Below are 72,089 nucleotides of genomic sequence, written 5' to 3'. Positions count from 1 at the left end.
TCAGCGTCCTGTCCCTCCAGGCCAGATAACACACCAGGGTCGCGATGTTGAGCAACCGTAATGATTGGAGCAGTCGGACAAGCCGAAGCCGTTGCAGAGGAAATCTCGTCACCGGGATGCATGGTGGCTAGCTCGATGTACCGACCACTCCGGAGATCCGTGGCGAGGACGGGGATCGCTCACCTCCACCAGAATATTACTTGTAGAAAGGCACAGACGGAAGAGGCTATTAACAGGTTATTTACACTGGACTGGAGCCACAGCGCCCGGCCGACATTCGCTCGCGCCAAGGGCACAGACCCACTTGGTCATCGTTCTCGCGGTGGCTCGTCTCTTGAGTATCTCCCGATAATATCGTAATAATACCAACTTAACGAGAGCTCCAACACGTAGGCGGTTAGATAGATGCATATTGGCAAGGTGTCAAATGTTCGCCAAGATATCCTTCGCATTTAAAAGAACTATTCCACGACAGGCCTTACAGTATCGTCTGAGGGTCTCGGAGCGTCTCGGTGTTTCCATCTTGCGCGCTATGCACGACGATCCCACATCTGGTCATTTGCGGTCTGCGCCAACGCTCTACCGCGTTTAAGAAATGTTCTACAGGCCTGAAATGCATTAGACGACCGACCAGTACACGTCCTGCTACAACCAATCAACGTCACAAGCGTCCGAGGTGTGCTTTTCTTGGTCCACTACATCCAGTTCCACCCCCGCGCACTCCTTTTGAGCAAGTCGGCAACGGCCTTCTCGGTCCTTTGCCGCGGTCATCTGGTGGGAATCGCTGGATTATAGTGTGTGCCGATCATTTGACGTGCTACTGTGAGACAGGTGCTATATCAACGGCTACTACAGCCGAAGTTTATATTCTGTTGGGTTTCGTCATTCTCCGAGAGGGACTTCCCATAGTCATCACGAGCGATCATGGGCGACAGCCTACTGCAGATGCGATCGAAGAGATGCTTCGTCTGTGTGCTTCAAGTTTTCGACATTCCACCCCGTATTATCCACAAACAGATGACCTTACGGAATGCACCACACATAGCTCTTGCGAACATGCTGTCCATGTACGTCGCATCAGGTCACAAGAGCTGGGACAACACGGCGAAGGTGGAAGATGGAAATTCAAGACGACGAGCAAAACGAGAACAAGGTGAAAGCAGGAGCCAATGTTGGCTCGTGCTTTCACACTGTTCTGGTTTTGCTCATCAGAATTGGGACTGTTACACAGTGCTGGGAAGTATCGTAGATACATGTATCTTAGATACTATCTTAGATTATCTTTGGGTATCATGATTTTGCATCATGATACGTCTCGCAGGATGTGTACCAGTATCTGTATTTCCCGTACATGAAAGAATGTATCGTGCATCTTAAGATGGAAGATACTGCTTACGCAACATCACCGTGCGAAACTATAAACGATGGATGAACTCAGCTTCTCAAGCTGGTACTGCTACCACTGAGCCACCTGTCTAAAACTAAAGGCGGCGACGTTATCTTATCGCCAGAGCCCTCCAGCGAGGGCAGGGGATCAGGTCTGCGCGTGCCTATTGGTGGAGCAGAGTAACGTGGTGGCGCTCGCGCCGTCTCGACATAAAGAAGTTCGCGAAAGTCTGCAAGCAGCCAACCTTTCTTTCTCTTGATTTTTGTTTTTGTATTAAGTTGCATCGGTGCCATTACATTTGTTCGTGGTCGCCCTAATGTTCTGCGTACGCTTATGTGTGAGGCGTCTTTCGCGCAAATTCTTGTGTTGCTATAGTGTCATTGTCGAAGTTTCTCTTGTGCGGTGCTTTCTTACGATATCCAAAGAACTCAAGATTGGTGTTGCCATGCGTCTAGTGGCTTTTCGCACATTTGCATAAACCTATAATAAGAAATTTGCGAGTGTGACGAAGCGTCTTAAGCTGCAAATGGAAAGTAACGTATAGGGTGCGATAATTGCGGTAGTACCTTGTATTTGTCGCTAAAATACCTTTTACCCGAGTATCTTGTATCGTATGATGATACAACTGCAAAGTATCTTTGTCTAGCCCTGTGCGACAGGCTGCGTCCTTTTATTGCACACGCATTTAATACCTTACATTACGAACCTGCGGGCTACAGTCCTTTCTTTCTTTCTTTATGCTTGTCCGCCTCCTTATGCACCAGAAACTATCATCCCATTTTCAAGCCACGATAATTTCACAGCTCTTTTTTCACAAGACCGCTCGAAGGCACGTTGCGACCGCCGGCAACCGCCGACGCCGACACTTGGTATGTGACCCTGGTGACTTGGTGTGGCTCTGGGTCTGCCTCGTTATGCACCAGAAACTATCATCCCATTTTCAAGCCACGATAATTTCACAGCTCTTTTTTTCACAAGACCGCTCGAAGGCACGTTGTGACCGCCGGCAACCGCCGACGCCGACACTTGATATGTGACCCTGGTGACTTGGTGTGGCTCTGGAAACCAACAAGAAAACGTGGGTTGTCTGGAAAATCATGAGCCACTCCACTACGAACCTACGGGCTACAGTCCTTTTTTCGTTACTTATGCTTGTCCGGCTCGTTACACACCAGAAACTATAATACCATTTTCAAGCCACGATAATTTCACAGCTGTTTTTTCACAAGACCGCTCGAAGGCACGTTGTGACCGCCGGCAACCGCCGACGCCGACACTTGATATGTGACCCTGGTGACTTGGTGTGGCTCTGGAAACCAGCAAGAAAACGTGGGTTGTCTGGAAAATCATGAGCCACTCCACTCTGCAAAGGTGGATGGCCAGTGAAGCTGCTTGAGCACGTAGAGGCGTTGCTTCGCGGGAGTCCGGACTGTACGCGGCCTCCCCATTACGACGACAGAAGAGAAGCGAAATTAAAAAAAATAGAGAACGTAAACTTGTCACTTTTTGCTTTTTCATATTCATTTGTTTTATTCGTTTATTAAATGCTGCGGACGCGTGGTTAAAAGCAGGGAGGGCGACATGTGGTACATACAGTGAAAATGAGATTGACGAAACAAACAAAACCGTAAAAATTGCAAGATTACGATGTGGATTCAATTATACAATTGCATTCGCTAAGTGCTTGAGGAAAAAAAAGAAAACTTACGTCTCTTCGTTCTTGAAAAGTAAGGGGTTAATACATGAAGTTTGCTGTGGCGTGCTGTTATAGTTGACAGCTGCGGTAAATAGTCAGATGGATCAAGAGATAAGTTGTTAGTCTGAAGTAGTTTAGGGAATTCTTTCTTCTTAGCTGGAGTGGTAAAATGTTGTTCATTTTCGCACGTTCGAGAGGGGGGGGAATCAGATTTTGAAAATTCAATATAAATCTAGTCACTTTTCTCTAAAGTCTCTCAAGGCTATTGATATTAGTTCTTGTGTGCGAATCCCAAACTATGCATGCATATTTGACCTCAGGCCTAATTAGGGAGAGGTAGCATAACATTTTAATGTTAGAAGGGGCTTTCTTAAGTTTGTGTCTCAAAAGGCACAGTTTTATGAAAGCTGAATCGGAAATGTTAAGTGATCGTTCCATGATTGTGTGTTGTTAAGGGTCACTCCTAGGTATTTATAACTAATGTCTTCATGAAAAGGGTGATGAATCTAAATTATAGGTATAAAGCAAGGATAATTTTTGTGTCATTTGCAGTAGTAAGCTTTTATATTTATTCAGTGTCGTTCCCCAGCACCTTAACCATTCAAGAATATTGTTTATACTACAATATAAGCTAGTTTATATGCGTAAAAACAATATTTTAAAAAAGTACACAATCACAGGCAAGTAATCGAATATGTACATAACCTTCAACCATGTTAACAATATCATTAATATATGGAACAAAAAGAAGAGAACCGAGGACACTGCCCTGGGGAACACCCGACGTGACCCAAAGGCTGCCCGGATTTTCGCCATTTATCTCACCGAATTGTTTCCGATTAGACAAACAGAAACCCAAGAGATAAACATCTGAGCGATTCCTCATTTTCAAGTTTTAGAATTAATTTATCATCCGGGACCGTATCGAATGCCTTACGGAAGTAAAGAAAAATTAAGTCTATCTGTCCGTTCTTGTCAAGACTTCATGCAAAAGAACGAAGCACAGGGACCAGCTGTGTGACAGTCTATACCCTCTTCTGAACCCGTGCTGAAAGTTAGTTAAAATTGAATGCTTTTCTGTGTATTTGGTTATGCTTTTTGCGGTGATATGTTCGATGAGTTTGCAGCATGATGACGTTAAAGAAATACGATGGTAATTTCCAGCAAGTAGACGGTCTCCCTTTTTATGAATTGGTGCAATTCGGGCTGTCCTCTAAACACTCGGTAATTCAAACAACAATAATGAAGCACGGAGTATTGGAATAAGGAACTTAATATAACTACGGATAAGCAAGTTAGAGATATTGTCAGGCCCACTTGAATATTTGGGTTCATAGGTTGAAGGCCATAGAGAGTACGCCAGCATGCGATATAAAATTTACATCAAATACTTGGTACACTGTGCAGTTACATGAAGAATCACTGGGATTCGAGGATACACTGTGAAAAAAAAATATTAAAGTGGTGAGCAATTTCTACATTTTCCGTAACTATCGGTCCATTCATTTTCATTTGGGACATTGGTTTCTTCTTCTCGGCAATGCAATTCCAAAATTTACTTCGATCGTTAGTAACAAAATTAGGCAGTGAGGAGTTAAAATAATAATCCATTGAACTACGCACGGCAAATGCTAGCTTGCCCTGCACTTCAGACATGAACTTTAGCTGTGTGCAGGAGCTTTTTAATCTCTTAATTTTGCGTTTCGTATCATGATATTTCGATTGATCGATGGTGGTGCCTGCTCGATCAGCACCGTCAAATCAGCAAATTTGCGGACAAAAAAAAAATCAAAGCCCCAAACTGAAGATGAAAAATCTATACATTCGCGTTGACGATGGGAGGAAACTAGAGGCGCGCGACGTTCCAACGGGAGCGCCTGCACGGGAGAGCGGGAAGAAAGGAAACTAGATAACGCAAGCGCTTGGAACGCCGACAAAGAGAGGGCGGTGCGAACGTGGACATGGCCGCGACGCGTGTCGCACAGAGAAACCTTGATTATCTACCTGGGAGTTCACTGATCTCGAAAACGGTGCCCATTGACAACTAGTGTAATCAATGTGCACAGCCGAGGGACCCCGACGCGCCAGCCGTGGAGGGAGACGACGACAACGAGCTGCGGGCTCATGTGACAAACTCCAGATGGCCACCAACTACACAGTGCAGCTCATTTGCCCGGTGGCTAATCGGCACCACAGTATGGGCGAGTGCAACCTGCTTCGACTTGTGCAGGCATACATAACCAGCAGAACCATGTACTCGGCACCCTATGTCGAACTCGCGGCCACAGACTCAGCTGAATTAAATACTATGATCAAAAGACCCACAAAGGCAGCCCTGGGCCTGCCGGACCACGCGGCCATCGCAAGGCCAGAGGTCTTAGCATGCACAACACAATCGAGGAGCTCTCAGACGCCCACCACACAGCGCAAGTCCGTCATCTCTCACTAACCCCGGCGGGCCGCACAGTCCTCCGGAAGCTCAGTCTCGCGGCCACCTCCGAGGTTACAGAGTACGTGACGGTACCGCGAATGTTCGGGGGACATATTTAGGCCCCGCCTCTGCCCGCAACCTGGACCCGGAGTTCCATCAGGACCGCCGGCAGGCCCGTAGTGAAGCCATTAGGCGATGCTACGGCTCGAAAGATGGAACGGTATACACGGACGTGGCAAGACACCCTCGCGGCGACTTCATGACTGCGGTGGTGGCGGAATACAACGGACGATTGATAGAAGACATAACAATCACGGCTGGCCGAGTGGTGGAAGCGGAGGAAATGGCGACTGCCGTGGCTATGCATGCGGAAGCGACTACCGTCCTCGGGTATAGCAAGCAGTCGTTCGGCAACTTCGTCCACGGTACAATTTTCCAACAGGCGTAGCGCTTCCTCACGCGGCGCCCCCTAAGCTGCTGCAATACGCTCCTGTGGACCCCGCTCACGCGGCTGCGCCCGGCAACGCGTCGGCTATCAGTTTGGCTCGATATCTCCCACTCCGAGCCTCGTCGGCGGACGCGGACAGCGTGAACGAGGAGGAGAGGCACGAGGAAACCTGCGAGACGTATCACGCAGTAGCCCATAGGCATCGCTTGAGGCGTTGCCCGCTCCCAGCACCGGGCCAGGCAGCTCGATAAAACGCAAGCGGTCGCGTTTAGGTGACTCCAGACACACACATACCCACACCCAAAGCACATTTACAAAATCACGGGGGGCAAGGAAAGCGACCTCTGTAGGCTCTGTTCACGAACGAGGACACTCACACACGTAATGTGGGAATGCACCTCACTCCTGTTTTCTCATCCCCCGGTCAGCAGCGAGACTGACTGGACCGCCCCGCTCAGGTCTGGGGACATCGACCAACAGCTTGTACTGGTGGACAGGGCGGAGGAGGCCAAGGAGGCGAGGGCCTTACTTGAGCTCGATCCCTCAGTCCCCTCTCCCCTTCCCCTTTTAACTTTTATCACCACCCCCAACACCTGAGTATTTGCTGACGCAAAAGAAAAAAAAACACGTGGATCCCTAGCCATAGGCAGCTTCGCTGTAGAACGACTGAGCCACTATGTTGGACCCTATGTTATTGCGGATTGTATAAGCGAATAGGCCTACCGCGTAGGGCGCTTGACATCAAATGGCCCACGGTCAGCATAGACTGAACTTGCGCATTTCACCCATTTAAAACCCTTTATCCCTCGACTGCCTGTTTGACTTTCCTGGCGAACTTCGTGTGCGCGGAGGGAAATGTGACCCTTATGTGCCTTCTGGATTTTCGCTTCAGCCGGATGCGGGTCATCCGAGACGGAAGAGGAGGAAAAAGGTGAAGTGCGACTGCCTAGCTTGATCTGGATAGGCACCCGGCTGATCAAGGCCGTCTCGACTAGCTCTACCTCGCTTATCAATAAACGCTTTTCGTGTGCGTAACAATACACTCAGTTTTCGTCGATATATGTTATGTCCCTCTTCCTTTTTAAAGTCGACATCATGTAGCAGAAAATCTGGTGTCGCCGTCCCACGTCGGCAAAAAGAATTGCATTCCAAATCCTGAACAACGCATACCCAACCACTTCTATACCACCAAGGTTGCGCATATCGTATCTTTCATTCTTTACACATTCCTAGGAATTTCGAGAACGGCAGCCCACAAACAAATGTAATGAGAAAAAACACCGGCAACGCGCGCCCTTTGTTAGCTCTTCTCAGAATGAAATACTAAAAGTGCGAAACAATAACAGGAGTTAGACCCACGCAAGAGGCCGCGTTTCTCCCAGGAAGCTCGCCTTGGTGCATAGCATTCGCAGCTAGGGTTTCCCGGTAAAAATTACGGTTACATAAGCTGCAGTTGCCGGGAAGCATGGAAAGCAGTAAGGGTTCTTTGAACGCTACGGCTTTCCACTCTTAAAGGCGAAGCTTAAGCATCCTCCAAAATTTTCAGTTGTTTTTTAACATGCCCAGTTGTTTTACGCACGATGTGAGCCATGTTTCTAAGTATCAATAATTTTTTGTACTCCCCTATCACCCGCCTCCCCGCCTCTGTAATACCCAGAATTGGTCGTTCAAGGGTAGAATAAAGAATGACGACGACGGGGGATGATGTGCAGCAATAGAGCCGGACACAATACACTTTCCTCTAGCCGCCGTGGTTGCTCAGTGGCTCTGGTGTTAGGCTGCTGAGCACAAGGTCGTGGGATCGAATCCCGACCACGGCGGCCGCATTTCGACGGGGGCGAAATGCGAAAACACCCGTGTACTTAGATTTAGGTGCACGTTAAAGAACCCCAGGTGGTCAAAATTTACGGAGTCCTCCACTACGGCGTGCCTCATAATCAGAAAGTGGTTTTGGCACGTAAAACTCTATGACTCAATTCAACACTTTCCTCTATGCGGCGTATCCAAACGTCAGCTCTACTACCATATTATATAGCCATACTCTGATTGGCACGACCGTCCCAGTAAACAGTTGTATTTTTCTCCCCAAGTTAAGACTTATTGGCTCGCGCATATGAGGTTTGTCTTCCTAAAGTTTACGTTTGTCGCGAAGCTACACGCATATGCTAATAAATGATAAGAAAACAGCGAGTAATTCCCATCTATATCGTTGTATTGATAACTATTTTTTCCATCACAGCCTACACGGAGACCAATGTGTTTCAATCAATCAAACCTTCGTCTTTCAGCGTTAGCAGAAAGAAAGAAAATAAGAAGAATGCCAATCAAATATTGTTCTTTCAGTTGAAGCAATTCGCTATAGCGAAATTATCGTTCTTGTTTTCATTCGTTGTATTTTTTTTTCGTTACGTTTTTTCAAGCATATCTTACTGGAGCTGTGCGATGTCGTTTGTTTAATTTTCTTTTTTCAGCAGGAAGACCTCCACATACGTATGCGGCGGCCTCTGCTGTTGCTGTTGCTGCATCTTTCTGATTTTTCTCATGGCGGTGGCTGCGGCTGGCACCACTGTGGTCGTGGCCCTTCTTAAAAAGCTGGAACCTGAGATGTACGAGTTTGCCGGGTGGGCAACGGTGTCCGACCTCCACGAGTGCTCGTCGGTGGTAAGGTGCGTTTCGCTCAGGGGGAGGGGGGGGGGTCAGACGATGGCCTGCGAATATATAAAGGAAGCTGAGAATAGTTGATCTCGTTCCGATACTTCGTGAGAGAGAGGAGCTTCCCGTTCGGGAAGCCCCCTATTTGAGCACGTGGGAATGGTGAAATCGTTTCTTTTTTTCTTTGTCGCCCACCACTGCATCGATTTTGACGAAGTTTGCTGAAATTAAAGGAGAAAGACAATTTTAGATTCGATATCTACAGGAAGTGTACACGTTCAATTTGCGCCATTAAGGCTCCGAAGAACACATCTCAGGTTCGCAAAATGTTGAACAAAGAGCCAAACTCAAGTATCAGGTTTACAACTGCAAAACTCCGTATTTAAACTATCACGATCCACTAGTCTGCGCATAATAATACACCTAAAGGAAGCGAAACTCATTCGTTACACACCTCATTGAAATGTAGTGCAATACTATAGCAGGACTTCTTGCAACGCTCTCGTAAACTGTTGTAACAACTTCGCGCGTGCTGTGAATTCATACACAAGATTTCTGAAATCGAGATGCACTTACAGATGCAGACTACCAAACTGCGATATCGCTTCCCGAACGTCGTGCTTCTATCTTTCTGTATCTTGCCAAGTTTAGGCAACCTAGAGAAAACAAAAGAAAAGGTTTAAGGTCCCAGAAAGATTCTGCTTCCTTGAGTTTCTAGAATCTTTCCCTCAAATCCAGCATACTTCATTAAAATTTGTACAACGAGTGTCTAACAAGAGCATTTCCACGATTTGCACGTGTTATATTAGGAAAAAACTGGACCTCACTGCGGGCGAAAGCTTCCACTTAAACCTTGTTCGATTTCTGCAGAAGCCGGCAAAGGAAACAGCTTCGTGAGGACAGTATCGCCGTGAAAAACGATGCAGCGTACATCGCTGGTACAATAAAATAATTTACCCCCTTAAAAGTAAGCAAGGGTGCCAATTTGTCTATAGCTCACCACCCGTACACCCTTTTTAGGTGCAAGAATGTCAGCTATAAATCATTTCACATCCTTATTCACTGTCATAGGCGTAGTTTACTTGACAATGCACAAGCAAGGTGGCGGCTTGCAACTTCGGCGGGAAGCTCGCCAGCCCCTAGGAGGAATAGTGCAGCTTTCTTTCGTACTTAAATAATTGGACATATTGAGTTTTTCTTGAGATAGCATGCGGAAAATAAAGTAGAACGTAAGTGAATCTGTTTTTCGTAGCGTTTTATTTTTCTTTGGCTACCTGAAGTGGCGTGAATGTACAGAGACGTATTCCCAGTGTATTCCAAAAGCTTGGATCGAGGCTTTCTTCCTCGTCATCAAATCAGACTGGCTTTTTCTCCGCAATGCAGAAATGGAACACACCCTCTATTAAACAACGAATGCTTTGCGCTGTGTGAAAGGCGAAACCGTGTGCAAAATCGTCTGGGGAATGCTGGCAGAAAACATTAGTGACATTACATCTCAGTTCATGTTGAGTCTCTTTAAGCACTTTCTTGAGTGATTCTAAGGCATCGCGCCCTTCCAGCGTGTCGCTCAGGTCACCAGAAAAACCAGGTCACCAGGTCACCAGGACACCAGGTCACCAGGTCACGCCTCAGTGATCCATTGGAACGAACTATAACTATGTGTTTACTTGTTCATGGTACGGCTCGTGCTCCGTACAGCTGACACAAATTTTGCAATAAAGAAAAATGCGAGACAAGATTGCGTAAATGGCCAATGGAAACAAGAACCGTATAAGCTCAGTAGTACATTCACAGTTTGAAATTCGAAAATTGGGTACGATGCGTCTACTGCAAAATAACACTGGGCGGCCTTACTTTCAGCTTTGTCAAGTTCCAGTCTTGCGTTTTGTTGTCTTGCGCTTTTTTTTTTTACTTGGTGGGTGCGCCACGCGCAATCGCCGCGGAGAAATATCGAGTGCAGCTGGGTCGTCTGTCCTTGGTCACTGTTTTGTTAGAGGCGAGTATTTATAAATGAGAACTGGATGGTTGGTTCTCAGTGGCTTGTGCTTGGCTACGTGGCCCGGATTGCCTTTACGATTGTGCCTGACCGTGACGCGGAGTTGGGCACAGTAATATAGCTATGCAGTACTATGGACACAGGGCACAGTATGCTGGACACTGTACTATAGCAAAGCAGGCCGGTCAATGCATTTACAAACGAAAAGGTTTGTGAGATAAGATTGTGTGCAGCGGGCCAGCTTGCTTCTTGCATGGGCGAAGTAGCACGCGGAGGAGTGAAAGGTTCCAAAGCGCGATGCGGCACGCGTCATATCGAGAAACACTGTCGCCGAAGCGCATGACAATCGGCGCCGGGCACACGCGCGTTTTTAGCGCTGTTTTCTTGACGACTAAAGCCGGGGAATTGTGGCTGCTTCTGGCACCGGCGCGGGCGATGCGTGTGTCTCGTGCACATTGACAACGTGCACCCGGTGCTCACTACTCTTTACTGTCGCCATGGCAACCTTGACCAGCGTGACAGCAGTGGGAGCTGATTTGGAGAGGCCAACGGTTTTGGCGCAAGGAAACGATGTAGCGGGGGAAGCGTTTGGATGAACGCTGTTCAGACGTGAGATGCGTGCGGCTGGCGTCTTTCTACAATGTCATAGGTCTCCCCGCTTGACTCACGGTTTGTGTGCCAGTTTGGGGAGTTAGTGTCGTAGCCTCTCTCACATCCTGCTGACACATTTTACGAGCTTGGCGGTGGTTTACTGTACCTTTTCGTGTTTGCGTATGAGCTTGTGGCACGCGCGATAGCTACTAGTTGGTGGCCCTCTCCATTGCTATTTATTCGTATGTTTTATTTACGGAAAGGCGCCCACACTTGTGCTTAAAAATGCGGCCATGGATGAAGTGAAAAGTTTTAATGACCGGGGGGCAACTCCCGAAGCGTTCCTCGTGCACACTTGGTGAATGGTGTGCCACTGGTCCATTCAAGAACCCAGGGTGTGGTGATTGGATGAGACAATATAAATGGAACCCAATCAGATTCGCTCACGTGTGATATTTTTGATAGAGATCAGTCAGCCTCTGACTCACCAAAATTCTACTCAGCTGGGTCTTATTCGGGCTCAGACTCACCAAAATTCTGCTCGGATGGGTCTCACATGGGCTCAGAGTGACCAAAATTGTGCTCAGGTATGTCTCACTCAATCTCAGATTAACCGAATTCTGCTCAGACGAGTCTCACTCTGGTTCAAGCGCACCAAAATTCTGCTCAGATGTGTCTCACTCCGGCTCCGACTCACCAACACTCTGCTCAGCCAAGTCCCACTCTGGTTCAGGCGCACGAAAATTCAGCTCAGATGGGTCTCACTCTGGTTCAGGCGCACCGAAATTCTGCTCAGATGGGTTCACTCAGGCTCGGACTCACCAAATTTCTGCTGAGCTGGGTCTCACTTGGGCTCAAACTCGCCAACAAACTCAGCTGGCCCTCGCTCGGGCTCAGACGCGCCAAAATTGTGCTCGTCTAGGTCTCACTCGGGCTCAGCTTCACCAAAATTCTGCGCAGCTAGTCTCACTCCAGATTTGGATGCACGAAAATTCTGCTCAACTGGGTCTCACTCGGCCTCAAACTGGCCAAAATTCTGCTCAGCTGGGTCTTACTGGGGCATTAACTCACCAAAATTGAGCTCAGTTGGGTCTCCCTCTGGCTCACTCACCAAAATTATGTTCAGCAGTGCTCATTCAGACTGAGTGCTCATTCAGCAGTGCTCATTCAGTTGGTCTGAGTTAATACAAGAGAGGCGGTTCATCCATGAGATGGCTGACGTATGGGGCCATCGCTGCCTAGAAGTCGTGACCCCACTGCCCTGACCAATTGTTCTGAATTGGACTTGTGGTACAAAACAACGTCGACTCTGACGAGATATATGTCGCCCCACGTTTTCCACTTACACTTTGTTTCTGTATGTGTCGCTCTTTCTTACAGAAATTCCTTATAAATTTACTTGTCTTTGTTTACAATTCATCTCTGTCTGCTTCCTTTCAACTAAAAGAACCAACACCTATAGTTGACGTCCTTAGCTGCACCACGTCCCGCTTGAGTAGCCCGTCTCTGAGTGTGCGTCTCAGACAAACAAGCGTTAGAGCAACGCACATTCCTCCTAGGGGGTAGAAGAATAAACGGATTTTGATTAGCACATTCACGGGCCCCTTTCCAGGGGCGTGCATTGCAAACGTTTGTGCGTGCTTGCGTGTGGGGGAGGCTAAGCGTAATATTGCATTTCTCTATGGTGAGACGCTGGCCATGAGGAACACCACTGCTTTGGGCGTCACCCAGAGTAGAATTTAAAATATCGTTTAGCCAAAATGTGCAGACACGATAGTCGTTATGTCGATTTGGGTACCTCCTAGCTGACTTCCAAAGTGAAGCCTCGATTAAACCGGACCATAAAAAACAAGAACAATTAGCAGCTAAGATAAAAACACGAAGACGTCTATTCGAACAGAGTGTACGCAAAGTAACTTTTTCTTTGTCATCATCGAAAATTTCGTTTCCAGGCAGACATTGTTGAAAACAAGTTGAAAGTTGAAGAAAACAAGTTGAAAACTCGCGCTTGGTGTGTTCTTCTTCTCTTTCGTCCATGTCTTTTCTGATGATAGGGATCTAAGGAAAGGAAGGACGCTTGAATGTCTTTTCTGTTGCGAAATAATGCTTCAGTAAGAGAGCAACGAGAGGAGGTGCCAAGCTAGTAGCGGCGTGCGAGCGCGCACCTGGGAGAGCGCGCGCATCCGCATGGCGCGAGGAGTGGGCCAATAGCGGCCACCGATCGTTCGCGAGGCGGCGCGCGCGCATCGGCGACAAATTCTGTGACCTTGGACAGCCTCGCGTTTCACCTTGACTCCGACTAGGCAAAAAAAGAATGCTGCAGCAAAGCTCCTGTTATTAGGTTCGCTGTAAGCGAACGCGACTACAGTACCAAGTCGAAAATCTAAGATTAGAAACACTTCTTAAAGAGCGCTTGGCGGGAAAAATAAAACTGAAACTGCAGCCCTCCATGTTTGCGCCCATCGTAGCCCCCAGTCTTGCTTAGGCACGCCGCGCTCCGTGAGGCTCCAACTAGGGAAAAAAAAAATGCTACACCAAACCTCCTTTTATTAGGTTCGCTGTAAGCGAACGTGACTACAATAGCAATTGGAAAATCAATGCTTAGAAGCCCTTTTTGAAGAGCGCTTGGCGGGAAAAAAAACTGAAACTGGAGCCCTCCATTATTGCGCCCATCGTAGCCCCCTGTATTGCTTCGGGACGCCATGCTCCGTGAATCACTCATTCAGTCTCACGTATTGCTGATGCTTCGACGCTTGTTTTCACCCAGGAATGTGTTCTCGAGAGGCGGCAACATCGCTGACGCCGCTGTCTCCGCACTTCTCTGCATGGGCGTCGCGGCACCGCACCTGGTCGGGCTCGGCGGTGGATTCCTGGCGCTGTACTACGACGAGTGAGAACACGGGCTGCGATGGGCGAAGCGACTTGAGCGTCTCGCGGCATTGCCAAAGGGCCTCCGAGATCGACCGGTGTCCTGCCCGTGCGCGTAGAGTTTTACACAATGTTAAGGCGAAGCATCCATTGGCTCATTCCAAGCACCGATCCGTGCTGTGCCAATGGGGGTGCTACATGCTTGCGTCCAGCATGGTTTAAAACCCAAATTCACGCACAATGTTTTTATAATACAATCACCATATTAAATCGGTTAACGCGCAATATAGCCATCGTTATTGTTTACGCACAATACACGCAGTAAGAGAAGGAAACGAAACAAGTTGACTAAACCTGACGCACAGTGTACGCCGACCTTGTAGTTTCTCTTCCAATTAACCTATACAATGGCTAAATTTGATGAAATTGCGCTATTCAGCACAGTTTTAAAACGCGGTTTCATCTGTTGAGAAAGAAACATTACCATTTGTCAGGCCGTCTTATTAAATAATCAATCACTGAGACAGACGGAACGCTTATATAGCAAGACGCGTCTGCGCGATGTCTTGGTCCCCCAAGAAAGCTGCGAGTCCGAAACAGCAGCGTTTTGGCATTCTCATGCATACAAGAGCATGGCAAGGCCGCTATGTTTTCCAACTGATCAGAAGAAGAGGTCAACAATGATCGCGCCGCCCGATCTTGGAGACCGCACCGCTGAAATTGTCCGAAGCCAGGAACGCCTTCGCGTCATCATACACCTTGTGTAATGACCATATTACGAAATTGAGTAATAGCGCAAGGATGGGCCTCACGGAAGGCAAGGGCGGACTGCCTTCCATTTGTCCCCTCGGTGCACTGTTACCGAAGACGAAGGAAAAGCAAAATATGCACCGTTGAGAACACTTCCTAATGCGATATTTGAGCGCAGCTTCATTCGTGCTTTTATTTCGCGATATATATGCTGGCGTGGAAAAATCTGCCTCGTGCGGCACGTTTAAAACGAAGCGAAGTTTGGCGCGACTTCCTCGCCCAACGGGAGATCGCAGGAGGCCGCGCGCGAGAAGACACGTGGGCGCGATTCGCAGCAGCTGCCGCGGAGAGACCTCTCGTACGACGCGCACTACGCCGGCGTCACCTCGTAGCCATCGTCGCCGTAGTGCCCATGTCCTGCGCGGCACTACGCTTCTCACACTTTTGCCGCACCTTTCTCCTCCGCTTTCCTCTTCAAGGTTCCGCTGCACCCTCCTTCTCCTCTTTCCTCCTCGCGCTCTCTTCGCTATCGGCGTCTTTCATCCGCCGCTGCGCTCTGCGTTCGTTCTTTCAACCTTCGCTGTGCTCGTTCGCTTGGTTGCGCCGACGCTCGCCGCAGGAACGGGTGCCTAAGGGCTGCGCTTGAAGAAAAATTAAATTCTGGCAAGGGGCATAAAGTGGCGCAACTAGCCACCCCATGGGAAACCTCCTGTGACCCCGCCCCCTATTCGGGGCTCGTCTACACGTTGACACTTTGTAGGAAGGCCCCACATGGTTGACAGGCCTTTGAAATCACTGATTTGTATTGTATCGAAGGTCTGTGCTGGATCATATACGCTTTCGTCTGAATCTGCCCTCGCGGCCCGATTTCCGCGCTTACTCTCCCAACACTCGCCGCGCGCTCGGCGGCTCGGATTTAGTGCTTGCATATCACCTTCTGAGGGCGTATTTCTCATCATCGCCAGCCTATTTCTATGTTCCAAGTAGGACGAAGTCATCTCCCGGAGATCTGCAATCGACCCCGTCTTGCGCTAGCTAATTCCAACTGGCACCCGCAAATTTCCTGATTTCATTACTCCACCCAATTTCTGGCGCACTCAAAAGTGTTTCCGTTCCCTTGGCACCCCTTCTGTAACTCTAATGGGCCACCGGTCACCTACCATACGCATTACGTGGCCCGTCCAGCTCCATTTTGCTTCTCTTAATGTCAATTGTCATATCGGCTATCCCCGTCTAGTGTCTGATCCCTCCCTGTCTTTTAAAATGTCGCCTAAGATCTTTCTTTCCATCGCTCTTTGTGCGGTCCTTAACTTGATCTCGAGCTTCTTTTTTAAGTTACAAGTTTCTACCGCATATATTAGCACAGGTAAAATGCAATGATTGTACACTTCTCTTTTGAACGAAAATGGTAAGCTCCCAGTCAGGTTTTGGCAATGCCGGCCGTATGCACTGCAATCTTTCTTTATTCCTTTCAAAATTTCGTTCTCGCGATCAGGGTCCTCTGTTAGTAACTGACCTAGATAAACGCACTCCTTTACATACTCTAGAGGCTGACAGGGCATCGAATATTACCTTTTCCTTCTAAATATTAATCTTCAACTACGCTCTTGTACTTTCTCGGTTATATTCCTCAATCATTTGCGTCATAATCATCGGAAGCCAACAAACACACAGACCAAGGACAACGCATGTGAATTACTTGTGCTTAATAAATAGAATAAAGAAACGATACACTAAAGGAAATGAAAGTGGATGAAAAAACAACTTGTGGCGGATCGGGAACGATCCCGCACGTGGGGAACGAGCGAAGGTTGTGGGATCGTTCCCCATCTGCGGCAAGTTGTTTTTTCATCCACTTTCATTTCCAATAATTTATCGTTTCTTTATCTCATTTATTATGCACAAATAATTTCCCATATGTTGTGCCTGGTGCCAGTATTTGTTGGCTTCCTATGATTATGACTAATAAAAACCGGGCCCCTCGGTTAACCCCCTTTCTTCTCGTCAATCATTTGCAGCCATTCATCTCCAGTGTTGCTAAACGGCACAATGTCATCTGCCAACCGAAAGTTGCTGTGATATTCGCCGTTGATCCTCACTTCTAAGCCTTCTCAGTCTAATAATTTGAATACTCCTAAGCATGTAGTGAATTGAATTGGAGAGATCACAATGGAGATATCCTTGCCTGTCCCCTTTCTTGATAGGTACTTTTCTACTTTTCTTATGGAGAACCAAGGCAATAGTGGAATGTTTCCCATAATCCTTCCTTAATGATATTTTAGTTATTAGGCTTCAAATTTTTACGTGACGCTCTCTCTTCAAATTTTTCCTTCCTCCTTGGTATGTTGCTTTGCTTTGCAATAGGCCAAGTCCGCACTCCTTTGAAGCAGACCATAACCTGTCGGGTCGGTGAGCATTTTGCTAACGGCTAATGGAGCGACGGCGTACAAAGACAAGTTATGGTCCAAGTACGTTTAGGTACACATCGCTCAGTGGTGCGTTTCTGTCCAAGCGGAGCATTAATAGACCCCTGAATACAAACGTATCAGTTCTGAGTGCTACGCCTAAAAAAAAATTTTGTTAAGTCTTTCAAAACCCTGTTTTCCATTCTTCGGCTGTTAGCATTGAGAGCGAAAGGCGAAAGTGCATTTTATAATTGCACCAAGAGAGAAACCGTGCCTCGTTAAAGGTTTCATCATATCGAAACGAAAAAGGAAGTTCAGTTCACGCAGAAACTTGGGAGACCGATGAAACACGTTGACTATTTCTGTCAGTGCAGCTCTCGTGCGGTCTCACTTGTTGCATTATTTATACTGCACTAGGTTGTTTGTTACGAATATCGCGTAACTGTGTTTCATGTGCCTAATCTTCTGACGGTGTGAACAGAATCGCGTGGAAGTGAAGGCAACGCGCGAACCGAGTGAGGTATATATACGAGTAGCCGGTCAAGAAAAACCGCGAATGCTATTGTGCTCGATTCTACTCAAAACAACGACTCAACCAGCAAAGACCGATGAAGCGTCCTTTAAAATCTCCACTTTCGTCGCTTATCTGCGATAGGTAAATTAATGATAGAGTAAATGATAGAAAAGTTAGAAATAAAATTGAACGTTCTATTTTGTAAAACTTCAGCGCTGATACTCCAGTGTGAGGTCATAAGTCTCACAGTATATTTCTTAAATATTCGAGCCATTGTGGCATTGCTAAGTGTTCTCGGAGCTTGCTCAGGTGACTTTCATGGCCCGGTTGCGATAAAATGCCATTCGTTTATTCTGGAAAACAAATTAACCATCCTGGAGCGTACGCCGACAAAAGCAGTGACATCACGATAAGTTGGGACGGTTATTTCATGACCCTGTTACCACGCAGCCTTGTTTATTTTTAGTGCTTCTTTTCTAGCTTATCAAGCCTCCTTTCACCGGAAGATTACGCTTCGCTTGTAGAGCTCGACTTCTTTCTATACTGTCACTTCATCTGATAAAGTGGATTGACGAGTGCACCTGTCAATACACTTTTCCGGTGACCGCTTTTAAACGGCCAACGTATTGTTAAACGTCACCGCTCGGCGCAAGACGGGCCTGCATTTATCAGAACATTCTCAATTCTTGCATAGAGTTTCATACAATAATTACTAGGGGGAACTCTGACGCTAGTCTCTACGGGAGCTCCAGTTACTGTTTTACTCCAACTACGGTTGAGCCAGCACGGGAATTATAGATTTCCTTAAACTTCGTCCTTCTGGCTTCAAACGGCTTCGCGAATTTGTAAGTCTCGTCATTTGAAACAAACAGCTTGCGTAATAAATATTTAAACAAGGATTATTAAAAATTTTTGACGGCAGGATTCGAACACAGGAGCTCTAGCAGAGAAGCGCGATATTGAAACCGTTAGGCCACGGATGCTTTCTTTTTTTATGCACCGACAAGCGACATGAAACGCCCTTATGAATTTATCGTGGGCAAGCCAGTGCCTGGAGACGATTGGCGCCTTTCGGTTTGGCCAACTGAACAAGCTGAGCGGTTCCAATTAGTAGCGATTGTGCGTGTTCGCAGCGTCTTCCGTACTTTGAAGGGTATAAACTGCTCCAAAGTTTACAACAGTGAAGACATAAAGCGTAATATACAAAGCCACAAGAACGTCTGTATCCACAAGCACGAACATCAGACATCCACCTACTTCCCATCATTCCCATGGTGGTTTAACGTCTGCAGCGTCACAATTCCCTCTATGGTAATTATAAGTATGAAACTCCGCGGATTCTTTTAGCCGATTCTATTTGTTGCATGTGTTGTCGCCGAAGCTTGTTGTAACCCGAATGCAAGTGACCCGCCGTGGTTGCTCAGTTGCTATGGTGTTGGGCTGCTGAGCACGAGGTCGTGGGATCGAATCCCGGCCACGGCGGCCGCATTTCGATGGGGGCGAAAACACCCGTGTACTTAGATTTAGGTGCACGTTAAAGAACCCCAGGTGGTCGAAATTTCCGGAGTCCTCCACTACGGCGTGCCTCATAATCAGAAAGTGGTTTTGGCACGTAAAACCCCATATATTAATTAATGCAAGCGGGATGTGGATACTCTGTACTTTCTGGAACGTGCGCGAACACCAATGACCGCGCTGGAACCTTCCACGACTCAAGTATGAAAAGCCGAGGCGTCTGACCTGCAGATCAGATTTCGACTATCGCCGACTGTGCTCGCCACTATCGTTGGGCTTTTGGGTATCACTTGCTTTGTTTTTGACCCGCCGTGGTTGCTCAGTGGCTATGGTGTTGGGCTGCTGAGCACGAGGTCGCGGGATCGAATCCCGGCCACGGCGGCCGCATTTCGATGGGGGCGAAATGCGAAAACACCCGTGTGCTTAGATTTAGGTGCACGTTAAAGAACCCCAGGTGGTCGAAATTTCCGGAGTCCTCCACTACGGCGTGCCTCATAATCAGAAAGTGGTTTTGGCACGTAAAACCCCAAATATTATTATTATTATTGCTTTGTTTTTGTTTTTTGGTGGGCGAGGGGGAGGGGGAAAGGAGGGCACAGGTTAACCCGTTAAGGAATTACTTTCGTTGCTTACAGTTCCGCCGCTGTGATCTTCACCGTCGTTACAACGTGACAGTGTTTAGTGCTCTTTAAGTATAGAAAGCCACGCCAAGCCGTGGTCAAAGCCGTATGTTTGCACGTTTTGTATATGCTAGCAATATTTTCTTTGTCCTGCGTGACTCTATTACCCACCCTATTCTAATTTCATGAAGCAAACCGGTCAGCTTTCGTTAATAGACGTTTGGCTTCGTTATTAAGTTGCTTTGCGCAATGACTCTTTCGAGAAAAAATATCGATAGAAAAGATATTTCGGGCCAGACGAAAAGTTAAACGTGTCACTTTCATTTGTGCCGCACGCAGCGAAAGTGATAACATCGAGGCTTTGAACGCCCTGGGAATCTCGCCGGCTAACGTGGCCAACGTGGACGAGAAAGCGGCGAGACGGGGTAAATTTTATTTCGTTTTTTTTTCACGTTTGAGTACGTTCTTCAACCACCAACCCAGCAATGGAACGGGAAATGATAGCTTTGACGTGAAGAGCCGGGACATGAACTGGAAGTAAACAAACAAACAAACAAACAAACAAACAAACAAACAAACAAACAAACAAGCAAAGCCATTCTTCTGCGCAGACTTTCAAACAACCTGTAAGACGAAAAAAAAAATACACTTTAGGCGTTCCATTATTTCCTCAGCTTTCCGCCATTTGTAGCGGCATGAATTACAGTTGGGGATCATATGGTGCTACGCCGGCAAACATGGCAACTACGTTTGACTCAACAAACAGTCGCATCATTGGAAAGATCATAATCCTCATAAGTATTACCATCGTGTTCCTATTTGTGCCCAGTACAGGACGGACGCCTCTCCCAGCGATCCCCAGTTACACCTGTCTTGCACCATGCCTACGAATTCACTAACCCCCTCACACCACCTTAGCTCTTCGGCGTCCTCGACTGCGCTTCCCTTCCCTTGGCACCCATTGTGTAACTCTACCAGATGACCAGTTACCTGCCCGACGAATTACATGGGCTGTCCTCGTAATTTCATTTATTTATTTACAATACTGCCAGTCTCATATCGAGACCACAGCAGTTGGGCATGTTATTACACATACAATGCATGCTTTGTATAACGAACAGTAAAAGCATCTAAAGATGTGCAACAGTTCTTCGATATGAAAATACATCAAACAGATTCAATACGCATATTTACAACAATAATACTATTCATAAAGAGAGCAAGGCACATAAGTAGTGCGTTTCATATTTCATGTCAGTAAATATTATTGCAACGTTAAAAAAAACACAAGGAAACAATACAAGTAAAAATTAGCTACAATTCAGAAAATTTGAAGTTTTAACAACTGTAAGTACATAAAAACTACTTTTCCTAACTACTTACTACATCTTCCAATAGCTTAGCAAAATCAGACTGAAATACTGTGCTAGTTATGATGCATCTAGTTTATTCCACTCACGAACAACACGGGAAAAATAAACTTAAAAGTATCGTTGTTACAAACGAACTCATTTAGTGCACTGATGATTATGACGAGCTATGCGCGATTTAGAAACGGTAACGCATACAGTAGCGTCTGTTTAGTCGGTTGTGTAGTATTTAATGCAGGAAGTTTAGTCCGGCTCGTTTTGCTCGAAGAGCCAAAGTTGCAAGCCTTGACTGTGTCAGTAGAAGTGTAGGTGAATCACTGCGCCGGCATTTTCTGCGGACAAACCTAATTGCCTTTCTCTGGGCGCTTTCCATCTATTGGCTTTAGTGTGCGTGGACCATACGACATTAGCATACTGAAGGGCAGGTCTCACAAATGCAGTGTAAGTTAAATGTTTGACGGTAGTTGGTGCCAACCGTGGGGACCTTTTGAGAGAAAAAGATGGAGTTTTTGTAATGCACAAGAAGTAGTGTTGTTAATCTGCGATGCCCAGATAAGGTCGGACGATATTGTTAAACCAAGATACTTGTGCTGTTGAACTCTTGTCTCGATGTTACCGTTAAGTGTGTAGGGAAAAATGAATGGGTGTTTTTTTATGTCTCTCTTTACTGTCATGGAAACGATTTGTCTGTATTAAAAATCATTTGCCAGTTACCGCACCATTAAGTTATTTTTGCTAATGTGTTATTGAGCAGAACGTTGTTCTCGTGATTACGTCTTTCTGTGTATATTATGCAGTCGTCTGCAAAGAGTTTAATTTTACATTCAGTGTCATTTGTAATGCCATTGTTACAAATAAAAATGGAATAGAAGTCAGAATAGCCTCCCAACGGCTTGCCCGTCGCTTGCCTATGGCTTGCTTGTTATCATCATCATCGTCAGCCTAGTTACGCCCACAGCAGGGCAAAGGCCTCTCCCATACTTCTCCAACTACCCCGGTTTGCTTGTTATAAAGATACTTAAATATAATACACGCGTATATTGGAAGGATGCCTGGAGCATTGAGCGCCGGCGTGATAATGTGTAGCCCTATATTACACGACGTGGGCCCATCGCCACCATAGCTCACTAGCTAGTTGAAGCTGTCCACATATTTAGGTTGGGATGCACGAATATTCCAAACTTTCAGTACCGAATCGCGTCCTGTCCCATACTGTTTTGTTTTCGAATCGAATAGTCGCCGCTCATAAATAGGAATAATTCTTGGAATAGTGTTCGAAATTTTTTAGGATTGTTAACGTTGCTCAATCACACACAAAATTACAGTAAAATTACAATGAATTCCAATTGTACCCACTCCTGCTTTCGGTCACCCACAAGTGGTATGCGGAATCTTGTAAACAAATATAAAGTAAATCCGCGCGACTATGGCAGGCATAAAACATGAGAAGTTGCGCAACCCAGCCCGGTACCGGTCAATCAGTGAGCCAGACTTTACCGGCCAAACGGCGGTCATTTGCACCCTCCCAGGAGTCCTGTGCCTGCAAAGGGTCGACTTACTTACGCTACCATGCTTGTGCTTTTAATCAGCGAGGCTTCATAATGCGTGAGGTAATAACAGAAATTTTCTAAAGTTGCCAATACGATTTACATTCCTTGCCTATAATCATCTTCAAAACTAACTTGAAAGCGATTAAGCAAAACATTTATTCCCCATTTTAAGTCGGATCTAAGCGGAACTGCGCGGTAGTGGTTTAAAAGTGATATTGCCACCGTTTTACATGAAGAATGGACACCAATTCGACCTTGGCCGCTCGGTTGTCAAACCCGGGAAATGCATTCCGAATGCTGCGAGATCGCGCACATAAAAAAGAGAAGAACAATAAAACGTGTGAAGCACCGATATACCCGACGTATACCCTGCCATTAAAAAGAAAATTGGGGTTTTTGCGCGCTGCAAATGCGCAGTGAGTTACAGCGGACACCGCAGTGATGGACCCTCGATCAATTTGTACTTCCTGCGGTTAAAGGAAGAATTGGTTGTTCACCTTCGTAACGTATCGGTCGGTAACAAAAACGGACTTGAAGAGCGACTGTGTCCCCGAGCCGTTCTCGGGCCTGGAGGAAAGCAGATCACTCGGCAGCCGTAAAACGTTTGTTTGTCTTCGTGCCTCCCAGGAGCGAAGGCATCGATTGTGCCCGGAGCCTTGCGCGGTTACCAGGAACTTCACAAAAGGCTCAACGGAACCATGAAGTGGGAGGATCTCTTCGCCCCCGCGATCAAGTTGGCCAAGGAAGGCTTTCCTATCAAGAAACACTTTGCCGACGTCCTGGCAAAGCATCAAAATGAAATATCGGCCACTGACATTAAGTACGAGTCGAATCTCTAGTCTCCCCATTTTGGCTCCATCGCTCACGCACCGCTCTGTAAATTACTCATAAGTATGGCGCAACTGAAACGAGACATTAAGTACGAGTCGAATCTCTAGTCTCCCCATTTCGGCTCCATCGCTCACGCACCACTCTTTGTAAATTACTCATAAGTATGGCGCAACTGAAACGAGACATTAAGTACGAGTCGAATCTCTAGTCTCCCCATTTCGGCTCCATCGCTCACGCACCGCTCTTTGTAAATTACTCATAAGTATGGCGCAACTGAAACGAGACGCCTCCGTTTTACGAATTTCTCGCTGTAAGGGAAAAAGAAAAGCTGTGTTAGTTGGTCTACCTAAATTTTTCTTTAAAAAAGAAAGAGAAAAAGGGCATATGAAACACGACCTGACAACGACAAATTGCGCCGCTCAGTGTCCTGCGTCTCTCTTCTATGTCTGTGTTTTTTATTGGCTGCCCCATTTGTAGTGGATAAATAAATTTGGCATGAAATACATACTGCAGCGTTCCCTGGAAGACAGGCAACACTAGTATGCAAATAAGAGGGGAAATACGAAAACAAAGAAGTAAAGTTGAGCCAGTATAGGCTCCGATCCGCGATAGAGCAACAAACTTCGAAAATAGTAAATCGTCGAACAGTGCAAAGCAAACTAAGTACGTGCACATTCCCATGAACGAATTGCAGGTGACTTAAAATTTTGCATCCAATCCATAAACCTCGTTCCTTCGTCTTTATTGTTTCAGTTTACAACACCTACGCTATTCTATGCAAAAACAAAAATGTTATGATCTATACCAAATTATCCCATATCACCAGTGCTAAACAAAGCCTACGGCACTTTTTCTGGGCTTTCGCGCGTTTCTTTGAGGCTTGGAAAAGAGAAACTTGTGCTGGATCGGGAATTTTTCAGGATGATCTACAACGTTTTCATGCAGACTTTTGCTCTCAATGGAGCATTCATTTTAAATTATTAATGAATAATAACTAACTGTGTAATTAGGCGAGATAAGAAAAACAGCCTAGCTGACTTGCTACAAGAGAGGGCAAACATCTCGTTGGCTTTGTTCAGCTACGTGGTACTTGCATATTTTGAAACTTTGGCGTGAGTTACATGGAACCCATGATATAGGACACGTATCATATCCTCTCATGTAATTTTTTGATACCGAGCATACTCGTTTTCTTTTTTCGATACGGTGACCACGTTTGTTTTGAGGTCGGGCAAAAGAACCGTCAAAATAAAACTAAAGAATACCTAACCTCAAGAAGCGCAAAAGAACAGACACAGAGAGGAGAACAGACACGTTGAACTGTTTTACCAATTACACCAGCAGATATTTTATACTAATAATAAAAATATTGAACTTTTGAGCGCCGTGAAATAGGCCAGCTTCACCATATCGCTTTTCAACAGCTTGCAGTTCTGAATAACACCTGTTTTTGATATCGCGATATGAAGTATATCGACACTCTAGGCGCATCTTTTGCCGTCGCCGTCGCCGTGATGTCCCGTATAAAGTCAAAGGCCGACAACCCCATCGCCGCGCGTCGTGTGCTCTATGTACGAGTGAAAGCATGCGATGGAAGCCGACGATGGCGGCTCATTGTGGCGCGCGTGAAGGAAGAAAGCAGAGAGCAAAAGCGCCGTCTTCCGACGCGCGAGAAGCCGTGGGGGGAATGGGAGGGAGGGGTGAGAAGCATTGTGCTCCGGCAGCAACTGCGCATTTCGCAGCCGGGCCAATTGACGATCGCGGCTCAGTCCCGCACGCCACATGCGTACTTTTTCACGGTTGTCCGCGCCGTACATGGAAAGGTATCTGCAGACGGCACATAACTTTGTGCGCGCTGTCTTCTCGACGCTCTTGCATTGAAGCGATAGACAGCACGAAGGTCACTTCGCTCGCTACTGCTGCCGGGTTTGCTCAAATCAACGTTTTGACAGCGACTGTTCGCGCTCATCGAGTGTGATGCGTTTACGTTTGCTTCTGCGTGCTGAGACAATGTTTGTTAATTCAGTTAGTAAGTGAATGCTTCCAAGTTTATACGGCCCATAAAACTACTACCTTACTTCGTATAGTTGCGTATTAATTTGCCATTGCAATCGATGCATCCCCTTTCGTGTGAAACTGCGACTTATTTTTTTATACGGCCGATAAAACGGCTGTTCTTACTTCCTATAGCTGTCTACTAATTTCCTACCGCAATCGATGCTTCGCCTTCCGGGTGAAGCTGCAGCTGTTATTAAATGACACTGTATTCTTTTAACGGACACAGGCAGTCTTCTACATAGCGGCAGAGCTGAGATAACTAAAAGAACTGCAGATCTTGTTGCTATATTAAAGATTTGTCCAGGTCTGTTAAGCATATGTTGTTGCTTCGATTGTTCGAACTTGAAGTTGACGAGGTTGTATGCGCCTTACACTTCGTTGTTACAGGTCCATCTTCAACAGCGTCCACAAGGCAGATGACAAGCTTGTGCAGCTCGAAATGGCACAACTGCTGGAGGAGCTTTCAAAAAAAGGCGCGGATTTTTTCTACACTGAAGTTGCCAAAAAAATTATCGACGGCCTGGGACCAGGTAAATCTTCTCATCTCGCCTCTCCGGACAAACCAAAATCAACCACGGGGACCACGAAGCACCGCAGTGCTACGCAATTTCTCACGCCCGGCGCAGTTATTCAGAGCGACCTTAAACAGAAACGCTCAGTCGGGTTAGACTGATAAAGTGTTTTTCGAAGCCGTTTTCGCTAAGTTAGCGGTAACAAGTTGGCTATGAGAACAGAACATTAAGGAGAAAGATCATTTTCATCAATTTCGCATCGAAGTCTCGGCACCTGGTAAAATCAGTAGGACAACACACATTTCAAATAAAACTAGAGCGTTTATTTCCATCCGCAATTACCAGCTGAAGGAGATGCTGAAAAAAATTGCGCAGGAACCGTCTACGATGTTTGTCAATGTAAGCGAATAGCCTGAACGAGCGAACGAAAGAGCGAGCGAGGCGGTGAGCGTCCCCCCTTTCCTTATTCGGGCACTACTCCGCAACTCGGTTCTCCCAAAGCGCAAGTCCTTCCCGTCGGCGCCCTTCCACGACGAACGAGTTAGCGACAGCCTCCCCTGTTCCTCCTCTTCCGTCCAGTAGAAACTAATGGAAATGAAGTCATTAAAGAAATTCACCGACCATTACGATACTCCCTACAGCGAGATTTAAGCGCAGCTCTATACGCAATTTCATTTCGCAATATATTGAGGCATCGCACCAATCACCGCGCCGACTGGCAGGGCCGCGACGCGCGGCGCTATTTATAAACCGGCCACTCAGTTGTAGCTTCCCAGCAACCGGTACCCATGCAACTATAATTTTTCCCGGGAAACGCTTGCGACAAACGTTATGCGCGAAGGCGAACTTTCTCGTTCCTTTTACAGCGAAGCTGTATATGGCTAGCCGATTCGTCCGTCCGTCTCATGTACACCAAAAACTCCTCTGGCGCAACTTCATGCGCATGCGCGAGAAAGAAAAGAGGAACAGAGGCGCGTGATTGGCTGCGTCAGTAGTGACGTCGTTGCTCTCCGTCGCAGCCGAGCGCATTCGCAGCGGTTTCTTTCGGGCTCCGAAATCGGTTGGACACGCGTCATACGGGCTCCTGAGGAGCAGGCACCTTTCGACCAGCAACGCCGCGAGAAGAATCGGTAACGAGCTCGTCTACGCAGTGCCGATGCTGGAGCCCGCGCACGAGAACAGGCTCACGCAGCCTAGCGCAAGCAGCAACTGTCTACCGAGGATCCGGCAACCTACGAAGACGTTCAATGAACCCTCGGGATTAACCTAGTGATAAACATCGGGGTCGCACGCTTCAGCTTCGCTTGTTAACCACCTGTACGGAGTGTTTTGGCAGTGATAACTCCTTTTCCCTCCTGGGCCGGCGACGCCGCTGCCACGGTTACGTTGATCTGCGCGCCATCTGGTGGTGCCTACGGCGCCTTCCGCCGCTTTCCTTGCCACGCTCTCTTCGCTATCGCCGACGTTCTACCGCTAAACCACACTGCACTCCGCGTTCGCTCTTTCATCCTTCCCTGTGTTCGTTCGCTCGCTTACGCCGAGGGACGCCGCCGCTCAACGCAGGAGCGGATGCCTAAGAGCGGCGCTCTAACACTATGGCGGCATCTCGTAATCTCACTCATACCCGCGTAAGCATTCACGCTCCAGAAACCAGGAAAAAAATGCGATGATTCCTAGCCCCGTAAGGCAGAGGCTAGAAGCACTCAGTAAAGTGAAACGAACAGTGCTTAAATTCTTACTAATCATGCATACGACATGCACAATGGCATGTTGGAAACTGTCATCATGAATGGCTCATACCCCCGTGAGCAATGGTTCATGCTCCCGTAAGCAAGCAAGAAATGCATTCTCCCGTAGTCCCGTAAAGTTCGTGGCTACTCACTTTGCCTGAATTAATCGCGATGACACTACCCCTGGTGTCGTTGTCGGTGATGTCATTTTGGATGTGTAGGTACCGAAAAGGGAGCGGTTTACGCGTTCCGTGTTGCAGGACATAACCCTTGCGATGCCACACTGATTCGGCCCAACTGACCATCGTATCGGTTTCACATTATCAAAGAATGTGATTACGGTTGCGAGTGAAATAATGACCACCGATCAAGACAATAAATGAGTTCGTACCTTTGTTCAAAATTATGTGTCACCTCCGTGTCATGTACTAAACAACTTCTCTGGCCAACCACCTTCACAGAGTGGAATGGATCATGATCTTATTTCTTGGGCGTAGGTCGAACATGATTTGCATTGTATTCGTGATCTTTGTGTACGTGCTATTTAAATTGCGATTAAATTCGATATGCACATCGAATTACTGCTGGGGAGTGGGGTGGCGTAGCTTCAATTACACATTCGTTTCGTTTCCCGAGCTCCACTCAGTGAGATGTGTAATCACTATTTCGGTTATTTAGTCGACTCTTGGGCGGATATTTTTTTTCCGCTGCCATCATGTTCATTCTATAAGTTTTACAGCAAGTACTTTCTTTCATAAAAACATATTACCATGGATTTGTTGATTGCGCCAATCTTCGTTTGATGGGCTTGATTTGATTATTGCAACTTTGTCTCTGTATGATTCTACACCTAGTGGCAATGTTGCCGTGCTTTCTTTTGTCTTCAGCTTTCACGCTTATATTCTGCTATGCACGAGTAACTTTTGGCGTCATTATTATGTCTTGCAGTGAATGTAGAATAAATATCGCTTAAATGAAATTGGATGGACTGCATATATTGCGCAACATAAAATAATACTCATGAATGTAACACTCGATGTGTGATATGTAATAATGTCGAGCTCCATTAAGTGCAATAATGAGTTTAATATCGCCCCAATTAAGGCACCAGACACTGAATTTGTTTCCCCCACAATACATCGAGAACCAGTCTTCGTAATTTGGAGGCTTGGCACGGTAAATTATGGCACGGTAATTATGGTAAATTTGATTCCCAGAATCTTTGAAGAGTGTGCACATCGATTAGAACAAATGAGTGGAACGACTGTTAAGAAATATTAACAGCAATTGTGTTATGGCGGGAGTCTTGGAATAACGACAGTAACAGATAACAAATCAGAGGCGCCCCCCCCCAAGCATAACTTCGAGCAACCCCCCCCCCTCCGCTTCCCTAGAATGAGTAGCTGGATACGCCACGGAGTCTGCGTCAGCTCTAATTGTGGCGTTAAAGAAGCAAATGAAACAAAAAAACCCCGACGTGTTCCTCTTTCTTTTTGCAGAAGCCTTATTGACCATGGATGACTTCAAAAATTACAAGCCTGTCTGGTACCCGCCAGTGACGAAAAAACTTGGCCCCGCCACGCTTTACGCCCCGCCGTTCCCTTCCAGCGGTGTGCTGCTCCTCGAAGCGATCCCGATGCGAGTGCTCGAGTAAGTACCCCCCAAAAGTACACACTTTGGCTCAAGCAGGGGCAACGCGCACAGCGTAAATCTTCCGGCCAATTCACTCGATAGTTAGCATTCAAATTTCTGAGAGTTGTGACGTTTCGCTACGGGTGTCTCACAATTGAAGAGGTGCGAACATTCGTAATGACGAATACGAATCGAGTAGCCTTCGTTATCCGATTGTCCCGCTCGAAATTGTCAAATGTACTTTTTCTTTTCGTTTGCATAATGACAACTGTTGCCGTCCAAAGTCATCATCATCATCAGCCTGGTTACGACCACTGCAGGGCAAAGGCCTCTCCCATACTTCTCCAACTACCCTGATCATGTGCTAATTGGGGCCGTGTTGTCCCTGCAAACATCTTAATCTCATCCGCCCACCTAACTTTCTGTCGCCCCCTGCTATGTTTCCCTTCCCTTGGAATCCAGTCCGTAACCCTTTATGACCATCTGCAATCTTCCCTCCAATTTCATGTCCTGCCCCCAATCCATTTCTTTTTCTTAATTTCAACTAAGATGTCAATAACTCGCGTTTGTTTCCTCACCCAATCTGCTCTTTTCTTATCTCTTAACGTTACACCCATCATTCTTCTTTCTATAGCTCGTTGCGTCATCCTAATGCAAGTGTAGACTGTTTTGCATAATACTGTGGGTTTGATCCAACACTAGCCAACGTGGGACACGACACTAATTTGACAACTAACCCGCTCAACGCGAGGCGTCCTAAACCGTATGCAGGACGGCTCTGCGTCTAGGGGTCACTTTGCGTCGAGGGACAAGAAAAAGCTAAGAAAAACAGGTTTCATAGCTGTGTTCTAACACTTTTCGTGTGTGAACCTACGTAGCTTACACGAAGCACGTAACAAAATTTTGTTTCGCTTTCCGGCGGGTGGACAAAGTTCCCCGTGAGTTTCCGAGCCTTCTGCTCAACCGCCTACTTGCTTGGCCAGCAAAATAGCGCGTGCGATGCCTTTGACGTCGATGCTGTCTTCGCGAAGCTCTCTCTTTCGCCGGCGTCGTCAGATCTACAGCGAGCATTGGAATTTGGAACGCAGTCAATATCAGCAAGGCCACGGTTGTTGCGTAGTCGCACCAGTTTTTCGCGAATGGACAAGTGAGATCAGTTCCTCACAGTAAGTTTACTCTCGCGAAATAAGCATACCTCGTCTTAGCCAGCCTACATTTTTCGTTTATTTCCTTTTGGCAGTTTGCCACTTTATCAAGGCGACGGCCTTAGACCTCTATGTTGCAAGGTCGCGTTGTGAGGTACCGGGAACTATCATGTGACCCAAGGAAGGCCAGAAGCAAACGAAAGCATGTCCAGCCGTGTAAAAGAGATTATCATTGATTAGCAAAGCTAATTTATAATTAACGATTAGATTAAAGTATATTAGAGTGGATTAGCATGGGCTAAAGTCGGTTAGGGTGGATTAAGGTGCATTAAGGAGGATTGAGATGGATTAGGGCGGACTAGGACGGATTAAAGTGTATTACGGTGGACTAGGGTGGATTAGGGTAGGTTAGACTGGATTATGGTGAATTACAGTAGGTGGTGGAGATTGGATTATAGGGACTTAATCCTAACTCTTCCCAGTGTGATAGCTGGATTGCTTCGACTAAGCACGCAGTGAATACCATTAGTAAGATTGCGCCTCCTTACCTGGGCCCTTTCTTTCTACTTCTTATGTGGAGAAACAAGTTAGCTGTGAAATTTTTACAGATATTTTGGAAAAAAAACCCGTATGCCAACTGTACTCCTTGGTTACGCAATGCTTCCATGACTGTTGGCAATCCAGTGAATTAAAGCCTTTTCATATCCATAAAAGTCATACGAGAGGTTGATTGTACTCCGCAGACTTCTCAGCTGCGTGATTTAGTGAGATGAACATGATCTATTGTAGTATATCCCGGCTTGAAGCCAGCTTGTTCTCTTGGCTGATTGAAGTAAAAACCTACCCTTATTGCATTGGAAATTGTCTTGGCGAATGTTTGATGCTATATTGAAAACAAGTTAGTGGGCCTATAATTATTCAACGTCTCCCTTTTTATGGGTAAGTGTAAAGTTGGTATTGTTCCAGCTCTCTGGTACACTTGAAGTCGTGAGATATTGCGCATAAAGGGTCGCAACGTTTTTAAGTACATTTTTATCGTTGATTTTGGAATAACTCTACTGTTATTCCATCTGCTCGTGCCAGTTTTCCCCGGGTCATGTCTTGCGAGGCCCTGCTAACCTAATCGCTAGTTGTAGAAGGAGCCTCTGTATCCTGTTCATCATTACTTCGACTGAAGGTAGCGTGACGGCCCTGGTACTTCACAGGTCCCTATAGAATTATACCGCTGCTTTTACTATATCATCGAAATTGCTGATCATATTACCCTGCTTATCTTTCAGTGAATACGCCTTGCCTGGTCCGATGCGTCCATTTTTTACTGCTTCCTCAATCTTTCCGACCTTATAATTTCGAATATGCTTTGTTTTTGTTTACGAGCTTTGACCATTCAGTGAATTCTACCTTCTCTCTCAAGTGAAACACTTTCATATTTTGTCATTTCTTTATTATGTTCATTGTCCCCTTGGGGGAGTTTACCTACCGGTCGACTTGGTGCCATACGTCCAAATTCAATTGCTGCTTCTTAAATCGGCCTAGTTACAGGTTCATTTTTACCTCTCTGTTATCTTTGTCTTCTTGTAGTAAAGCTGGATATTTGTTTACGAGCACTAGCCTGAATACGTCTTCTTTTACCCTCGCTGCGTCTAGCTTGGCCTATTCTTCTTATAGTAATCTTGTTCTTTCTCGCTTCAAATTGAGAGAAATCCTAAACCTCACTGACCTATGATCGCTGCCTTTTGCCCTACCTAACACTTCTGCATCCTGCACTAAGCTGAGATCAGCCGAGAGTATAAAATCTTGTTCATTTCTTGTTTTCCCACAAGCGCTTTTCCAGGTGCGCTTCCTACCACTGCTCTTCTTGAGTAACGTATTCGCTATTTGGGGTCTAGTTTTTTTTCCGCGAATTCTACCTGCAGCTCGCCTCTGCTGTTCCCAGAATTAATTCCGGCGTTGCCGATTGCTTGTTCGCCAGACTGATTTTCCCTCACTTTTGCAATGAAGTCGCCCGTGAATTGTATTATACTCTCGTTGCTAATTCAAGAGCTTCATTAAACTGATCTATTCCGGCATCATCATTACTGAAGGCCTAGGCTTGTTACTGACTTTAATTGCAATCTCCTACTGAGCTTTGTTACAATGAATGCTACCCTCTCATTATTGCTGCGGAGTTCGTCAATGTTGCCCGCTGTGTACTTATGAAGGAGGAATGCTACCCCGTATTCACTCTTACCTGTGCGACATCTGTAGAAGAGGACGTTGTGGTTAGTCAGCACTGTATGAGCGTGACCAGCTCCTTTAACCTTACAAAGACCAGTATTATCCCAGGCAGGGCCCGATAATTCGTCAAAAGGCCCCGCTAGGCTAGCCTTACTCTATTGGATTCGCTTTTTAAGCGTTGCCAGGTTCAGTTTTCAGTCGCGGCCTTTCCAGATCCAGAGATTGTTAGCACCCTCTCCCGCATCCGAGGTCTGACCGCCGCCTCGGTCAGATGCTCCGCTGATGCTGGCGACGTAGGGCCACGGTTTAATTGCTAGAGTCACCAGAGAGGTAGCGGCAAAATACTTCACCTGGGAGGCTTATGACTGTTCTGGTGAGGGAGTCTCTTTGCTGAAGTTTAGCGGGCACTCTTAATTTGGCATCACCTGGACTAGCACAGCTCCGCTAGTCCTCGGTATCTTTTATTTTGTCGGTGTCAGGCTCTACTCCAAGCCTGAAAAATGTAGTGGGCTAGACAAGGATTCGAGCCTACGACCTTCAGATAAGAGGCCCGGGTGTTGTGACTCTGCACCACGCCACCACGCCAAGCATTGTTTATGAAGCCATAAATAGAGCAATCGGAGCGAATGGGAGGTCAATTCGTAAACTCTGGAACCATCGGCGATTGTCATTGGTGGCTGTGTAGCCATGAAACCGGGCTCCGTGGGCGACGTTGTGTGCTCGACCACTTGCCTTCTCATGTTTTATATCTACTGCGGCAGCCTAGATGAAAGTTATCGCAGCTGTCTTTCTTTTTTTAAATTCAGTTTGATGCTTTATAATGCATAGTTGGTGATTTGAAATGTTGCCAAACTATTCCAAAACTGCTACTCTTTGGCAACAGTGACGATTCGATCTGAAGACCTTATTGAATTGGGTAATATTCGATTCGTACACACATGAATAAATAAATGAAGTGCCTAAATAATATTCGCTTAGTCACAAGTCAATTATACTATTAATAATAATAATAACCTTATTGTTGCCGAGCAGAAAATTGGAGTTGGGCCCGAGAATAAATAAGGCTTCTTCTTACCATCTTTTAGTCCACCTTTGAGACTTATTCTGATAAGTTCTTTTCTGTACTGCAGACGCTCACAAGACATTAAGCCAAATATGGATATGACTTCGGAGGATAAAGAATTGATCAAGAGGTATGACGTTTTCTTTACACTTTTTTGCGACTATTCGGGGCAAGCAAACGTTGTTATAGCTACGGCAGGCAATGTGAAGACTACAATAAAGTTCAGAGACTATTGCTCTGAAGTTCTGGCCGATTATGACTAGAATTACTATAGCGTTTTCAATTACGGTTACTCTCGTCAAAGATGTAGTTTGAGAGAGTTTTCGTGCACAATAAAATTTTTATGGTCCCACGAGTGAGGATGATAGCCTTGGGACAAACTAATGCCCTTAAGGGTGTCCATAATTTTAATGTGATAAGATCGCATCGTCGGAGTCAAATGTTTACGCCTCATATCACCTCTACCGGCAAGCTTTCAAGACCTTTGCACAGCAGTTGCTAGTAAGCTTCGCAATAGCAAACCACTGCGAGCATAGCTCAAAGTATTGTTAAGGCCTGAACTTAACTTCCCATAACGAGGTAACTGGATGGATGGGTGCTATGAGCGCGACCTTTCAAACGGGGTGATGCTTTGCGCCACCATACTCTCTTTCCTGATTGGCCAAATCTCGTACCTATGCTTCTTTTTTTCATACCATACATTTCCAGCATCATACTTTCAGAACAGTTATTGAGAACCTTGATTTTGTACACCTCCGATGTTTGTGGTCTCCCAACTTTTCTGCCACCAAGCCTCCAATCGCGTTTTACTAGTCTCACTTGCGGACACGTTTACTTTGCCCCTGTTATCCCTGAGACCATTCAAGAGGGCCAGCCGAGCCTAAAATGACAGCTGGGTAATATGTTCACATTCTAATAAAACACGTTCCATTGTTCCCCTAGCGTTACCACAGCAAGCACATACTCCAACTTCCGTGGCGTACCTCGCTTTCAAGGGCATCCTGATCTCGTTTCGAAAAGTGAAGTGCTTCCCTTTGAGTTATAAATTATTTCTTTCATGATTTTGTTTTTTGATTTGATGTAGTTGCTCATAGTAGGTTTCTTCTTCATTGCCGCCTCCCGTGAGACTGTCTCAGCCCCTCTGACTTTGCGTATGATGTTCTTTGCATGCCATGTTGCCTACTATACCGGTCGCATACTTGACTGTAAGCTTCCTAGTTCTTTCCCAACACTGCGAGTCCATATTGTTCCCGTACAAATATTTGAACATTCTCGCGACACATTTGCCTTCTTTTATTATCCTCAGCCGTTCTCCATAATCATTTTCACTTCTCCCTTCCCTTACTTCTAAACTTGTCCAGCCCATATCACCGTATGCGGCTTCATTTGTAGTCTTCCCGTGATCGCCCAATGAGAGGCATCCCATAGACCTTTGGCTGCCATCCATTGCTGATTGTACCTGTGAGTTCAATAAAACAAGTGCATTTACAAATGTGAGTCTTCGAACCACTAAACTTTACCACGTACCACGGAGCATCTCGTAACCATATCCGCGTAGTGTTCTTTGTTTCGTAATGACCGCATTTCTCTTCCCCTTTGCTATCATTGTTTTCCCTTTGTTTCCATATATATATATATATATATATATATATATATATATATATATATATATATATATATATATATATATATATATATATATATACGGTAAGAAAGGATAAACATAGGCGTAAATACCCCAGAAAGTGGATGGGCAAACGGCGCCACGGTTACTTAATTGGTAAGAGCGTCACATGCGTAATGCGAAGACATGTGTGTGTGTGGGTGCGTTCGTGCGTGTGTGTGTGTGTGTGTGGCAAGGAGAAAGGGCGCCAAGAAGTCTGTCTTTTCGTAATGACTACATGAAGTCAATAGATAAGCGAACAAAAATAATACTGGGTAATTACTTGCTTATTTTATTTAAATGTAGAAATTATAAGGTAAGTAGAAAGTGAACAGCTGGTCGGCTGGTGGAAGACGAATTCATGCCTTTCGATTACGCGTACCAAAGAAAAAACAACTATATTTTATCTATATCCAGTAACTTCTCCACTACTGCTTGTTTGTCTGGACTAGAACAACGTCTACAAACCTAAACTTCTCCTTTATCTTACAAAAAAAAACACCAATTTGAGCAATCGTTAATGTTGCCTTCAATTCGAGTACACGAGATTACTGGCGACCACTGGGCCTTCTTAACATATATAAGTTAATAACACTTCGAGAGTCAATAGAGGCTCATTGCTTGATCCACAGCAAACCTGACCTTAACTTTTGTTCAGTTGCACGGCCTGATCCTGTTTATGAACTCCGATGTCTCTCGCAAAACTGCTGAGGTTAGAACTAACTATGGGCTTCAGACCTTTGAACATACCTTTATGACGTTTTTAAATGACAACAAAGATATCGAGACGCTAATACACGGGTTCCCAAGTAAAATACTTTACAAAAAAAGAGTTCTGGATCTCTTACTGAGGTCATAACACACAACTTATACCTACTGTAGTCTTAACGTGGCAGATTATTTACAACATTGCTAGATAACGGTGGTTTACTTATTTATTGATTTTTGTGTGCTCTCTTCCCTGTTTCTTTTCACAGATGTAATTTCGAAAAGTACTATCTCGAAACATTTATATACTGTACATAATTGTGTATGTTCTTTTTTGTGCACTTTTAATATTCATTTAGAAGAAAGCTTGTTGTCTAAAATGCACTGTTTGTCACCACGAGGAGGATAGGCTTCGTCAGGCATATACAGCCTTTAGCCTCCCTCCTGACGTGGCGATGCATGTTTGGATGCTGTATATAACATTGAAAAAGAGAATAACTAAAAAATAAACTGCGTAGTCTCCTGTACAGCAGTGTTGTGATCCTAGGAATCGAGCTACTGCGGCGCCGTTTTCCCGTCCACTTAGTTGCGTATTTGTTAATCTGTTAATCGTGCTAGAGTTAACTCTGGGTGCGTTAGCCAGCAGGACCACTCACTACCCTTATATATATATATAATGAGAGAGAAAGAGACACGACAATGTCACTGTGCATGGTTATAGCTTGTGATTGAATACTGGGGCCTTCCGTAGTTCGGCTCATCGTACTCTTTTTTTTTCTGCAGTGCGCAGGACGAACTGGGCAGCGTGCTTGCAAAGTTACCGGAGCTGGGCGGAGCAGCAGCCAACAAAGTAAGAGACTGGCGTTGTCGACTTTAAGCTTGTCGCAAAGAACTTAGGCCTGTCCTTTCTCGTTGACTTTTCAAAAGTGTAGCTCGGCCTCCCATTCTTACGACACACGTTGCCCACTGGGACGCTGCCCCAATTAGTAGGACGCTCGGCTCGGCCGCAGGAGGTGCGTGGTTCGATCCACAGCGCCGGGACACTCGCATAAGTCTCACAAGAAGAGTTGCACGCGTCTTCCCGGCCAGGCGTTCGGGCTCTCCGCGGCTGCGTCGCTTGGAAGAGGTTTGCACAGACCTCTAGGCTTGCTGTCCAACCGAGGCAAACAGAAGCTCAAACAACTTTCAAGAAAGATGTCTGATGATGAAGTGCCCACAATGTTCCATCCGGCGGGTGTCCTCTGCAAGCGTTGAGGTGTCCCATATTGGCCGAGCACCTGCTCACGAGCGCGCCCGTACCGGCTGGTACACGGCGACACCTTTCGTGTGCCTCCCGCCGCTGCGGCGGGTGCTTTACTAAAGAGCCGTCTGAGCTTGCCCAGCGAATGCTCGCTCACTCTGTAGGCTTCCCAACACGGCTACTCGGCGCTACGGATGCCGCTGAGAAGCGCCGACTGCGGGAGCAAATGAACGAATCAGTCAATACAGCCTGTATCTTCAAGAAAGAGGACGGCTCTGGGCCGCTGTTGTGGATTAGGTGGGAATGTCCTTGGTGTCATTCCTTGGTCTTCCGGTTGTATGTATAGTCTCGGTACTTCTAGGTGCACTTTCAGTTTCGTCCCTCTCGCGCGGGCTGGTCGACCTCTCCTACACCTCACAAAGCAAGCAAGCAGGTTCTCCTGCCGTACGTCGCGATGACTTTCCGTGTGTAAGGGTTAGCTTGTATTCGGTTTTCTAGGGTTCGAATGGTCTCCGTGCGGTTGGTGTTGGGGCGTTGCTTCTTCTCCGCTCGCCTCGGGCGGTGGTACGCTAGCTTGCGCTCGTCGCTGGCTCGGGCAGCACGTATACCGCTGTGCGAGTCTGGAACATCTACATCGTCGGCGTCCGCTGCCTCGGCAATAGCGGAACGTGGCCGTCCACGCAATTGCGCCGCAGGCGAAGTTAAGAAGCGCGCAAGAACGCAGCGAAACGAGCGAAGAGACAGGCGGCGAAATCCACCGTCGCCGTCAACTCTTCCGAATACGCGGTGAGCAGATCAAGCATTAACGCAAACATTACTCGCCGCGCGAAACTCGAAGCACCGCTCAGCAGCGTTCACAATTGCACGTTGATGCTTTCGTATTAATAACTCGTAAGTGTTTAGGTGTCCTCGGATCTTTTCTTCTCTTCTTCTTCTGAAACAAACATCAACAAATGCGCACTTGCAGGGCTTTCCGGAACTGGTGGAAGAAATAAGGAGCAGCATTAACGCTGGAAAAAACGCCACCCAATCTACTCATGCGGTCGTCGAAGACTACGGCGGCGTCCACCTGTCCATAACGAAGGATTTCAAAGCCGTCACCATCATATCCGGCATCAACGAACCGTAAGTTCTGAACGAATAACCGAAATGTCACAGAAACATGGGCTGCAAAACTTTCTCAACGTGGTGAATAAACATGCCTAGTTAGGAGGCAGTACTCTGGTGAATAATCAACACCTGTATTATCCTTGTCAGAAGAGCAGGAAGCTTACCGTTATCGCTTAAAAAAAAAGAAGCCTCTCTTATAAATATAAACATTCATCATCATGACTTGTGCGCATCACGAACCCTACGGTCTGCAGGAAACAAAACACCACGAAAATTTCACACGCAGCGCATTTATCAGCGATTGTACAACGTACACATCAGAGTTAATATATAAAACCATCAATCTGATCGAGAGGAAATGTGCTAGCTTCCTTAACTGTTTCGCGCATCGGGAACACTAATAGCAGAAATGTATTGCGAGCTGTAACATAGGGTTCCATGGAAGGTGTGGGGAATCGTACAAGGTGTACTCTGATGATCGTAAGTCCTACGTCGGTTAGTAATCGTAGCTTTGTTTGTTTGTTTGTTTACTGTGAGGCAACGGTTGGCGCGCTGGTTGTTTGTTCAAAGCGATGCGTTAGTTCGCGCATGCGCATATCGCTTTTAGAGCGTTCCCTTCACCTCCTACGTCACTGAGTAGGAGGGGGTTCAAAGTGCGCGACCGCCTCGCCGCGCTGACGTCAGCTGACATAGTCTCGGCGCCGGCTAATCGAGAGAGCGCGGGTGAACGTTTGGAAGGCGAAATGCTTGAGCATTCTTGCCTATGCATGTAAGAGCCTGGGGGAAATCTTGGAACGAAAGGGGGGAAGGCGAGAATAAATCTTGCAAATAAACCTGCTTTCAGGTAAAACTGCTCGCTTTGTCGCAAAATAATCGCAATTCAGTAGCAGAGCTTTCGCTAAACATTTCCTGTAAAAAAAAAAAACAGAGAACGAATTCCAGGTATGGCTTAATTCTACGCATTCTGACACGCGTCTTTGGAACGAAAGAATCGCGCCCCATCGTTTCTTTTTTCTGCATAATTCAGACTCGTTGTGGAACTATGCTTGTTCTCGTGAAGATACATGTCTATTGCTATTAGCATTGTTAGGAAACTTCACCCAATTTTCGGTATGTCTAAACGCCCAACTTCTTTTCCCGTCAACTTGAGTCACGCGATAGACCGTGGTCAAGTGGGTCGAGCAGCACGCTGCTGTGCTGCAGGATCGGGGTTCAAAACCGACCGCGGGACCAACTTTTGGGTCACTGAGAATGTAACACTGGGGTTGTGGTGCTCTTCGACGACCCTCTCTCGTGCCGACTTAAGTCACCCGGTGGGTGCCACTGCTCATGCGCCGCTCTTGAAACGCACATATTTGATGACAACTGGGTTATATAATATTGATTTAGTCCTCAATCAATCCTCTGGCTTATGCAGTTGGAACTACTCGAATATCAATTTTGGATGCGCTGCCATGGTGGCGCTTCTCTCTTTAGTTTTTCGAAGTGCCTGATTTACCGCAACATTTAAACAATTGAAGATCTCTTTAGAAATTTGCAGTCGTGCTGAAATTTGCTGTTTTCTACGAATAAGTAGAAAGCATTTTGCAAATATTGTTTTTTCTTTATTCAAATGGAAAGGCGTTCCACACCAAATCACGAAACACAAGGAACGCTGTTCTGTATATTATTTGACCTGTGCTTTTTTTTTAAGTTCACCAGTAATATTTCGAGCTATGTTGTTTAGAAGACTGTTTCACAACCTGTAATTGGAAACATAATTGTGAAGAAAGTCTTAAATCTCTGTTTCAAGGTCGCTTTGTGAGGTACAGAACATATCACGGGATCAGAAGCGAACCAAAGCATGTTCAGCGGCGTATGAGAGATGATTAATCATTAGCAAAATTAAGTCATGATCGATCAGTGATTGGATTAAGGTGGATTGGGGCGGATTGAGGAGTATCAAGGGGGATTAAGGATGATTAATGTGGATTAAGATTAATTACTGTAGGCGTTACTAGGCTTTCGCCCTCGCGTCTCTTAGGCGATCGCTAAGGACACCTGGGAATCTTAAATATGTCGCACATTGTCCTACGTACATAAACAAGGCGCACATGCAAGCTTTAGTTGTGTTTCAACTTGGTTCGTGTTACAGATGGGTAGAATAACGTTACAAATAACGCGCATAGTTCCACATAAGAGCGACAACATTACTAAAACAGCTACAGCTGTTTATATTTAAGTGCGTTTTATGCGTAAACAATTCACATATGTGGAACGCAGTTCGTTATGTATTGTGATTTCATGTCAGACACGTTTCAATTTAAGTAAGCACAAAATATTTGCGAAACGTTACCGTTTGCATCTGGAACCCAAATCGAGTGGGACTAGCCTCCGTATTCCAGAACGCTCCTGCACTCCACCTCGACTCAACTTTGCTGATGCCGATGCGGCTATTTCCTTTGAATAGGGCCGTCACGAAGTCAATAGCCAAGCCAAGTGACTGAGAAAAAAATAAAGAAGAAACACTGCACACAAAAAGAAGGGAAAAGGCACATCGACGAAAGTAGATAGCAGCGCCACTTCTCGACAGAAATAGTCACTGCGGTTCGCCCACGGCAATTCTTGGGAAGTGTATCGCCTTCACCACCAGGGAGGTGGCGCAGTCATCGCATTCGGCGGAGCTAAGGAAGAGAGCTTCGAGTCAAGGATCGTTTCTTAGAATACGGGAGGGGGGGGGGAGTAAGAATATTCGAGCTTCCAACCTGCCACTTTGAAAGTGTGCAGCGAAGCGTACAGTGTACGACGCGGTAAGACGCAGGCCTTATCGCGCACGCAGGTTCGGAAGCAAGAAGGCGTCGGTGCCAGGCCTCATCATGAATAACTACATGAGCGCGTTCGCAGCGGAAGCTGGCGCGCCGAATAGGCTGCGAGGCGGCCAGCAGCCCAGGACGTCCATGGTCCCGGTGTTCCTCAAGAACGACCAGCAGCGACTCCTCCTCTTGCAGGCTGGCAGCGGCGGCGGGATTCCTGGAATGTGGGCTCTGATTCAGGTAACGGGCTACACGTAAAGGCGCTGAAAGGTAGCCTTGTGCAAAACACGGACGCACGTACGTATGTTATGCTCGTCACGTTTAGGTTCCCGCAGTGAGGGAAAACAAATTTCGCTAATATTTTCCCCTTAGTCTGCAATGACGGTCCACCTAAACTCGCAAGATACATGGAACGCCTATCGTTCCACATGTTTAAACATGGTTCCTATTTCAGGTGTGTCGAACATCGCTCCGAGCATTCGCCAGTTTTCGTGGAGCTTTGCTTACGTGCCGCTCCACTCAGACTTCGGGCGCACCGATGGCTACATGAACTGCGTTAGTTTAGGTTATTAGAGCGACAGCGCTACTACTGCAGGTAGTAACCCAGAAAACGCCTGGTTCCGTAAATCTGACCTTCAAGCTCAGTCAAGGTCAAACCGGGACTTAGCCTGCCACTGCCGGCGGCTGCTGCGTACGCCGCGTGGGCGCCCATATCTTGAAAGCCAGCTGCGATGTGGTTAAAGTGCGCGGTTGTGGGCGTCAACTTCAAAGCGATGTGCGATGTGTACAAAGTGCGTCGAGAGCCGGTAGCTTCGTATGCGCTGTGCTTTCGACGATTGGTTCGCGTTGAAGCGAGACGCAGCACGAAGCTCAATTTGCTCGCTGCTGCTGCCCCGCCGAACAGCGTCTGTGTGTTGTCTTGCGGTGCAGTTGTATAGATGCCGTGGTTTCAGACGGCGCCGAGCAGCGTCTGTGGCCTTTCGAAAAACAAGCAAAACCGTGCTTTCGCTCGACAAACTGCGTTTAATCACGTTGACACACGACAAATTTTTGAGGCGGATTCCTTAGATCTCTATGTTTCAAGGTTGCGTTGTGAGGTACAGAAAATAACACGTGACCTAAGGAAGGCCGGAAGTGAACGAGAACACGTCCAGCCGTGTATGAGAGATGATTATCGGTGAGCAAAGTTAATTACTGATCGATTAGTGATTGGATTAAGGTAGATTAAGGTGATTACGGTGGATGGCAGGGGAATAAAAGGGATTAGGGTTGATTAAGATCGATTAAGTTGTATTAAGGAGGACTCAGGTGGATTAATGAGAATTAAGGTGGATCAAGGTAAATTGCAGCAGGCTTTGCAAGGCTTTCGCCTTCGCGTCCCTTGGGCGATACCTAAGGACATCTGGGATTTTTTTTTTTCACAAGCGTGTCCACCAAAACGCCGACGACGCCCTCTCGGCTTGGCTGTAAGTCAACCGACAGACCAAGCACAACGCACGGTTTCGCTGCACAACACGCGCAGCTTTCTACGTGCCGCTGCCGCTACGAGCGTTGGGCCCACGCGCATTAATGCTCTCACTAGCCTTGAGCCGAGTAGGCGCCTGGGAATTGTTGGGACACGCTGGTCTGAATGGAGCTGCACCAAAGCCACATAGAAAGAAATGTTTTTTCTAGGTGGTTTGGGCTGCACGCGGACGCTCCGCCAAAACTGTCCATTAGGCACAAGCATGCGGAACACTGCTCTCGATAAGAGTGATTATTTCACTGGAATGTAGACCTGCGTATTTGTGGTTATTGTAACCCCCCAAAAAAGTTAAAATGTCACAACTGTGAAACGCCGCGTGCCTTATATTTCATATGGAACGTCGACCGCTCCGTTAAAGTAGGGTGATAAATGTTTTCGAGACAAAGTGCAAACAGTAGTGCCCGTGACACGCTGCTTCATTTTTCGAGGTTGAAGATTCCTGTGGCTGGCAAATTATGTGTCCGCGCCGTTTCAAATGCGCGTGATCCGGTCTGGGTTGAACCCAAGCTACGTTTCAGCAACTGATCACGAATGTTTGTTGCGGCTGCCAAGATAGCCCTGTGCCACATCGACGTCGTCTTTGGGAAGACCTCCATGCGGTCGAAATAAACTCGATGGTGAAAGAACTCCATGTGGTCAAGACGAACCCGGTGTTTACCACTTACGGCCTGCCTCACAATAGTCTCGTAGTCTTAACACGCGAAACGCCCAGAACTTAAATGTTTCGTTGCACTTCGTGACACACCACGAACAGTGATCGGGATCGACATAGTCGGACCACTTTGAGCACGCACGAACGCAGCAACAGCTGGTAAATGCGTGCGTCACGTGGTTCGGTTCGAACGCAACAGCTTTTGGTGCCGCGCTCGAGCCAAAGGGTCTTTCCGAAGGCTGTGGGAGCTCGCCTAACCTTCGCTGTCTTTTGCTTATTTTCTTTGAGTATGTGAAGCATATTAACACCGCACTTTTCTGCGCAGGTATTGGGCTGCATCTCCGAACGCAACGCCTCGTTCTGCGTGCGGTCTGAGCATAGGATCCATCCGGCACTGCCCTCTAGCCCAGAGAAGGGTCCCGACATTCAGGTTTGTCGTGGTTGCCTTCTAGAGAAGCGCACCCGTAACAGAGTAAAAAAAAAAAATTTGCGATACAGGAACGCGTTTCTTCGCACACACTGTGCAAATGAAAAGCAATTTCTATGCCACCACCTTGGAGTTTCTTTAATTCTCCACGTTTCTTATTAGCGACTTCCAGGAGTAAGAAAAGGGAAAGGCACTCAATGCCATATATATTCAAGCGTAGCATATTTTTTTTTAGTGTGCGTGCTCGCTTGTATTCGAGCACTTCGCTTTTCGAACATTCTTGATCCGTATATCCTCAGCGAGAGAGTGAGAAAGTTAACGCTCACTTGAGTATCATTACGTGATTTGAATGCGAAAGCATAACTTCTTCTCTAAGTTATCGCCTTACACTAAAGCCCTCCATTGATCCACCGTGATCTAATTTCTACTTACCTTAATCCATGGTAATCCACCCTAATCTACCTTAATCCACTTTAATCTACCTTAATTTGTTTCAATTCCCCTTGATCTACATTCATTCACCCTAATCTACGTTAATAAACATCTATATTGTCATAACAAGCATGAAAAACATTTTTAAATTAGAGAGCTATCTTCTAGAGAACGTATGTCCTATGCATTGTGACACGGCCGTGTTACTCTTTGATGTCAGTTGGAAGGCTTTTCTATATTTCAGCACCAACAAATGCTACCAAACGGAGCTCAGGCACATTGCTAAGCCTTGTTAGCTTGAACTTGCTACGAAATGTTTGTCTAGCGAAGACTGCTCGTTTGCTGGTGCCATACCTTTTGTTTCACTTTTTTGCTCATACAAGGAGAAGATGCAACATTCAGTGGTGTACGGCTGCGTTCACACATCATTCAGTATTGACGCGACAGCGTTAAGGAGCCCGTCCCGGGTCCGAGGTCACTTCGGCAAAAGTACATCTATCCGAATTCCAGATCACGTATACCCAACTACTTCTCTACCACCAAAGTTGTTCATACCTTGTCTTTCATTCTTCACAAGGTTGTTCCTCGGAATTTTGAGAACGACAGCACGCAAACAAATGTATTGAAAGAAAAAAAAAAGACATAGGCAGCGAATGTCCTTTACGTTAGCTCTTCTCGGACTGAAATATTAAATGTGCGAAACAATAACAGGAGATCGACCCACGCAAGAGGCCGCGTTTCTACCAGAAAGCCCGCTTTCGTGCGTAGCTTTCGCAGCCAGCGTTTTCCGGTAAACGTAACGGTTACATAAGCTGCAGTTGCCTGGAAGCATGAAAAGCAGTATACGGGGTCTTTGAACGCTTTCGCGTTCCCCTCTTAAAGGCGGAGCTTAAGCGCAGTGCAATTTGTTTTTGTCATGTCATCTCGCGGTACGCGAAACGTATCTCACTGGTGTCTTTCGTCGTGCGTGACGATACAGCGGTGTATACCAAGTTAGTGACAATGTATTTCGGAAGCAGAAGATCGCTTCCAAGGTCGATCCAAATAGGTGGCGAGGCTTCGGGGCCAGGAGGGGTGTTCAGAAAGAATTGCCACCGAGATCAGCAAGGGTGGTCATTGGAGCAGCGGTTGAAGCCCGACTATGTGAGGAGGGAACAAACATTGGGAAAGAAAAATAAGGGCGTTTTTGAGTTAAAATGAGACACTTTGAATAATTCAAAGAAAAGAGCATGTCTGAACATTTATACATCCGCCTGGCGAGAGAAGAAAAGATAGCTCCATTCTTCTTGTTCCTTAATTAAATGTTCTTTTTTTTTCAGCGCCCATCATAATATGGGGGGATGACGCCGCTATCACTTGCGATCCAATGCAATGCAGCTCTTGAAGTGTGCAGAAAGGCCTCTCGTAAAAGTCACCTGTTACAATACCCTCAGACGTCGTGCTTTTTTTTGGCTCGTCGACGGTCGTCTGAATTTGATGGCCCAGGTAATTTCATCGCTCGTATCCTCTGCAGTCAAAAGTAGTAAGTTACCACCGCCGGAGGAATGTTTACTCTCGCAGTTCCCCCATAGGCTGCGCTGGCCGAAGCCGCCTTGGCTTCCAACAGGCTTGGCATCCGACAACGGCACCAGCGCTATACACCCAAAGCTTTCGTCGCCCTCCAAAGAAAGTATGCGCTGTGCAGGGGTGCGATATCGACACCATCGTACGGCTGAATCCTTGCTACATCGCTTCCCGTGTTTAAAGCGCGAAACGTCTATAAAGTCGAATGGAGGGGCATTTTAATATGCAGCTCCAATAGCAGGCCACTGAAGCAAATTTTGTTCAACTTAGAACAAAATGGCGTCACGTCTGTTTTCGAACGGACAGAGTTTCACGTTACGTTCGCTTACGCCGGAAGTGCTCGCTAGCGCCATCATCACACAGATGGCGCTGAGCTCCAGGAACCGCCGCGGAACGGCCATGTTTTAAACCTATGCGCTTCTATGGAAGCATCGCGACGAGGTATGTCTACCTTGTCGCTTCCACGCAGCTATGCATTCCGCCGACGTCATATCCGGGATCGGTATGTCGCGTCAAGGTGCCAATTGCTTCTGTGCGTCCAAAATCTAATTTCAGCACACTTCTTGTGCGTTGAATAACTTGTGTGCTTAATTTAATTACTAGCCTAGCTTTGCTAGATATCCCCTCATGTGTGCTCAACGTGATAACTCTTCACGGAAGCTTCCGAAACTGAGTTCCGCGAACGTCAACTTAGCGTTTCGTGAGCGGCTCGAAACGAATCCAACCGCCAGCCCCTTTTGGTGGAGTTATGCATTAGAGTTTGAAGTTAACAACTAAAATCACCACATCCTCATCTGCGATGGGGGAGTGGGGGGGTTCCGCCACCCTCTGAGAAAGCACGTAGTAGCTACTTAGGCAGAAGGGAATACCTGGTAAGCACCTATCTATTCACTCGAAAAACCTGCCGGATGAAAAAATTCGCAGCTCCACCTGAAAGGCGAAGCACCTATTGCGATAACAAATTAGTAGATAGGTGTGCGAAGTAAGGATAGTAGATTTATCGGCCATATAAACTTGTGAACATTCGCTCACTAACTAAATTAACAATGATAGAATGTGTAAGGGTTACTCAACGAGGACGCTGAAAGCAACACACACTGAGACAGCGCTGTCTTTGTGTGTCCTTGTTCGGTCGTGCTTACACATTCTATGATGGATTCAAACCAACTAGCCCATCAACATGTTTTAACTAAATTAACCAGCATGGTGTCAGGCGCACACAGGTAAACATGGACACACATCGCTCGATGACAGCGGAAACTGCCTGTGAAAACGCTGGATCAGGAATCGCGGCAGTAGCGGTGAGCCGACTGACCTCCGTGCCTCCGTCGCTTCAACGCGTACGAAACGTCGAAAGCAGAGCGTATACAAAGCTACCGGCACTACGCGCACTCTGCAAACATTGCATATGGCTTTGAAGATGAGGCCCTCGCGGTCGCGTGCTTTAGCCAAGTCGGAGACCGCTTCCAAGACACAAGAGCGCCGGCAACGCATTCCTATGGCGTCCGCCAAAGGCGTCTACTACGGCTTCTTCAATTCGCATGGCTAACGCCGTAGAAGGCGCCGCGGTTGTCTCTGCTCTGTACGGAGAGGTGGGCCAGGAAGACATCGAGACACTGTAGCAGCCGCCGGAGGAGAACGCCCCTCCTCCCTCGCCTCACCTCTCTGCCTCTCGCGTCGCAGGAGAAAGCGCATATCTGGGGCTAAAACCCCTTAAACTTCGTAAAGTAGTGCCACGCTTTGAAGAATGCTGCCTCCTCCTCGCGCGCTCTGGCCAAGGCCGACGTCGGGTCGCTATTGGCCTAATAGCATCACGTGGGCCCTCGCGCCGTGGATCACCGCCATTTTTGCTCGAGAAGCGTCTACGGAGTGGCGAGGAGCGCATGTTGGCGCCGTTGCTACGCGCGAGCAGTGTAGGAGCCGCCACGGTCGAGGAGGGAGCGCGAAAGAGAGGAGAAATGAGGAGGTGTGTAGGCGGAGGAGGAGAGTGTCACTGCTTTACGAAGTTTAAGGGGCTTTATTTGGGGCGCATTCCTCGCTCGCACACGCGAGATTGAACCACGCTCACCCGCTCACCCTCACACGCTTTGACTCATACGGTACCTCTCGGCGACGTCGACGGCAGAAATGCGCCTGAAGTGCCCATATAATTGCTATCGCAATAAGAAAAATTTTACACCCTCATGAAATAGCGCCACCTCCTCCCCCTTGGCTTTGTAGTCTCGTGCCCAAGGACGCACGCACTATAGGCCACGCCTTTAGTCAGCCAGATGGCTGCTACGTGACGTATGCAATGACGCACGCACTATAGCCCACACTTTTAGTCATCCAGATGGCTCCTACCTGACGTATGCAATGACGCACGCTCTATAGGCGCCGTGCACGCCGACGGACGCGCCACTGGTGGCGGCCTTGCGCAAAACACGCGGGAGAGGAGCCTGGCGCGTTCCATAGTTTTTGTGTCGTTGATCGTGCTTCTCTGCCTTAATCACGTTTTCAGAGCAAGATAGGCAACACCTTTCGCACGTGTGGGGTGGCCAAAACTTCAGGGAATGTCGAAGAAGAATTGTTGTAGGGTGGGGGCTCAAATACCGGTGAAAACATGTCGGGGACACGGTTCTAATCATTCCCGGCAAAGCCTCATCAGCGGGAGCAACGGTTGTAAAAATGGATCGTCGCTTCGAAGGGAAATTTCTTGTTCTCATCCTTTCCTTTGTCCCGTCGGTGTTTTTTTCCCGTCGATCATAGTTAGACGCGTGAGCGACGAAGTTTGTCTGCAGTGCAGCATGAGGTTTAAGGGCATTTCGCTAAAGTTCGGAATGCTGTTTGCCGCTTATATTGTTTTCCGCTTCTTTACCGCGTTGCGCTAGCTAGGCAGCACGACTACACGAGCGCATTGCGTTGTACGTTAAAGCTACTTAAGTTTGCAAGAACTCAAATGGTTGGTCTCATGTGGTGCGGTAAATCCTCGCACCAGCTGTCGCGCACTTCATGTTTTTACATCTATTTTATGCGTGGCTTTGCACATGTTTAACTGTTGCTAGTTGCTCCATGCATAACTCCTGTCGATTCTTTTGAGCTGCGAAGTTTTCATCCTGCCTTGCTTGTAAAGGGTATAAATCACGCTGTGTCTTATCGGAATGATACCAAGGAAGTGCTTCTTTAACAGCTTTATTCTTTTCGCTCGAGGGCATCTTAGATATTGTTTGCGTTTTTGGAAATGTGTTTAGAAAATAGGTAGTTGAGGGCGAGAATTGCTAATAGCTCCTGCATATGGTATTCGTGTTCCATTTCTCGCCGAAAAGTTCGCGTCCCGTTTGGGAAGTCATCCCACCTCGATGCTGCCTGAGCAAACTTAAACACGCCGAGTGATTTGTTTCTTTCACAACGTAGTCCCTTCTTGCATGTGAGTTTTGTACTCAACTGAATTCTTTTATATACTTACGCTGCAGACGACTAAACCGGGCCTTGCCGCGAGCGCTCATATACTTTGACTGGCGCTGCTCTGCCTTTAAATATATCATGTGGCACCTTTCTCTAGTAATATAAAAAAGTACTGAAAAGTTAGTCTTCAGCTTTGTACGTTTCCAAGCAGCTCCCTTGGGGAATTTAAAATTGCACGAACTGCAGCGGGAGCGGTAGTTCATCGACGTATGCAGCAGAATTGCATCGGCAGTACAGCACTAACACGCGCTTTTATTAACCCGTGTGTTTGGTGACTTCGTTGGCTAGTGTACGCATTTCCATAAGTAAATTGGCAATTACTCTTCTTGAGGCGACTTCGACTGCACTTATTCAGCGATGTCACATGTATTCATCGGCAGAAAAATCACAACAGCATATGGAGAGACTGCACCGTGCGGATTTGTTTGACATAAGTCTGCACTAACGACGGGTGCTTATTATTCAGGTACAGAAGCAACATTGCGGCAAGGGTAGAATAAAAAAAAAACATCGAGAGATCGCATCACTCAACAAAATTTATCGGCTAGTGAACATGAGCTCCACGTCATGTAAATGGGGTTCATGGCGTTTGTCTGCGGGACACACCTTGCATGTATGTGGACCATGTTGTCCCAAACACCGGTAACATCGTGTTCCTACCCGCTCGCACAGAGGGCAGCATCTTCTCTACAGCTGTCACAGCGGAAGCAGCAGCCTGGCACCCGAACAAAGGAGAAATTGCAGCCGCGAAATTCCGCCATCCTTGCTGCAAAGGGTTGTCGTCTGCTACTGCTCCCGCGTGTACTATTGGAAGCGTCCGCTAGGTGGCTTTCAGTGGCGCCTCTATAGGCGGTGCGCGAGGCGTATAGGCCACGCTTTTAGTCAGCCAGATGGCTCCTACGTGACGTATGCAATGACGCACGCTGTGTAGGCCACGCTTTTAGTCAGCTAGATGGCTGCTACGTGACGTATGCAATGACGCGCGTACTATAGGCCACGCTTTCAGTAAGCCAGATGTCTGCTAAGTGAAGTATGCAATGACGCACGCTCTGTAGGCCACGCTTTTAGTCAGCGTGATGGCTGCTACGCGACGTATGCAATGACGCACGCACTATAGGCCACGCCTTTAGTCATGCAGATGGCTGCTACGGGACGTATGCAATGACGCGCGCTCTATAGGCCACGTTTTTAGTCAGCCAGATGGCTGCTACGTGACGTATGCAATGACGCACGCGCTATAGGCCACGCTTGAATGAATGGGCGAATCTTTTTTTCGACCGTTCCACCGGAGCATCTGTACCAGCAGCTGTCCCACAGCTTTCCCGCAACAGTGGCTGCGCAGACGCCCGCCTACTCGCATTTATGCGCACGACGATGTCTTCAACGATGCTAGTTTCTACATCCGCTGTTAGGATAAGCCTGCAGCTATTTTAGCCCGCTGCACGTGTTCCGATCCAACTGGGACCCCTGGGATACAACCGGGGTACAACCGGGATAACCGCGTGGCTGCCGGTTATCCGCACTTCTCTGAAGTGCGGATAACCGGCAGCCACGCGGCGAGGGGTCAGCTCAGGAGAGTTCTCGAGGGGAGGTAATTCGCGGAACCTCCCCATGCGCTTTTCGAGACACCAGACAATGTGCTACCCGGGCGCGCTACCCGGGTCAGCTCCGAGTTCGACGAAGCAGGCTTTGTGCTGAAAGCGCCACCGTTACACTCTAGCCTCGTCGCCGTTGTGACTGAAGGAGTTCGACGAAGCAGGCTTTGGGCGCAACACGACAACGCCGCCTTGTTCTGCTATGAGTGAGGGAGTTGCCGCGGGAACGCCGACGAAGGCTCCTTCCCACGCGCCGACCAAGACGCAAGACAATGTGCTACTCGGACGCGCTACCCGCGACGGCTCCGATTTCTACGAAGCCCCTGTGACGTCGGCTGCGGACCATTGCACTTGTGTGTGTGTGTGTGTGTGTGTGTAACCCGTCCCGGGGAGAGGCGGCGTGTTTACAATGACTGGACGAACGTTTCCGTCCCCTTGGAATCAAGGGGGGACCAAGTGCTTATAAGCAGCGATTGTCGGCTGCTAGAGGGTGCTCGTCGTCGTGCTCTGTGCTCAAAATGTACTCGTGAGCTGTGTGCTCGTATGCTGTATGTTCGTCTTGCGGGCTACATTCAGGAGTCACGCATAGACTGTGTAAATGTATCACTTGTTCAAAATGTTAATATGTAAATAAACCCTGCTTGCCTAAGTCCCTACGAAGAGTCAAGTTCCTCCCTACAGCTACGACCGCCAAATCTAGTACCGCATTGACGCCCATTGAGTATCTTCGCAGCATAATTCCACAATGTCTAGCTCACTCAGTATTGACGAAAAACCTTATTTTACAGTTGAAAATTCCATATAAAGAACTCGCAAGTGTGCGAGAATTACGTTACATATCGACTGTTTTCCTAATCCTGTGTATTTACTGTTGGTGAGGAACACTCGAGAGCCTGCGAGGGATATGTGCCCTTTTCTATTGGCGGTGAAAATTCAACCGCCAACCACCGATTACGAAACCGGGTGAAAGAACACGGTAAAAAATTAAAATATTGTTCTTAAAAACGTGGTGAAAGAAGTGGTGGCCTCTCTGTCAATGATGCCGTCTGACAGTACACTTCATTCGGTAACGACGAGACGATATACGCTCTGAGCATAGGAGGCCATGGGTAAACACGTGGCACGGCACCCTTTTCGAAGTCTGAAGGCAGCAAAAAAGGACAACTGCACACAATTGAATAGCGTGACGTCGAATTCGAAGTACACTGTTGCCACCCGAGATAACTATCAGCCACCGTACGTGTTCGCGCGGGAATTTCGTGGAGCGAAATAGCAGCCACTTTTTGAGTTTGCTCGCACACGTGCAAGTCGCGGACGCAGGAGTGCGAGCAATGCAGTTTCAAGGGTCATCTAGACGCCCGAAACGTCCATTACTCCACAACACCAACAGTACAGTAACCGAACACCCGATGCACGCCAAAGTTCGCTGGGTTCACTCCTGACAGGAATCGCACCACAGCGAGGGCAGCCCAAAAAACACCCAACGTCCGCAAGGCTGCAAATCAGTTCACTTGCCCCCTTTCTCTACGCGAATCACATTAAAAGAAAGCAGCAGTAAAAAAGAAAAAGAAACATTCGATGCACGGAAGCCCCCGACGAACGTACCACGCCGGGCAAGTCTATGCGAGTCTTAAACGCCAGTCTGGATTAAGCGCGCCCCTGCCGGTGAAACGAGGCAGAAAGAGAGGAGAACGACGAAGGAGGTTCGACGTGAGCGTCGCTGCGGGTATTTAGGCTCGTTTATTATAGGCATGAATGGAATGAACTTAGCACGTTAAGAAAGCATTTATTCAGCCTCACAAAAGCCCAAGTGAAAAAAATATTAATTCGAACTCTCTAAAGGCACAGTGATGCAACATCGCTCTGGTCACAGAAACTGACCTTCACTTCCCCCCTTATTTAAATGAACCGCTCTATCGTCAAACTAACCAAAATATAGTTATTATATGCTCCGCATTTTGTCTGAACTTGTTTCGGGCTTTCATTACTGTCCCGTTAAGTGTTCAGTATCCTGAAGTTTAAGCACTCAGGGCAGGCGGCAGGACGACAAGCGTGATTATACATAACTTTCAAAACGCAAGTAACAAACGCACTTGCCGCTGGGTACATTTGCCTATCACTGTGTGTAGGCATCACACAGTTGTGTGGTTAAGGCCAGTTGAATCAATCAATCAATCAGGTCGGTCGGTCGGTCGGTCGGTCGGTCGGTCGGTCGGTCGGTCGGTCGGTCGGTCGGTCGGTCGGTCGGTCGGTCGGTCGGTCGGTCGGTCGGTCGGTCGGTCGGTCGGTCGGTCGGTCGGTCGGTCGGTCGGTCGGTCGGTCGGTCGGTCGGTCGGTCGGTCGGTCGGTCGGTCGGTCGGTCGGTCGGTCGGTCGGTCGGTCGGTCGGTCGGTCGGTCGGTCGGTCGGTCGGTCGGTCGGTCGGTCGGTCGGTCGGTCGGTCGGTCGGTCGGTCGGTCGGTCGGTCGGTCGGTCGGTCGGTCGGTCGGTCGGTCGGTCGGTCGGTCGGTCGGTCGGTCGGTCGGTCGGTCGGTCGGTCGGTCGGTCGGTCGGTCGGTCGGTCGGTCGGTCGGTCGGTCGGTCGGTCGGTCGGTCGGTCGGTCGGTCGGTCGGTCGGTCGGTCGGTCGGTCGGTCGGTCGGTCGGTCGGTCGGTCGGTCGGTCGGTCGGTCGGTCGGTCGGTCGGTCGGTCGGTCGGTCGGTCGGTCGGTCGGTCGGTCGGTCGGTCGGTCGGTCGGTCGGTCGGTCGGTCGGTCGGTCGGTCGGTCGGTCGGTCGGTCGGTCGGTCGGTCGGTCGGTCGGTCGGTCGGTCGGTCGGTCGGTCGGTCGGTCGGTCGGTCGGTCGGTCGGTCGGTCGGTCGGTCGGTCGGTCGGTCGGTCGGTCGGTCGGTCGGTCGGTCGGTCGGTCGGTCGGTCGGTCGGTCGGTCGGTCGGTCGGTCGGTCGGTCGGTCGGTCGGTCGGTCGGTCGGTCGGTCGGTCGGTCGGTCGGTCGGTCGGTCGGTCGGTCGGTCGGTCGGTCGGTCGGTCGGTCGGTCGGTCGGTCGGTCGGTCGGTCGGTCGGTCGGTCGGTCGGTCGGTCGGTCGGTCGGTCGGTCGGTCGGTCGGTCGGTCGGTCGGTCGGTCGGTCGGTCGGTCGGTCGGTCGGTCGGTCGGTCGGTCGGTCGGTCGGTCGGTCGGTCGGTCGGTCGGTCGGTCGGTCGGTCGGTCGGTCGGTCGGTCGGTCGGTCGGTCGGTCGGTCGGTCGGTCGGTCGGTCGGTCGGTCGGTCGGTCGGTCGGTCGGTCGGTCGGTCGGTCGGTCGGTCGGTCTTTCCGCAGCGTTTCACGAACAACGATACCCCTTTTTCGGATTGCAGCCAACGGCCAGTGGAATATTCACCAAGGGGCCCCTGGTGTCCTGGCTCGCCCCGAGTGACGACGTGCACTGCGACGGCGCCAGCGATGGTGAGAGAGCGACACGGGGCAAGAAGTGGGAAGCCCTCGATACGAAGGACTACTGCAAGAGGACAAAAGTTTGCAATGGCCAGCAGGACTTACTCCTGAAGGAAACAAATAAGTTGATACATAGCAAGAATTTTCGCTAATAAAGACAAGAGGAACATAGGTGGATAGCACTAGCTGGGTCTTTTTTCATACTATACCATTCGTTTTGTGGCAGATCCGTTACTGTATACCTAAAGCGCTCGAAAAAACGGATGCACGCGTTCTTGGCGGTTTTCTCAAATAAAGGGATCGACTACGCTTGGGTATTGAGCAATGAAGGGGCTAGGGAGTGCAAGCAATGGTTGGCAGGGAAGCTTCTAACTGTGCTGGTTAGCAGCAAATAATTGGAGGTTGCGAAACGCTCATTCCCGGCCTGTTTCGAGACGGCCATTGCAATGTTGGCGTTCTACCTTGTACCTTTATATTCTGGCAAAGGTTGCACCGCTCTAGCATAATTGATAGATGGACAGAGACACGGACAGGCGGACGGACCGACAGATCTACCACAGTCTCACCAAGGGCTTGAGTGGCAGTGCGCGACGGACAGTGAGCATTAGCAAAACAAAGGAAAACAGATGTTGCAACGAACTCGACAAGTAAAATACAAGCAATTACCAACGCATAACTATTACAACATCAAAAGGGATCACAGTAATGCGAAATTAAGACAGTAACACTAGAGGAAAGAAATATGGGGCAGGAAGAAACGCGGAGACACACGGCAATATTTTTTTTTCAGAGTGTATTTTGTGTTCATGCGGAATGCACTAGGTGGCATACTATTGAAACGGGCCGGCACGTAGTATTGACGTGCGCGCTTTCCATACCGGGTTGAGGAGCCAGGAATGCAGTAAGGCGATTTTGGTCTTAAATAACGTGCAGGAACATACGGAATGGTGAACCGACTGTACCATAAATGGTTAAGCACAATAGTTTCTGTTAACGCAGCGTTAAAACTTGGAAGCCTTAATCTTCTAAAAATGTCAATATTATTACCAATCGGTAGGTCGTGGGCAATATTCTTTAAATGCAGAAGCGAATTCACCCTGCGCTCCCAACGAACCGTGCTGTGACCATAAACAGTGATTCCGTATCTAAGCACACTATAGGCTAGAGCGTGTGTAACACATTTACGGACAGAAAACGGCATAAAATATCTAATATTATACAGGACACAAGATACAGCACGAGGGCTTTGGCACCCCGCAGGGGCGTCTGCGTCAGCAGACGTTTGGTGCGTTTCGACACCACGTACCCGAGCACACGAGGGTTGGACCCTCCCGCGCGTAGCCGTGCGCGGCTTAGCCGTGTCTGGGGAAAATGGGATCCTGGGGGTTGAACCAATGCGGGGTGTTTGGACCTTTACGGCCCCCCGGCGGCGGCAACACACCTCTTTGGCCTCGGCTTCACGTAGTCGGCACCCCCGGACTAACCCACCCGGGGGAAATCGGCAGTCGCCTTTTCCTGTCCTCCTCTTCAATCTTCGTCTTTCTCTCCCACTTTTACATCTTTCCTGTCTTCTCTTCACTTCTTATTACTTCCGTATTTCCTGGCGGCAAGGGTTGACCGTGTGTAATATATCCTGCCTTGGGTATATATATATATTAGGATATAGCGGCGATGCATGGCTGGCGTCTGCAGGTATTCTTCCAACCTTGTAGCGTCCCCTTGTTGTGCTCGGTGGTGGGTGGCCGCCATCGCCGCCGAATTTGCCTGCTCTATATGGCAAATACCTTTCCTCCGCTACCTGATCGCTTCCTGAAGCGGGGGCGCACCGGTGAAACATTCACTTTCTTCATGCAGCCAAAACAATCTTTTCTAAAGTACCATGTTGTACATAGTCAAAACGATAAGAAAACCGTGAGAATGATCTCACCATTTGTTGTAGCGAAATCTCTCACTGAAGCAGTTCGCCCAGGCTATAAAGTAACGAAGTTGGGAAGTGGCGATCTTCTTCTCGAACTCCGCGACAAAGTGCAGTATGACAAACTGCCGAAAGTTGTAGCATTTGGGGAAATTCCCGTCTCAGTGGGCCCACACAGATCAATGCACACTGTGCGCGGGGTCGACTCAGAAGATGACCTCCTCGAACTGAGCGAAAGTGAACTGCTTGAAGGATGCCAAGACCAGAACGTAGTCAGATTTCAAAGAATAACATTGAGGCGAGATGACAAGCAAATACCTACCAAACACATAATCATTACTTTCGGAACCTGCAACCTACCTGAAACAATAGAAACCGGTTACTGTAAGCTTCGCGTCAGACCGTATATCCCAAATCCGCGTCGATGCTTCAAGTGTCAGCGCTTTGGGCATGGGTCGCAGAACTGCAGAGGACGTGCTACTTGTGCCAAGTGTAGTTCTTCTGAACACGCTTCCGACATCTGTACATCAACAAACCACTGTGCATACTGTGAAGGAGACCACCCCGCCTACTAGCGGTCGTGCCATACTGGGAAAAAGGAGAAACAAATCGCCATCAGCCCCCCTGGCGGCAGCAGCCACGGCTCTTCCGCCCCCTACCACGAAGGGCCAGCAGACCTCCGAGCCTGCCGGTCCCAGGGCCACTGCTCGTGCAGACAGGCCCGGAAAACCCCCGCGCGTGCCCGCTGAGCGGGCGTCATCCAGCGCCTCTGACGAGGCGATGGATGTAACAAAAACTTCTCCGGCGTCTCAGACGCCGAAGGAACGGCGTGGCTCCCTGGAGCGCGCCAAAAAAAAGAAATACCCTGCATCAAGGGGCTTGGAAAGGTCCCTTGAGCCAACCTAAGTGATATCTCTTGAAACACAGCACAGAAGCACAAACAATATGGATACACAAATATTACACTGGAACGTGAGAGGTCTGATCCACAACCTCGACGATGTCAAAGAACTCTTACACAAATGCAATCCAAAGATGCTGTGTGTTCAGGAGACACATCTTAAATCTACGCAAAAAAACTTTCTTAGGCAATACGCTATTTTCCGGAAAGACCGAGATGATGCTGTTGCATCGTCCGGCGGGGTAGCAATGATGGTCGACAGAGGCGTTGCTTGTCGGCAACTGCAACTCCAAACTCCTCTTGAGGTAGTTTCTATCGAAGCAGTTCTATTCAATAAACTAGTTACCATCACGTCTGTATACATCCCCCAAGTTATCAACTCTCTAGCACAACATTTCAAAGCTTTATTGACGAGCTACGTCACCCTTAGATAGTCGTCGGTGATCTAAACGCGCAAGCACACTGTGGGGCGACTCAGGCTGTGATGCGAGAGGACTGCTTATTGAATACATCCTATTCACTTCAAGTTCTTGCTTGCTTAACAAGAAAAAGCCAACATTTTACAGCCCTACACATAAAACATTTTCTTCGATAGACCTAAGCATAGCGTCTAGCACAATTGTGCCATATCTCCAGTGGGATGTCATTAATAACCCTTATGGCAGTGATCACTTCCCCATCGTCCTACACCTTAAAAAACAAAGTGAGCGTCCTGCACATGTTCCTCGATGGAAAGTTGATTCAGCCGACTGGGCGAAGTTTCGCGAACTAACGCAGCTGCCCTGGAATGATATCTGTGAACTTAGCCTAGACGACGCAGTAACATACATAACAGCGTTCATTATTGATGCTGAATCAGTATGTATCCCCCAGACAAAAGGGTCGCCCTCGAAACGACGTATTCCATGGTGGAATAAGGAGTGTAGGGAAGCCAGGAAAAAGCAAAACAAGGCTTGGAATCTCCTCTGTAACTCACCAGCCACAGAGAATCTAATTTCAAGGCGATCAAGTCGCAAGGTAGAAGAACCCGCCGCCGCGCTAAACGGGAAAGTTGGAAAAACTACATAAGCAGCATCAATTCATATACAGACGAACGAAAAGCCTGGAACAGGGTTAACAAAATAAAAGGCCGCGAAACTCATCCCTTACCTTTATTAAATACACAGGGAGACACACTGGAGAATCAGGCAGATTGTCTAGGAGCACAATTCGGGCACATTTCCAGTACATCTCATTACACAGATACATTCCAAAAAAGTACCAGCGACTAGCAGAACAGATGAATTCTGGTCGGAAAAGCACACCCAATGAAGTATACAATCGTCCATTTGGAATGGCTGAGTTCCAGGCCTCACTGGACTGTTGCAACAAGTCCGCTCCAGGAAGTGACAGAATAATGTATGAGATGATCAGACACTTACACCCCGAAACCCAGAAAGCACTACTGTCACTCTTTAATTCCATGTTCTCTGCAGGCTACATTCCTTCTGTTTGGAAAGAAGCAATCGTAATCCCTATTCTCAAAGAGGGCAAGGACCCTTCCTCACCCAACAGTTATAGGCCTATAGCTCTGACAAGTTGTATATGCAAATTATCTGAGAAAATGATTAATCGTCGCCTCATCCATTTTCTTGAAAGCTACAAGATACTCGATCCCTTACAGTGCGGTATTAGAGAGGGTAGATCCACAACAGATCACCTTGTCCGCATCGAGACAAATATCCGTGATGCCTTTGTCCACAAACAGTTTTTCCTGTCCGTATTTTTAGATATGGAGAAGGCATACGACACAACCTGGTGCTTTGGAATCCTCCGTGATCTGTCTGAAATGGGAGTTCGAGGCAACTTGCTATACATCATTCAGAGTTACCTCTCCAATCGCACCTTCCGTGTTAGAGTTGGTAACGTTCTGTCTCGTCGATTTACGCAAGAGGCTAGTGTTCCACAGGGAGGTGTGCTCAGCTGCACTCTTTTTATTGTCAAAATGAACTCGATCCAGACTGCCATACCACGTAGTATGTTTTATTCTGTATATGTAGATGACATCCAGATAGGTTTTAAATCATGTAATCTAAGTATCTGTGAGCAAAATGTACAGCTTTGCATAAATAAATTGTCCAAGTGGGCGGACGAAAATGGTTTTAGGCTAAATCCGAAAAAAGTACGTGCGTCCTGTCCTCTAATAAAAGAGGGATACTGGCGGACCCCGTGATCAATCTCAATGGAGAACGGTTATCTGTGAGCTGTGAACACCAATTCTTAGGGATCCTTCTAGACAGTACGCTAACTTTTGTGCCAACCCTGAAGTATCTCAAGACTATGAATCTGCTGAAGCTGTTGTCGCGCACAGCTTGGGGAAGCGACAGGAGATGCCTAATGAAGCTGTACAAAAGTCTAATATTAACACGCCTGGACTATGGAGCCATAGTATATAATTCTGCTGGACGTAGTACTTTAAAAATGCTAGATCCTGTACACCACGTAGGCATCCGCCTTGCAACAGGCGCCTTTAGAACTAGTCCTGTGCAAAGTCTATACATCGAATCTAATGAATGGTCTCTATACTACCAAAGGACATATTTGTGTCTTTCGCATGCCTTGAAGGTAAAATCAGCTGTGGATCAACCATGTCATTCAATTATTCACGACTCCTCCATGGCCAGGCTATTCCGTAACCGCCCAGGTGTCCGGCCTCCTCTGTCCCTCCGGTTGGAAGCACTCTCAGAAAAAACAGGGGTCTCTCTTTTAGAGAATGTCTTAATGGCCCCCTCTCGGCTTCTACCGCCTTGGGAGTGCCAAAATATCCAATGTGACATCTCTTTCTTATTATTATCGAAACAAGCACCTGAGGCTCACATACAGTCGCATTTTATTGAACTTAAAGAGAAGTATTCCTGTGACGAATATTACACAGATGCTTCGAAGTCTCCTGCTGGTGTTGCTTACGCAGCTCTCGGATCCTCATTTTCAACATCAGGGCCACTAAACCCACACACCAGTATCTTTACGGCAGAAGCATACGGTATACTTTCGGCTATTAAACACATAAGGCGCAGTAATGTCGCTAAGGCTGTTGTCTTTACAGACTCATTAAGTGTTGTGAGAGCCCTGATTAGCTTACGAAAGCATAAGAATACCGTTTTCAATGAGCTGTATTGTTTGTTTTGCTCCGCATATATCTGCCACCAAGCGATTATCCTATGTTGGGTACCTGGCCATAAAGGTATAAAAGGCAACGTAGCTGCTGACGAAAACGCTACGTCAGGGAGTTTTAGCGACACAGATGTAAATATCCCCATTCCTGCCACAGACCTAAAGCCCGTTCTGCGCCGTAAATTGAGGAAACATTGGCAAGCAGAGTGGGATACACAAACATTGAATAAGTTACATATTATAAAACCAAAATTGCGGAATTGGATAAGTGAAAAAACAGCACGGTACAAGGAAGTACTTCTTTGCCGATTAAGAATAGGACACACTTACAGTACTCACTCCTACCTCTTGACTGGCGGGGATCCTCCTACTTGTAGTAGGTGCGGCGATAGCCTGACCGTCCTCCATGTTCTTATCCAGTGCCCTGCAATAGAAACGGAGAGGAAAAGGTATTTCCCTTCTGCATATCGGGAAAATATACCTCTCCATCCTGCATTTTTTCTTAGTGACGAACCGCTTTTAAGACTGCAAATTGTCTTAGATTTTTTAGCTGAAACCCGCATTCTGAAAATCATTTGTCCAGGCAATTTTTAGCACGTGACAAACAGCCCTGCAATCAAGGGCTCTCTTGAAACTCTGGTGTCAGTTTGTTTTATTGCATAATTTTTTAACGACAGCCCATTGCCATAGCCCACATCATTGCCTAGTCACCGTCATTATTTTAGCAACTATATATTCTACGCCACTTATGCCTACAGATTTTAGGCCCTTTTACAGCCATGTGACATCTACCCTGAGGAATTCATTGTGCACGCCATCCATAATACATCGTCAACAATACCACTTGTCATGGCACTCTTTGGCCAAACCTGGCCCTTGCGACATAAAACACCACACATCATCATCAAGTCTTTGGCAAACAAAAGAAAGGTGTGAGTTCCAAGAGAGATCACTGTCGAAGATCAGGCCAATATATTTGACCGAATGCGCATATTTTACTGGTACATAGTTACAATGAAAATAGGAGGAAGTATGCAAATACGCATCCTGCCGCAGAACCATTACGTCTAACTGTTGCCCTTGCTTCGAGTTGTCGATAAATTTGACTTCGCCCTGCTACCTGCTAGCCGCCTGGTTAGCTCAGATTGTAGTGCGGCTGCCCCGGAAAGGCAGTGGTCCCGGGTTCGAGTCCTTGACCAGGACAAATTTTTCTTCAACTGCGAGCCTTCTTTTGGGGGGAGGAACCCTTATGGATTTCCAGTGTAGCAATTGCTACGATTGGGTGGATGTCTCATTTTTCCTTAACTAATTACGCTCAAATAGTATGTAATCCCTACGCCCATGTAACTGTTTAGGAGTTGATAAAGTCCAGTGCCTGAATTTCGATTTTAATATTTAATAAATACCACCATTTTCTCTCTCTGACCGAATTATATAAACTTGCACAGCTCGCACCTCTACGAATGCGTACCGGGTTAGAAAGGCTTAAGTCGCTGTTACTAGTAACTCATTATCGTAAGAAAATAACATACATGTATTTCCAAATCAAGACACAGGAAACATCAGGGCACAAACAAAGTACGTATGTACCCTTTCCACAGAGCACAATAAGTGCTTCAGGTACAGTTTTCTTTCCCAGGGCAATTCAGCATTGGAATTCTTAACCTGATTCAGTTGTCAAAACAATATTGAGTAAGTCTATCTGTTAAACAATTCACTGCGTTGTTTACCCTGATATACCCCAATGTTATATACCTTGAAGTTCTGTACTTATATTGGGATATAATAGGTCAGTAATGTTCTGCGTAAATATATTGTTATGTGTTTTATATCAACAGTGCAGCCTCATTTTCCTGTGGGTTTTCTTTCTTTTTTTTATTGCATAGTCAATATCCAATCATTATATGCCAATAGGCTAATGCACTTCTCCGATTATGTATATGAATAATAGCGCGTCAAGGACTGACAGTATCAATAAACAAATATATATATATATATATATATATATATATATATATATATATATATATAGTGTGTCCACTCTGTCTCATGGTCTCTGCCCACAGTGTTAGTCAAATGCATCCCTACTAGCTAGCTCAGTCGCACTTCAGTGCAGGGATTTGATATTAACCTTTCACTTTCCCTTTTCCATCAAGCAATTGTGTGTCGCGCATTGCTGTATGATAGGCCCCGCAAAGGAAGCAACTGAAGACTGTAGGGTGACTTGGAAGTAGATAATAATGTTACGGTGTACAGGTGAGTGCACTGTTAGCAGGAACACGAGAGCGCGCGGCACATTAGGGAGCCTTCATGTACCGCGTTTTTGGGGTGGCGACATTTCTGACGAAATCGCCCCAGGCCGCAGCCAAATCGGGCGGAAGAACCGCTGTGAGGTAAAAGCGGCCGCTAAATTTGGCGGGCAGCTATTTTGATTCTCTGCGAACGTTCAGGAGCGTTTAAACCGCTTCTGCCTTCGTTTTCCACGCTGAACTCCCGCCAATTTACCCAATCGGAAACGTTCTGAGCTGGTGCTGCTGTTACCGGAGTTCGATTTCCAGCGCGTGGCTCCAATTTAGCTTCAAAACGGCGACGATGGAAGGTAGGAAGGCTGCGTTCTCGGCGAAATCTGGCCGCAGCTCATCCGTTCATTGCAGTGAGTCTGTTCGGCAGCCACATAGGTATTCAATGGGATCGGCAGAGTCTGTCTAGCCTTCATGTCATCGCTGCTGTGAACAGCGACAGTCCCACACACACAATGCAAACAAATGCGCAGCCTCAGAGAGTGTGTCCTGTGATCTATCCCCTTCAGCTCTTTTTACGTGCCCTTAGCGCCTTATCGCCGGCACCAGACAGTCCTGCGGAGAGCAAACCCCGCACTCTAGCGTTCACGCTAAGACGTGTATGGCCCATACGTCGCCTTTGCTTTCACCTAGTGCGATAAGCAAGCGAAACCGACCTTGAAAGAAAACTTTCACCGCCATCTCGACCCGATTGCTCAGTTTCACGATAGCTAGCTCATGCTATCCATTTAGGCGGACACGACGATATGCAGTTTCTGAAGCCTGTGTTTTGTTTCTACTCCATAGTTGCATGTAATTGAGGACAGGAATGAAGAAAAAAATATATCCGTGATATACACTGTGTGAAATCTTAAAAGTATATGTTACTAGGCTAATGGGTTCTTAACGTTGTAAAAGGGCACAAAAAACGGTAGGCGACGACTAATCTTTGACTTTGGTGTCTCTCGAGGGGCGAGTAACACTCGCACCTCGGCGTTGGTTTTCTGTTCGTTGGTGCGCGGTAATCAGTGATTTCTAATTATTGCAGGCACTTTAGTAACTCAACTTACAACTAAACTTAAGCTCTGGTATAATATTGATACGGAACAGCCGCCACAGTGTGGCTGCACTCAGGAGGAGTAAGACGGTGTGTGCCCGCTTGATATAGCGTCGCCATATTTGCCACTGTTGGTCTACGTGTAAATATATTGTAAATCGACTTGTGCATCCGCTACACGTAACAATATCTATAATGAAACCCATGAATTTCGTGCTTCTCTATTTCTTTTCTATTTCTTCTGATTCATGTAGAATTTCATCTCAGCTAATTAATTATAATTATTCCAGACAATTCAGTAACTCAACTTGTAGCTACATAAATTTATGCTCTAATATGTCTATACAGAAACCCATGCATTTTGTGCTGTACTGTCATTTTCTATTTTTTTCTGATTTATTTAAAATCTCGTCTCAGCTAATTAATTCTAATTATTCCAGAAACTTCAGTAAGTCAACTTGTAACTATATAAACTTACGCTCTGAATTTTGTACTCTACTATTTCTTTCTGAATTTCTTCCCCGGTCATCTCAGGAGGTGTACCGGAAGTGCTGCTCAAGAAACAAGCGTGTCACGCGATGATCGTGCCACTAATAAAAAGGACACGTACAGGACACAGTACGTGTGTTAGGACTTCGCACACGTGCAACAACTCCATTTGTTTGAACGTTGCCAACGCTCGTGCTTAACTGTAATTACGCAGTGACTGAAGGAAGTGCCGATGGGGATTTGTCGCACGCCCGTAAAAGTGGGAACTACCGTTTCTTCGGCCTCAATTACATCACCTTACGTCCGACAGTTTTCTTATGCAGCAAGATTGAAGTAATGCCGGACAAGTGGTTCCCATAACTGAGGAAGCATTCAAAAAACATTGATCATTGGAATCTACATTCCTTGAATCGTGCGCATTTTCGTATTTTCCAACCTATGATGCCTGCAGAAAGGCTGGTTTACGATATAAACCCCCCACCAACCGCCCCCAAGCACAAAAAAACAAATAAACCAAGATGGGAAGGCTAATTAAAAGCTAATTTGAAAGTAGCATATTGACAGTGTAAAAGACGCTGTAAAACAGAACAAAACGCCATAACAAATCAGCAAAGCTATTCACCTCCTCTGCACACTGGGCTGCTTAGAGATCTGTGCAAGATGGTCATCTAGTACCAGCACATTGAGCTCCAGTAGCAGTTTCTTGGCCGACTACACAAGCAGACAAAAATTTTCCAAGATTAAGTTAACAGTGTTGCAGTCCATACTGATTTATTTTGGCAGAAATCAGTTACATGTGCTGTCAATTATGACATAATAGAGAAAACCTGAATAACAGTAACTGGACTGAACTTTGGAAAAGTGCACGAGGTAACAAGTGTTGATGACCCTTAGTCAAACTTGCTTGTGCCTAATACGACGCCACACAGCTCTTATTTTACAGCAAACAAAATCGTTGAAAGAAAACCTTTTCACTGTGGCTTGATAACTCGATGTCATGATGCCAGCGAATGCTATTTACAAACACACTACCGTGTGCAGTTTCAGAAGCGCATGTTTTTTCTCCGCAGTCATACTTGCTTGGTTGCAACTCCAGCAAGAAAAAAAAACGTACACCATGGAATGTGTGCTAAATCTGCCTGCATGCGTGCACCAGCCCCCGTTTGTTTGGACGTTGGTAATAACTGCACCTGACTAGGTAGCTTACTATGCAGGAACTGAGGCAAGTGCAGGTGCGTGTTCTTTCCCCAGTGCCTGCAATGGAGTGAACAACGTGTTTTTTTTTTCCCTTGACTGCGATAATGCAAATGTTCTTCATGTATTCAAGAACCAAAGCATGCATCATTTTATGGTCAGGCGAGCTATTTTTTAAGCCAGCAAGATAAAATTCTAGACAAATGGTTCACGTACTGAGGAATAATTCATAAGGCATTTGTCATTTGAAGGTACTTCACTTTATTTGTGCAGGTCCCCATCTACATTTGTTGCCGGAAGAGCTGCACGCACACAACTGGGCACTTACTGTCTAGCAAAAGAATGCAAAACGTGAATGAGATCAAAGGAAATGTGAATATATACAGCGGATAGACACATAACTGAAAACAAGAAGAAATACAAGAAAATATTTGGAACAGACAGTAATTAACAATAAAGGTGCAGCTTCGCACATTATAATTGTGGTCTGTAATCCTTGTAGCAGGAAGGCCTTTCTAACCAACTACACCATTAACACAAAATGTGCGGAATAAAGCAAATTAGAAAGGACAGTAAAAATTGTATTAGCAAGCAGATTGAAAAGATGTGGAAACGCGTATATACAATGAATGTAATGGCGTCCTACGCACAATAAATACAGCAGATAGGCGCGCAGTGTGTTGCATATTGAAGTCGTCTAACAGGAGAACTCTACTTACGAAGTGACCTGTTCGGTCTACTATTTGGCTGACGGCTTTACATATCAAGCAAAACATGCATATGCGGCACAGTTGTCCCCCCCCCCCAAGTGCCAACTTTACCAAGTTTTATTTTAATAACCAATGCCATGCAAAGTAGAAAAAAAAGAAATCAATAAGTCGCATCCAGCAGATAATCAACAGTCTGTATCCACACTATGCCACTCGGTTCACAATTGAAAACAGCAGGCTACAAGGAGGTTTTTTTCATGATCATGTTGCTTGACGTATGAAAGGTTCACTCAAGCACACGTCTTGCTCGAAAGTGCCTCAGCACATCGAGCCGTTTGTTGTCGAAGATGCATTCGTAAGTGTGAGCTAACATACTTCTCTAAAAGAAACTTTTCAACCTTTTCTTCGTGAGAACTACACACTCCTTCAAGATTAGCCTCCACATTTTCGGCCGGGAACCTTGATATGGTCCTGAACGGAGCCTTCATGTCCATGATGGTATCAGCTGAGACAAATGCCTTGAAATACCTCAAAGTGAACCACGACAGCTATCATTTCATTGCTGTGCCTGATTAGGTTGCGAGCCCCCTTTACCTACTCCTTTAAGTTGACGAGTCTATTGTAGTTTTCATTTTCTCTAGCTAATACTGCCCTGCATGGCTCACAATTCCCTGTTGCCTTGGTTGCAGCCCTGAGAAGAAATCCTCCAAAGTAGGCGAAGATGCCGCATTCAGTTGATGAAAGTTCCTCAATAACAAGGTCCTCTAGGCGCTCCTCGTCATCCGCAAACTCGACAAGAATCTTTTGTAGAGTTGGACCAAGAAGGTCGGCGAGGTGCAGGCTGTCATTAATGTTGTAGCTTGTTGACTTCGGTGTTTGTAGAAACTGCCCTACACAAACCAGCTTCAAAGTGCATTTGCCATCGAATGCACTTGGGTGGGCTTTGTCATCCGCAAGATTGAGATGTTTTCCAGGCAGTCTTAGATTAATCGACTGGTCAGGACATGCATGTACCCACGGTGGCATAGAAATTCTTCTGCGAGGCTAAGTACAACAGATGTTGAAATCATCAGGCCTGCCTGAGACTGCTTCCAGTGCGTTGTTCCCATCTTCACATGTCGCAGAGTATGCTGGGCAAGAAGAAGCGTTGCTATCGCCTCTTTATACTTGGTCACATCTATATTGGTCAGAGCAAGCACAGGATGACGTGATGACATGAAACTATACCATCTACAAAGTAGCTCAAAAAACCAAGCCGTTGCTTCGGTCTCGGCTGGAAGGTTTCCTTTCTGGATTAGGTAGCGAATTCCAGCACGGGCTTCACGAAAAAGCTGTACAGCAATGCTGACCTTCATGTCCAGTGCTCACGTGGACAGCACACAAGCCGTTTGCTATCTCAAGGTCATTATCGGAGTAGTGCTCGAGTACTTCCTCTACATGTTTGATGTCAACCTTGTGGCCAGGAAGACCCTGCTGGTTTACTGTCTCATTGCTCAAGTAGAAACAGCTTACCCGAAGAACATTTTTTATAAGATGTGCTGGGTCCGCCATAAAATCCAGCAGCCTACCTTGAGGGATACTGCCAACTGTTTCAGAGTTTCGATGGCTAGAAAGCCCTAGCAACCACAACCCGGTTTCCTGACTCCATATCACTTGTTACGACAAGAACTCTTAGCGGTATGCTGTGAAGCGTTTCTATGAGGCTGAAAACAACGTCTTTCAGCAGTCGTCCATCAACAGATCTGCCCGTAAAGTGGTATGCATTCACTTGTTTATAGGGCTTGTTTAGACCACCCACCATGAACACCAAGGCGTGGTTTGCTAAATGGTCGGGTGTGTCGGCAGGGTCCTGCTGCCGAAAAGGTAGTCCAGTGAGCGGTCATGCTCGTACCCTTGAGCGATTTCCATTTCATCCATGAATAGGACACAATCATTTTCAATATCCTCCATTCAGTGGCGTAGCCAGAAACTTCGTTTGGGGGGGGGGGGGCTGAGGTTGCAGCTTGGCCTCCTCCTTAAAAGGAAGCTTTCTCGGGTGCTCCAACGTAAATACATGTAGAAGGAGAATTCGTCTTTCTCGGCAACCATTGCACCAAGTTTGACAAGGTTTGTATTTTTTAAATTAAAAAAACTTAAATTCTAGTGAATGCTTGTTTCGAATTTTTCATTTAGGTTGTCAAATCTTTATTAAATATTGGCAAAAATCGCAAGTTTGCAGACAAACGAAAATTAAACCGGTAACTCAACAATGAAAAACGATGTCACAATTCGGTGAATTTTATCTGACAGTACATATACAGCGAACAAAATTGATGTGTTGTTACACATGAATCTCAAAAAAATTTAGTATCGAAATACGGCTTTTGCAGAATCCTTGTACACAACGTGACCAATTCACGTAAGCTGCAAATTGACAGACCAAATTTGTCCGCTTTGACTGTTATAGTAGATGCCCTTTAAAGAAACGCGGTGTCTATTCTTGATGCAGAGCTATCAGTTTGTAAGCGTCGTGCTTCTATTTTTTTCGAACTTTCCATTAAAAAAAATATCTTAAACAAAATTCAGGTCATAAATCGAAATGTCGCTTCCAACAGACACTAGAATTCAACTTTCTCTCTCAAATCCAACAAATTTCATTAAAAGCGATCCAGGGGTTATTTCAGAAAAGCCTTTCCGCGTTTTACATCTACTTGAATAGGCCGCGTCGGAGCTGGGCCCGAGCTAAAGCTTCCTCTTACACAATTTGCCGAGCGATCAAATACGTCAATAATAACTGCATTGCCACTTCCAAAGATGCTGCAAAGGAATTATTCAACGCTACGCACTGTCAAAAAAAATAAATTATGTACTTTTTATTAAAAGAATACTCGTATGTGCCAAAGATTGTGCCCAAAATAACTTAAATCAATGCTTCCATGTTTTTTGTCTCGCTAATAGGTAAAGAAAAAATCACATGAACTTTAGCATTATATCAGTTCGAAACCAGCAAAGCAGTGCATGCCGTCGATATAAAAAATGTAAAGGACATGAAATGAACAAGTTGAAGACAAACATGTTAATTAAACTTTGTCGTTCAAGGACCTTGTTTACATTCTTGTACACATGCAACGGCCAGTGCAAAGTATCAATGACACTGTCATTTGTTCCAATGCGTTACGCAGGAGCAACTGTCACCGGCTGTGTATCGTGAGTAATTGAACCAAAATTATAGTCGCAACAGAGAGCTCGTTTAAAAAGCAGGAGTTCTACCAAATATACGAGCGCGAGTCAAATGAAAGTGAGGCAATGCGAATATATGACAAACGGGGTACTTTATTCAAGGGTAGCCTCCATGAGCATTCAGACATTTGTCCCATTGACTAACGAGTCGCGTGATTCCCGTTTTGGGACTGCTTGGGTTGCTGCTTCAAAAAGTCTGCTACTGACTCACGTCATCGTCCGACATAAATCTGGTTCCCTTGAGCTATTTTTTCAGTTGTCCAAAAATGTGGAAGCCGCAAGGCGACAGGTCTAAGCTGTATGGCGGATGTTGCAGCCTTTGCCACTTGAACTTTGCCAGTTTTATATTACCCACATCAGCGACGTGGCAACGGGCATTGTCGTGGAACAAGATGACCACATTCGTCAATTTTCCACGTCGTTTGTTCTTGATGGCGACACGCAGCCGATCCGGCGTTTCACGATATCGGAAACAATTGATAGTCTCTCAAGATTTAGCAAAGTCTATCAGTAATGACCCCTGACGAACAAAAAAAAAAGATTCACTACTTTCCGGTGGTAACGACGGCCTTTGCTTTCTTGGGGGTGGTGAATACGAATGTTTCCACTGTAACCTTTGCCGTCGTGTTTCATGCTCGTAGTAGGGCACCATGGTCCGTCCCCGATCACAATTGCAGACAAGAAGTCGTCACCCTCACTGTGATACCGGATCAGATGAGTCAAGGCAGCGCTGAACTTCTCCGTCTTCTGGCGGTGGTTCAAAACCTTGGGCGTCCACTGCGCACACAAGAGCTGATAACCGATATATTCATGAATTATGGCGTGAACCGAACCGTGACTGATCACACGCTCTGCCAGTTCATCGACGCTTATCCTCCGTTCTTGTCTCATCAGCTTATCAACCTTTGCATTTTTGTTGGGGGTGATTGCACGGTGGCTTTGGCCCGGTCTTGGATCGTATTTGCAACTTTCACGTCCTTCTTTGAACCGTTTGTTCCAACGCTTCACAGTAGCCAATGAAATGCCATGTTCAGCGTACCCGGCAGCCATACGGCGACTAATTTCTTTTGACGAAACACCTTCAGCTGTCAAAAACCACACGGCACCACGCTGCTCAACTTCTGGAGCGTCCATTACGTCATGCAACCATGTTCAGCCCAGTCTATGAGAGCATTAAAGAACATTTATCCTCACACCTGCGTGTCCCTTTTGTAAATGAGAGATACCTGTGTACTATGCGCATGCCTCGCAGATAATGAACGGAACCGTTATTGTGCGGCCAGGGTAGGCTCGCCTTCATTTGGCTCGCCCTCGTACATTAGAAATGCGAAGATACAATGGAATATACAAATGCGGAGATACAGCTTGAGAAAGAGCAAAAAAAGTGTTACTGGAAACAAAGTTCACTGCATGTATACACAAAACGTCGCAACAAGATATTCAAATATACGTATGTCTCCAATAAATATATGTATCTAAGAAAAAATCACCGTATATAATGCGTCAAACAAGGGAAACAGACATGTTGCGCTATCACAGATTCACAGAATCCTGGATTCCACCCCCATTCCATCCACTCCCCCCGATGTATCGCACGCGATGGAAGGCGGTGCGCTTCCTCCCCGCTTTTCTCCTTTGCGCACACAAGACTGAGTCACCATCGTTGGATCACCCTTCCCCCCCCCACCCGCTTTCACTCGCACCTACAGTATGCCGCGCGGTAACGCTGTTATCGCCCTTGGGCTTTATACGGAACATGAGGGCGACGGCGACGGTAGGAATGCGGCTGGAGTCAATATAATTGCTATCACAATAATATAGTAAAAGTATCCGGCAACTGAAGCGTCCCGTGGCCCATTACTTTCCGCAAAAGAAGTAGCAAAGTCGAACTTTCACCATGCGACAATTTGCTGCGCCGCGACAATGTCTTTTTGTCTTTTGTGGGGCGGGAACACGGAATTAAAAAAAACGCAGAGGAAAGCATGTTGGCTGCAATAGAATGCCTACTTCGGGCACCTAGTGTAGCTACCGAAGGAATATTGAAGAAAATGTGAGACGCTGGGTCCACCGAGAACTATACGCATACTGCTCTGTATCCTACACCGGCGAGACGAGACTTTCCAGAGAGGCTGCCCTCAAGCGAATACGATGCAATCCGTAGAGTCCCAACAGTGATACCGGCGAGCGGCCATTGTCTTTTTTCTCGTCTGCAAGCGAGGAAGCGTCCCAGGCGAAAATCCACTCGGCCAGAGAAAACCGAACGCGCACCGAAGTACGCCGCGCGGTGGTCGGGACAACATCAGAAAAAACGCACACGCTTTGGCTGGCTCTGGCAGCCTGCGGGTAGGGTAGTGAGAACAAAAAAATTGAAGAGGCTCAATGTGTCCTCGCGAATAAAAGTCAAAACAGAAACAATAAATAAGAACGTAGTTACCTTTGCTGGCTTTACTGTCTTGACATGGATGTTTTGGCGTAAGTGAAAAAAAATATGTTGTTATTTTTTGTGACATGACGGCACAAATGAACCACCACAACGCTTCGTCTCATCGGACCTCGCTGCGTACTTTGTCAACTTGCCTGAAATTGTGTTGATTTGGCTTGTCTCGTTGTA

General features: G+C 46.9%; 2 protein-coding genes across 2 annotated transcripts; both read left to right on the top strand.

Annotated features, from left to right (window-relative positions):
• The first annotated feature begins 8,503 nt into the window (after positions 1 to 8,503).
• Positions 8,504 to 23,632, top strand: LOC142559287 (glutathione hydrolase 1 proenzyme-like). Its single transcript, XM_075670907.1, has 4 exons — positions 8,504 to 8,628; positions 13,969 to 14,091; positions 20,213 to 20,298; positions 23,421 to 23,632. Exons 1-4 carry the CDS (start codon positions 8,504 to 8,506, stop codon positions 23,630 to 23,632), a joined length of 546 nt encoding a protein of 181 aa, XP_075527022.1.
• A 5,860-nt stretch (positions 23,633 to 29,492) lies between these two features.
• Positions 29,493 to 54,732, top strand: LOC142559609 (uncharacterized). Its single transcript, XM_075671186.1, has 7 exons — positions 29,493 to 29,574; positions 34,049 to 34,111; positions 37,136 to 37,202; positions 38,560 to 38,717; positions 41,521 to 41,734; positions 43,997 to 44,101; positions 54,486 to 54,732. The coding sequence occupies exons 1-7, from the start codon at positions 29,561 to 29,563 to the stop codon at positions 54,711 to 54,713; spliced, it is 849 nt and encodes a 282-aa protein (XP_075527301.1). The 5' UTR covers positions 29,493 to 29,560; the 3' UTR covers positions 54,714 to 54,732.
• Positions 54,733 to 72,089: the final 17,357 nt, after the last annotated feature.

Source organism: Dermacentor variabilis, chromosome 10, assembly GCF_050947875.1.
Source record: "Dermacentor variabilis isolate Ectoservices chromosome 10, ASM5094787v1, whole genome shotgun sequence".
Taxonomy (NCBI): domain Eukaryota; kingdom Metazoa; phylum Arthropoda; class Arachnida; order Ixodida; family Ixodidae; genus Dermacentor; species Dermacentor variabilis.
Note: the sequence above shows the minus strand (reverse complement) of the source record. Positions and strands in the feature narration are given on the sequence as shown.

Excerpts from the sequence above, each read along its gene's own strand:
- LOC142559287 (XM_075670907.1), top strand. The coding sequence starts at position 8,504 with ATGGCGGTGGCTGCGGCTGGCACCACTGTGGTCGTGGCCCTTCTTAAA. Across the intron at positions 8,629-13,968 it reads GAGTGCTCGTCGGTGGTAAG|GAATGTGTTCTCGAGAGGCG; the intron begins GTGCGTTTCGCT and ends GTTTTCACCCAG. Across the intron at positions 20,299-23,420 it reads CGAGAAAGCGGCGAGACGGG|GAGCGAAGGCATCGATTGTG; the intron begins GTAAATTTTATT and ends CGTGCCTCCCAG.
- LOC142559609 (XM_075671186.1), top strand. Across the intron at positions 34,112-37,135 it reads GATAAAGAATTGATCAAGAG|TGCGCAGGACGAACTGGGCA; the intron begins GTATGACGTTTT and ends TTTTTTCTGCAG. Across the intron at positions 38,718-41,520 it reads ATATCCGGCATCAACGAACC|GTTCGGAAGCAAGAAGGCGT; the intron begins GTAAGTTCTGAA and ends TCGCGCACGCAG.